At 36.6% G+C, this 72,089-nt stretch overlaps 2 protein-coding genes across 2 annotated transcripts in view; both read right to left on the bottom strand.

The window, feature by feature from the left end:
* Window positions 1–4,709: 4,709 nt before the first annotated feature.
* ASPM (abnormal spindle microtubule assembly) lies at window positions 4,710–56,001 on the bottom strand. The gene is made up of 28 exons (XM_029935399.1): window positions 55,463–56,001; window positions 53,545–53,688; window positions 51,914–53,399; window positions 45,695–45,799; window positions 45,143–45,289; window positions 43,687–43,932; window positions 43,349–43,416; window positions 42,469–42,610; window positions 41,865–41,995; window positions 40,734–40,909; window positions 37,948–38,093; window positions 37,774–37,859; window positions 37,119–37,340; window positions 35,605–35,812; window positions 35,365–35,510; window positions 35,129–35,257; window positions 29,518–29,712; window positions 22,703–27,457; window positions 19,017–19,183; window positions 17,477–17,573; window positions 16,170–16,379; window positions 15,006–15,155; window positions 13,966–14,157; window positions 13,324–13,516; window positions 13,023–13,177; window positions 11,126–11,302; window positions 9,822–9,991; window positions 4,710–4,877 (listed from the first exon to the last, which is right to left on the bottom strand). The coding sequence occupies exons 1-28, from the start codon at window positions 55,754–55,756 to the stop codon at window positions 4,775–4,777; spliced, it is 10,440 nt and encodes a 3,479-aa protein (XP_029791259.1). The 5' UTR covers window positions 55,757–56,001; the 3' UTR covers window positions 4,710–4,774.
* A 2,162-nt stretch (window positions 56,002–58,163) lies between these two features.
* The window catches only part of ZBTB41 (zinc finger and BTB domain containing 41), a 49,710-nt gene continuing 35,784 nt past the window's right edge, over window positions 58,164–72,089 (bottom strand). Inside the window, exon 11 of the mRNA XM_029935400.1 lies at window positions 58,164–64,431. Within this exon, the coding sequence (XP_029791260.1) occupies window positions 63,776–64,431 (656 nt within the window). The 3' untranslated portion in view covers window positions 58,164–63,775. The remainder of the gene's footprint in view (window positions 64,432–72,089) is intronic.

Raw genomic sequence — 72,089 nt, forward strand, 5'->3', positions numbered from 1 at the left:
ATGGGAAAAGAACACACGGAAGATGCTCAACATCATTAGTACTAGAGAAATGTAAATGAAAACATGATATAACACTACTCATTTATACAGAAATTTTAAAATTATGTTTGACCATAACAAATATTCCTGAGGATGTCACCGATGTATAAATATGCAAAGAAACACATTGGGCAGACACATTACATTGCTTCACACTCTCAGAGCAGTGGTCTCACTGAAAATTGTCATGGACAAATAAACCAGGAGGGGAAAAGATTTGAAAGGGTGGCTCAGTCAATTAAGTGAGCTTGTTCACATTCAATATGATATAAAGAACAAAGAGGAGACCCCACTGGAAAGGCATCTACGACCAGGAGGTGAAAATGAGAATGAAAAGTAATGGATGGAGTTACACCACTCTTTGTTTTTCGCTCTTCACAAAATTTTCTTCTATCTTGACTGACCCAGTTGCCTCAAGGCTGGCCCTGTACTACTGTGTACTAGTGGAGCACAAAATCAAGGCACAAAACACAGCATTCGTACCATTAATTCTGGCAGAACATGCTCCTAAGGGAACGTCAGAGCCATCACAACCTTATGTGGCTAACTTAGGGGTAAATGCTGTCCCATTACTCAGCAGCAAGGACACTTCTACAATTCTTTATCAGTCAAATCCAGCACATCTCCCTGGGAACACAGCAAAGGGTAGACCATGGTAAGACGGATGTTACTGTTTGCTTTAGCGGTAATTAGTAAAACTGAGCCAGGGGAGGAAGGTATGGGTTAAACAGTGTGCAATGAAAGAAACAGGAGATCGGGCAAATACCAGGGTTTTACCTGAAAATAATACTCTTAGCTGTCTCTCTCAACTCTGGTGCTAATGGCTAACGCTAGAAGGCACTTGACTCTTTTCCCAGAGAGGGAAAATTGGACTCAAGCTGCTTGTGGACTGTCTAGTCTACACTTGGGTAAACTGGAGATGTGATGCAAGACTCTCAGTGATTTGAATACCAGTATCTGCCTGCAGACACATTTTGGCTCACCATTTGTGGTCTAAATTTCCTTGACTGGCTTTCAGGTAAACTGAATTAAGAGTATCCCTGAATTGCACAATAGGGAGCTTGTTAAAGAGCTAACATCTGCATGTTGACAGTGAGGCTGTGAATCAAGATGAGTTTTCCCCGAGAAAGCTGCTGGGGATGATGGGAAGCAGGTTGCTGCAGCTTATCAGTCAGTAAGTCTGCACTTGCTATAGAGCAAATACGAACACAAATGTAATGGAAAGTTCTAGGAAAATGGCAATGGAATTTATTTATTTTTAAATGCTTAGTTTTGAGAAAAAGAGAACAAAGAGGGGGGGCCGGGGGAGGGAGGGACAGGGAATAGAGAGAGGGAAGGGGAGAGAATCCCAAGCAGGCTTTGCTCTGTCCTTGCAGAGCCACAGGGGACTTGAACGCATGACCGTGAGATCATGACTTGAGCTGAAATCAAGAGTTGGACACCTAACCAAATGAGCCACCAGGAGTCCCTGGAATTTAGACACAGGCTCGAAGAGGAAGTAACAAGAGAAGGAAGACCCCGGGCAACACTGTGAACCATTTGTTAGTAACACTGTGAAGGTAAATATGTTATTGGACTACTCTTAATGTACCTTGATAAAGATCATTCACAAAGACTGCAAGAATTTATTTTAAATATTCCAGCAGTTTGGCAGGTATGAAATTTAATGATGGTTTGGCAAAGCAAGGGCAAAGTTTAGATCAGATTTCATTTTTTTTCTCATTTAGATCATAATTGAAAATAATACCACTATTACAAACAAAAAAGTTATCTGCAGTAATAATGAAATATTATTCATAGACTAAAACTATTCTCTAAGACCTGTTTCTGAAATAGGCATCTATAGTTTTTTTAGGTAAAAAGGCCCTTAACTTATACAAGCTTCAGAAGCTACTTTAAGTGATCCTCCATAAACATTTCTTGAAATAATTAAGTTTTCAGAAAGTTTCTTTCTTTACATACAAACATATGCTCTCAAATATAAATTGTAAGTAAATATTTCTCTCCATTATTTTTAATTCTGATAAAGAAGTTGTAAGCAACGTTTTTTCATTGGAATTCTCCCTCTTTGTTGAAAACAGAAAGATATTAGATTACCACTCTTTACACCAAGAATCATTGATTATATGAATAATGTACAAATTAGAAAGCAAGCCTATTAGATGGACACTTGGCTGGCTCAGTCAGTAGAGCAGACCACTCTTGAACTTGGCGCCATGAGTTCAAGCCCCTCTACTCATGTTGAGAGTGGAGTTTACTTAAAAAAATAAAGCAAGCAAGCCTATTAGCAAAATTTAGCTAATAGCAATAAGCAATCCAAAAGATAGTATTTTCTTAATCAGTAGATTTTTAAATGTACTAGACTTTCATTGCTAAGCAAAAATTAGAAGCTCTAAAGATACTAAATGTGGAAAAAAAATCACCTCCCTATTGAGAAAAATTTAACAATTCTGAATATAGAATACATACTGTGAATTTCTTCCTCTCATGCACAAGGTCAAATACAGCAGGAATAACAAACTCTGTTAGGGACATATAGATAAAATTTCTAAGGATCTAAAAGCAAGGATTTTATTCGCAAAAATCAGAGCTATGTAACAATATATGTATCATTTGAAACTAAATTAAAAATGACACTATGGTTATAATGACATCTACTGGACATTTGTGTTAGTTACAGATAATAAGGTTAATTTGAAATTCATGTAACTTCAACATAAACTCATGTAAAGTTAAATTAGATTGCAGTGAATACACTTATTTCCCCTATTAAATTAATGTAATATTTTTGTAGAAAATAGCTACTTCTAAAGTTAAAAGGTTTAATTACTTCTCAACAAGTCCTCCCAACCACCAATACAGGGACAGATGTAGACACAGATATGCAAACCTTTAACTTAAAAAAAATTTTTTTAATGTTTATTTTATTTGAAAAAAATTTAACATTTATTTATTTTTGAGAGAGAGACACATAATGTGAGTGGGGGAGGGTCAGAGAGAGAGGGAGACACAGAATCTGAAGCAGGCTCCAGGCTCCGAGCTGTCAGCCCAACACAAGGCTCAAACCCAAGAACCGTGAGATCATGACCTGAGCTGAAGCTGACCATTTAACTGACTAAGCCACCCAGGCGCCCCATAATGTTTATTTATTTTTGAGACAGAGACAGAACATGAGCAGAGTAGGGGCAGAGAGAGAGAGAGAGAATCCAAAGGAGGTTCTGGGCTCTGAGCTGTCAGCACAGAGGTCAACTTGGGGCTCGAACTCATGAACTGTGAGATCATGACCTGAGTGGAAGTAGGATGTTTAAGCAACTGAGCCATCCATGTGCCCCAAGCCTTTTAGCTTTTAGACCTTAGAATCTTGATATGGATTTACCATACAAATTTGGGAAAAATATTCTTCATGTAAATATAGGATATTATGTAAAATTTAAAAAATTGGACTGAATTTCAACAATAGGAAAATTTTCTTTTTTTTAAAATAGTTTATTGTCAAATTGGTCTCCATAACAACAGGAAAAATTTCAACATGTGGGAGTTATCTTACAGGTATTACCTCATAGAAATATTTCTAGTGCAAATACTTTTTGGTTTAAACGGAAATTAGTATCAATAAACATTATATCCTAGCAATATAATTTACTAAGGTAAATAGATTTCTTGTACTAAAATTCTTTTAAATGAAAGAAAAAAACAAAGCAGTTGGGAGAGTCAACAAAAATTATGTTTGAAAAATACTGAGTACTAAGAATTCATAGAACATTTTACTGGAAGAAAAACAATGGCAAAGAAATACCACAAAAAATGTCAATATATTCTTTTGATACACCACAATGGTCTTCAGAGCTATGTTAACAAATCTCAGATTAATTAGGTTTCATCCTTATTCTAACAAATTAGAAAGCGAAGTAGTTAAGTGGTCTCTGCATTTTTAACTACTACTGAGTCACTTAAAAAATTAAAACCTTTTATGGCTTCATAAATGGACACATTTTGGGATTCTATCAGATTTCGAACAGCCACTGGAGTCAGGCTTTTGCAGCCCTGAAACGACACTGGGTTAGTATTGGCAACAGTGACCAAAACTGTTGAAAATAACAAGTTAGATTTTAACACCAAATCATTATCAGGTCTATGTACATAACTAGGTGACAAGTTTATAAGCAACACCATGCTCTTTCCAGCTCAAATTATAACTCCAGTCGGTTCAAAGTTAAGGGTTTTTAGTATATAAAGGAGCAGGTGGAGTTTAATTTCCCGAGAGGGGCTCATTTGCCCGTCCGGAAGGTCCAGTCAGTTAAGGAAACACCAGGGGATGTGAGCTAGGGCATTTGTGAGGCTATTTTATCCCCCCGCCACTTCTAAGTGTGCTGGCAGAATCTCATAGTTTCAAGTTTTCTTTCAGAAAAATGCTTCAATTAATCTATAAAATGAGAGTAATAAAGCTATTCTTTTCCCTTCTGGAATATGATTATATTCAGACTAATATAATATTTTAAGGTAGCAGACATAAATAACAGTGTTCTAATCATTGCATGACATAGTGGTTCCTTAAAATCATAAAGCCATAAAATAACAAAAGAAATGACAGTTTAGTTATTGTTATGTATATATTTTTAAATTTTAATATAAAATTAGATTTTAGAAGTACAAAAGAAAGCCAAAAACACTTTACACATTCATGATTAGCTTTAATCGTTCTTCTTACTGTACATACTGAAAGTGTTTACATTTACTAGTAAGGAATGCCAAGCGTGTCCATCACCATTTGAATAGCCTGTAGGGGATTTGTAATTTCTTCCATGTTATCTCTTCTCAAAACCCAAACTGGTTTAAGTCTATGAAAAGAATAAAAATCTTGCGTTAACAAAGTTCTTCTCTTCAAAGAGTTACGTTCCCTGTTTCGTCTTCACTAAAATGTGGCTACTCCTGAACACATCACTTCCCTTCTAACCCTCTCAACTGTTTTCAGGCTATATCTTGTCATCCTTCCTCCTTTGAAGCTTATGCTGTTCAGATCACCACTGCCCCTGGGCCATTGTCAACCTCTGGGGTTTTGTTCTTTGTTAACTTGGTTCCAGGTCTTTTCTCAACTCTTGCCACTTCTCAGTAACTGTAACATCTATGCCGCCCAAAAGCCAACAATCTCATCTGTCGGGCTTTGACCCCTTTCATTCTGTTCTACGTCAACCAACCGCTTTCTGCATGATCACACAATAGCCTTCATCATCACCAGAAAGTACCCCGCCATGGACATCTCAGTCTGAGACTGCCACTGTCCCCCCACCACTTCTGGTCTATCCGTGTCATCTGGTTTAATATGTCACTGCACATGTTCTTCCACCCTACAAAAATCTCTAAGTCACTGACCTCAGCATGCACCCATCACCCATCATCAGAATGCTGATCTCACTCCCCGCCTTGTCTAGCTGAGGTCCTTGAATATAACCCCCTGAGCAAATTTCATTAGCACTATTGTTTCTCCAGTAGATTCAATAGGAAAGTTCCATTTGGATTCCAAATTGAATCCAAACATCTGCCTTCTCCATTCCTGTGCAGCTGAACATGAAGAAAAGAAAAACTGTAGAAGCAGGCTGACTGATTTTATGTCAATAATTACAAATCTAAATGGCTGCTTGAAATTGCCTAGTATGCTTCCTCTTTCTCCAAGATAACCATTTTATTCCATTCTTCTTTTCAAATGTCCCTTCCAAACCCTCCTTAGTTTGCTTTTGAGCTAATGTTTATAATCCCATACTTCATTAAGAAAATAGCATTCATCAGAGGAGAACCTGTACATCTTTCTCACATAAATCCTATGTGAGAAATATGCATTTCCATCTTATTCTTTCCTGTTAAAAAATCCAAATATCTATCAATTGTTAAGTGGTCAAAGTGTGGTATAGCCATACAATGGAATAGTACTCTGTGATAAAAGGGAAGGGAATTTTAATTCATGCTTCAATAGAAACAAACCTCAAAAACATTAAGCTAAAAAAAAGAACCTAGTCACAAAGAGCTGTGTGCTGTATGATTCCATTTGTATAACCATGTAAAAAAGGCAAAACTAAAAATACTGAAAGAAGATCAGTAGTTGTCTGAATCTAGGGGTTAAAAAAAGACAACTGATAGCAAAGGGGCACAAGGTAACTCTGCTGTGATGGAAATATTTTATCTCAGTTGGTAGTGGTTTCACAACTGTTAATATTTGTCAAAACTCATTGAATTAAATACATATACAAAGGGTGCATGTATACATTGCTGGTAAATTTTACCTAAAAAAAGTGACTATATTGAAAAAAAAAAGGGAAGCTAGCTACTCATTCATATTAATTATAGTTTAAAAAACATAATTAGTATTAAAATTTACCAATTCCTTAAGTAGAATTCATATGTAGAAATGGTCCTCATTAGTAAGTTTCAAGCAAGTGCAATTTTTATGTTATATTGTAAAATATGCAAGCATAATTCCAATTGCAACTATAACATAGTTTATAATTATGAGTAATTATAAAGCTAACAGTTATGTAACCCAGGTCAAAAAATAGTACACTGTCAACACTGTAGGATTTATGCCTGGTAGAGAAGGAAGGAAGGAAGGAAGGAAGGAAGGAAGGAAGGAAGGAAGGAAGGAAGCAAGCAAAGAAACAAGGAAAGAAGGAAGCAAAGAAGGAAGGAAACAAGGAAGGAAATTAAACATGAGTTAATTTAGTTCATCAAGGGGCGCCTGGGTGGCTCAGTCAGTTAAGCGTCCGGCTTCGGCTCAGGTCATGATCTCATGGTTCGTGGGTTCGAGCCCCGCGTCAGGCTCTGTGCAGACAGCTAGCTCAGAGCCTGGAGCCTGCTTCAGATTCTTTATCTCCCTCTCTCTCTGACCCTCCCCTGCTTTCACTGTCTCTGTCTCTCCAAAATAAATAAAAACCATAAAAAAATTTTTTTTTAAATTTAGTTCATCAAAATCAGTTAAATCTTCTATTAATAAGGTAAAATAAGAAAATGCTAACTTGATCATTTTAAAATAAAATTTTAACGTTGCTTCAGTAAAATGTAAAAGTCATAGCTGAAGTTCTAATGTTATAAATTGAGCCATAAATGAATTCATAAATAATAACAAATTTGTACCTTAATCAGTATTATGATTCCAATTTAGACTATCTAACAGAAGAATGTTGCTAGAGTTCTCTATAACAGAAGACTGAATTTTGTCCTAAAACATTCATCAACTATTACACTTAACAAGGATGAATTTTACTGTATGTAACCTATATCCCAATAAACCTGACTTTACAAACTGTGTAGTAGCATGGTTAAATTACCAACTAAGTTTCTAAATGCTGATTCTGTGCTTCTGAATTTTTAGCAACACAGCAGTAACAGCCTGGCACTGGTCTGGGGTAACACTTATTAGGGTAGCACAAAAAGGTGTGAGGAGATTCAGGTTTGCTTTAGTGACAAGAATCATATTTAGATGGTCTTTTGTACCAGGAGACACAATATTGAATGGTCTTTATCTTTTCATGATGTCAAGAGTCATCAATGGATTTGACTATTGTCACAAACATCGATTTAATACATCTAAAGCTTTTATCAAACATGCATAATCATGACCTAGAGCAGACCTATTATTTCATTAGGGACTACAAAATAATGATAGTTTCATATATCTTCTGCATTTATTAAACATGATTTTTTTAATAGAAAAGTTTTCTACATCAACCATTTGGTTACCTAAGACATAGTTTATATTACAAAAATGGAAAAGGGGCACCTGGGTGGCTCAGTCAGTTAAGTGTCAGACTCTGGCTCATGTCACGATCTTACAGTTGGTGGGTTCAAGCCCCGCATTGGGCTCTATGCTGACAGGCTGGAGCGTGGAGCCTGCTGTGGATTCTGTGTCTCCCTCTGCCTCTCCCACATTCATGTTCTGTCTCTGTCTCTCTCTCTCTCTTAAAAATAAACATTTTAAAGGGAACTGGGAAAGACTGACTCATTCTTTTTACTCATAGTAAGCATCACCAGGGTTTCTCTAGCATCCTTCAAGGGTAAGCAATGAGTTTTTCTTTAGTTTCATCATAGACTCATGAATTTTTCATCTGATGTGTTGCACTTGATTCCAGCCCTCCTTACTCTGGGTCACTGCCTCACCACTGGCTCCCATCTTGCTGAGTCCAAGGGGGACGTCTCATGCCTCATCTAACAGCCCCTTAGCAGCTGATGTGATATCTCTCTGGAACAGCATCTATCCAATCAGCAATTCCTGTTTGGAGCTGTTGGCCGGTTCTTTCTCTTGTCTGAATTCTGGAGAAACTGGGGTTGCCCTAAGGTTCAGTTTGGGACTTTCTTTTCTAGGTATTCTCTTCCCCTGAGGTGATCACTTTCACTATGATGGCCTTGAATGCTTAATGATTCCTGAATCTACTAATTACCTAATTTAAAGCTCTAGACTGATTCTTCTGCCCAGAACCACAGACCTGATTTTCTAATGGCTTGTTTTTCTTTTCCTCTAATTTGGCATAGGCACCCCAGGCTTACCCAAAGCAAAACCCACGATTCAACGCCCCTTCCCACTCTATCTTCTGTCCTTTCTTACTTTAACTTCTTGTAATTACACCCCAGAGACAACTTCCCAGTCAGGCTATTTCAGCAGGCCCTCTAAGTTATTCTCTGTCCTAACAGTGACCATAATTGTTGTTACTTTATTTGCTTATTTACTGTCACTCCCCTGAACTATGTAGCTCCACGCTGCACAAGAATCACAAGTCCAGCCCCTTAAAGCACAGGGTTCAGCTCCATATCCTTCTTACCCTCTGACACCGAGGGAGGTGTCTACTTAGCTAACCAGGTAAGCTAACACCCATTTTTTTTAAACTTCTAAGTTACATGTCTTAAACTAGTTAAACTACTATCATCTCTATAGGTCAGCTGTTGGCTAAATGATGGTCCCCCCACCTAAAATCCACAACCAAATCCTTAGTATCTTACCTTATTCTGAAAAGAGGTTTCCATAGATATATGTAACTAAAGGATCTTAGGATAAGATCATCCTGTGTCATTGGAACTGGCCCTAAATCCAACATATGCCTTTTCAAGAGACACAGAGGAGAGAGGAGGAGGAAAGGCCCATGTGAAGACAGAGGCAGAGAATGGAGTCACACACAACCAAGGACAGAACACCTAGAGTCACAGTAACTGCGAGAGTCAAGGAAGGATTCTGCCATAGAGCCCTCAGAGAAAGTGAGGCCTTGCTGACACCCTGATTTTGAACTTCTGGTTTCTAGAACTGTCAGAGAATAAATAACCGTATTTCTGGTTATTTGTTATAGCAACTCTAGGAAACTCATACAAGGTCTCATAAAGAACTTCTCCAGAAGGAGAAATTTCAAGTACCAGAACGATTATGGGAGGGGTTGGAAGGTGATATTTTGGCCAAGAGGGATTTTTGGCAGCTTTCAAGCAGTATAGTTTGTCCTACGTGCAAGAACTTTATATGGCAAAGCTTATAAAAAGCTAATTTTCAGACTTAGCACTTAACTATTTAACACAAGGAATTTATTGAATGACTATTAAATACCCAATATCATAGTGTCATTGCTTCATTATTTACTGAGACTGTTTACTTTAGATTTACCAAGGATTTTATTCTTATTCATAGGTTGTTTCTCGACTGTCAAACACAGTATCTTGCTTTATAGTATATACTCAGTAAATGTTACTGAATGAATGAATGAATGAATGAATGAATGACGGGTGACACAAAACTGTAGAGTACATTTACTGCTTACCTTGAAACTATTTTGGTTCTTACAGGTGTTTCTGGAATAAATGGAGTACTTATAGAAGAATTCTTCTTTTGGTTATGAAGTATTCTTTCAGTGTTCATTTTATGTTTACGAGCTGTAAGTTTGTAGAGGCTATAAATACGGTCAACAACTTTGGACCTACTTCGAACATCCTAAAAAGGAACATGTACATTAAAACTAATAAAAATTTTGTGTCTCTTCTATGCTAGTAAAATCAACCATAATAACCACTATAGTGTAAACTTAGGAGCATTTAACAAAATTAAAAGCCATTCTTTCCAAGGTTAGCAGATTAGTTTAAGTTATATATATAAACTAATTTGTAGGATAATTACAAAAGAGCCAAATATTTAAAAACTGCACACTTAACTCCATACTGAATAAAAGGTAAATATTATAGTTAATATACATATTATATGCAGTTACAAAGTCCTGTGAATTTTCTAAGTTTCCAAAGTTATCCAGTTATCTCTTACTAATACAACCCCAGGTTAAGTACAATTTCTTACCCAAACAGCTACGTATCTCTATTTCCCTCCTTTCTGAATGGTTTCCCTACAGCCACATTGGTCTCCCTACATCCACACTTTCCCAAATCTATTCTTCAATCAGTAGCCAAAGTCATGTAGAACTCAAACTGGAGCACAGTCCCTGCTGTAAGATCTCTCAGTGGTTTTGTTCTCAGGATGAAGGCCGGAGTCCCGCACATCTGTCAGTCTACTCTCTGCTGACTGTGACACCTGGAGAAGCTTCACCACGGAAACACTTAAAATGTATTTATGGTTACAGCAGGAAGAGCTGACACCACATACATGTGGTTTTCTTCCTTGATAGGATAATGTGCCCCTTTCCTCAAGTAAATGAGAAATGGCTACTTCTATAACCATTTAAAAAACCAATAAGATAATACATTTTATTTTTGAAATTCAGTTTCTTTAATATGTTAGAAACATCTCCTATGTCAACAAAAAAGGCAATTTTGAACATATACAAAACCCTATTTAAATCTGATAATTACTGGGGCTCCTGGGTGGTTCAGTCAGTTAAGTATCTGACTTTGGCTCAGGTCATGATCTCACAGTTCTTGAGTTCAAGCCCCGTATCAGGTTCTGCACTGATGGTGCAGAGTCTGCTTTGGATTCTCTCTGCCCATCCACAACTTCCTCTCTTTCTCAAAATAAATAAACTTAATTTAAGAATTATGGTAATTACTGAAAGAAAAATGCATAAGTCGTAGACCTGAAAACCTGGACAGATACCCTGAAAGAAAGATAACTAATACTTACAGAGGCTCGATTTGTTGTCTTCAATAGAATAGCTAACAAACAGCAAGTTTTTGTAAAAATGCTCCCACCCTTGTCTGCAACTTTGTCCCCGGGCTTTTCTCGGTACATCTGTAGAAGGTCCAGGAGTGTGTCTACGCAGTTGTCTACACTGTAAACTGCTGCAGTGGTTTTCTCATACTTGAAGAGAACAGGAGGAAAGCAAAAGTTATAATAAACGCATATGCTCTTAGAAATAGCCCAAGCAGAAAGCAAGCTTAGGGCCAACTGTTTGAGGACTATCGATGGCCAGTGCAAGGGACTTCATGAAATGACTATTTGATATTACTATCATTTTTGGATCCATTTTATACGCATATCTGCATTTTAATTTTTCTCTTCACCTAAAGTTCCACAAAATGTGAATCAAATCTAGAATTTCTGAACATGAGCACCTTGAAGTAAACAGAAGCAAACTTAAAAACAAGACAATTGTAGTTAGAACCTCTCAGGAAAAGATAACTTATCTATGATAGTTAATCATAAGGGTAAAATACTGATGAAGGCTACGATTTATTTAGTTACCCTATTGCATGCTTCTTGAGAGGAAGGTGAGCTTGCTTTAGATCAAATAAATCTGAAACTAGTAAGTTTAGGAGATATTTTCCCTGCCTTGTTTACCTAATTGTATCACTAGACTCATATTGAAATTTACCTGGGAACAAATAATGCAAAGGATACTAATATAAAAATAACAATAAAACGATATTAGCAGTTAACATTTATTTGGCACTTCGATGTATGAAGCACATTACATATATATATTGACTCAATCCTCACAATAACATCATGAGGTAGATACTATTACTTCACCCACTTAACAGTTACAGAATGTAAAGCACCGAGAGGGTAGGTAAGCTGAAGTAAGGTGCAGAGCTAGCTTCAGACACTGGCATCAGTGTTAAGTGTTCTTAACCACTACTTCTCAGCAAGAAAATATTGGATAAAATGCTCTAAGTTGTGGCCGAAGGGTTGGTGGGAGAAGGTAAATTTGATTGCACGCATTTCTACTTTAGTACAGATACTTGCCACCAGTCCAAAGCCAAAAAAACTTAAATTCTAATACACCTATATAGAGTATGAAATACAGGGTGACTAAGTTGTAGCACTATCTTAGTCATGTTTCAGCAGACATGATTATAAGAGGTTCTACTGTTTTGATACAATGTAGTGAATAAGAACACCAGTTCCAGAGGTTGACAAAAATGGATCTGAATTCAGCCCTGCCACTTCTCACACACAGGAGCTTAGGCAGGAGGCTTAATTTCTATAAGGATTATTATTCCTTCCCTATAAAATACAAATAATAACAGGAACTGTCTTAGAGAATTATCATAAGAACTAGATTAAATAAGGGGGGCCTGGGTGACTTAGTCGGTTAAGTGTCCCACTTCAGCTCTGGTCATGATCTCACGAATAGTGAGTTTGAGCCCCACGTCAGGCTCTGCTGACAGCTCAAAGCCTGGAACCTACTTCAGATTCTGTGTCTCCTTCTCTCTCTGCTCCTTCCCCGCTTGCACTCTGTCTCTCTCTCTTTCAAAATAAATAAACATTAAAAAAAAATTAAAAAAAAAAAGTAAATTAAATGATGCATGAAAAACACTAGTGCACAGTCAGTACTCAACAAATGTCAGTAATCGTTATTGGTATCAAAAAACAGAAGAAATAAAATCATAAAAAATTAGTGTTTCTATGTACAATTATGTTAATAGATTAAACATTTCTCCCACCTAAGACTCTTGCACATGAATTAATTCTACCTTGGCGATCTAAATTCTAATGGTGAGCAAGCATGCATGAACTTAATTTGCTGGGTCAGATTTCTTGACCAATGAATAATTCATTATTAAAATGTTACTACCTTAGCGACATTAAGCAAGACTTGTACAGCGTATCTGATGACCTCCATGCATGGAACACTACGATTGCAACTTCGGATCAAAACAAATATTTTAGAAACTGCTCCACTCTGGGCCATGTTCTCACAACAAAGTGGAGACAACCTAGTGACCACCTCTGAAAGGGGGGAGAAAAAGAAAAAGGGATTAATTCACAACAGCAAAATGAAGTTTTAGCTAATATTGTATTGTAACACGCTTTGCACACTCAATGGTAAAAATGCATTTCTAACCTCATACGAGATATTGCTAAGACAAACTAACCTAGATGCTTTAGCGCCTCAAGAATAGCAGAAAGGTGCTTATAGGTCAAAAGATAATGAAGTGCAAGTGCAGTTCTTTTGTAGAGTTTGTTTTCTTCTCGAATCTCCTTATTAACAAGTTGAAGACTTAGTCGTATAGCTTTAATTTTTGTGCCATCATTTTTCTTCCTCCACGAGTATCCTCTCCATAATGCCTTCAAGAGACAAAACACAGTGATTCTAGGATTACAATCCATGTTTTGAACTTATATCTAGTATCTGTTTCTACAAAACAAATATTTTCAGTAAATGTATATGATATAATCAGATGCTTCGCAAATAAAACCTCAATTCAGATTCTAATAAATAGCAAAACTAATTTTTCTGGAAAGGAAAATATATATAATGTTCCTGTATATATCATTGACCAAAAATATCTAAATCTATTTAAAATGCTGAGGTATATTTTCATGTCTTAATCACAAAGGTCTCTAGGAAAATCTTTAAAAAAAAAAGGGCTTAGCAATGATATAATATTTATGAGTTATTCTATTGGTGAACCTCAGCTTTTTAAAATTTATGTGACTGTTTTTAAAATGTTAGATATCATGTAGGTGAATTATAAACCAAAGTCTGGAACTAATATCATAATGTTTTCAGTTACCTGAATCTTAGTGATTCCATTATTGAATTTTTCCTGCTTCTTACGGAGGAGAAAATGGCGTACTGCTTTCTGTATTACTGACGCAGCTCTGTTTTGCTGGCTCATTCGTTTTTGAAGTTCCTGCTGACTTTTTATGATGCTTTCATATTTCTGAGCAAACTTCTTTTGCTGTAATCTTATTCGAAACCATCTCTGTTTAAAACATTAGAGATTATTTTTACTTCAGGTTTTTACGATAAATAAACGCATACATACACATGCATACATAAGTGACATAACTAGACCATCAGATTGAAATATCTTTCAAGCCTCCCCAGGGGCATTACTTCTCCCCTCCACCTGGTACAAATCCTCCAGCCCTCACTGGCGGGGATGGGTGTGACGTTAACCCTGTAAAACATGGCCTTCATTTCATAACTTAAATAAATTCTATCAAGCTGTATGTGCCCTTCTGAAGTTTGTTTTCTCACTCAATATTTTATATGTAAGTTTAAGTTAATGTATACAAACAGAGTTCTTACCCAGAATAGATAAAAACCTATAAATCATAGGAAAAAAGAACATCCAAAAGAGAAATGGGCAAAGTATATGAAAAAAAAAAAACCCATACACATATACATTAAGAAAAAGCACACAGTACACAGGTAATAATTTGAATAGTCAACCAATGAAACACTTTTAGAACTGCTTTCAGGCAAAGGAAATCCAAGAAAAATGAGATACAATTTGCCATTCATCAAAACAGCAAAACCCAGAGTCTTTTGATGCTGTATTGGCAAGAATGTAGAAAAACAGGTGCCCTCAGACTTTGCTGCAAGTATAAATGAGTACAATTATTTCAGAAAATAATTCATAGCTTTATTCCTGTGCCATAAAGCATCAAACTATTTCTAACCCAGCAAGCCATCCTAAATATGTCATTCTAAAGCAAAAGGCTAAATATATGATCTTAGCATAAGATATTTAGAAATTATTTATTAAAATAAAAAATTTATAACAATAATTATACCACATAGTCTTACTGCAAAGGAAAAGCTAACCTGAATACAGATGACTGAATTAACCTGCTTTTTAGCATTCTTCATAACCACGTGAAGTTTATATGCTCTTTGAATTCTAAGAGCAGACAGGTGATAATATGCAGCTGCTGTAAAGTGAAGAAGCCTAATTTTGGTTCTCTGCTCTGAAATCTAAAGAGAAATAAAAAATTAACCAAACATTTTACTCTTAAGATAATCAATCAGTGTTTACTTTTATATATCCTCAATACGAAATTATACAAATTAGCAATAACAAATTAACTTTTAATTACTAAAATTATTTACATTGTGACTCAAAGTGATTATAATCCTTTGCTATACAATATTTCCAAATGTGTAACCCCTAACTCAGAGTATAAGAAGCAAAATTATATATTTTGGGCACTTTACTAAAGAACAGCATTTTATTTAATTGGACTACACAACAACAGTGAATTAAAGCTTTCAATGTACTAACTATAATGTGAGAAGTCTATGAGTACTAAAGTCAAAATAATTACAGTCTCCTAGCAGAACTGTTGGGACACAGTGATAAGTCAGACAAAATTATATGAATCGATTTCTCTGGTTATTAGACAGTCTAGCACAAACCTGGAGCAAGACTATGGTAGCAAGACTGCTCTATGGTGGCCTTTAGACTCCAATTTATATTTAACGAACCCAAGATAAAGGATTTCGCCTTTTTAATTTCAAATTTAATTATTTAGTCCCTGCCAGTGCTTCGCACATTGATGCCAAAACCGTCATGACTTCCCCGGGGATATTCTCTCGCTGAGCTGTGGCAGTTATCACAGGGACGGTAGCTAACCACACCTCAGAGCTGCTGGGCGGTGGCAAAAGGCGACTTGAATAACAACCTCCTTCACATTTGGAGCTCTTTCCTCATCCCCTCAGTTCCTTTGTTAAGATTCACTACAAGATTTATTGCAAGGTTGAAAACTTAGTTTGCGTTTTTGGTGAGCATCTGTGAGAAGCGGGCCCCTAGAACAAAAATCTACAGCCACCAGGGATCTTGTTTCATGTCTCTGCAGGAGCTGCATAAATTCAAGTTAGTGGTTGGATTTGTTTTGAAATCATTCTCCAAAATCTAAAATTTCTTCACACAGTTTGACACCACATACTTTCATTTCTTAAGACTGAGATACTCTACTTAAAAATACTTACTCTTTTTCTCACTAACCAACCGCGCACTAGTGCTTGTAGAACAACTGCAGATTTTCTTAATTCGACATATTTTATCTGTTCACATTTCCCAGCCTTCCTGGCTCGTATGTATCTCTGTATGGTCAGAGCGGCAGACTTCTGCCGAAGGAAGGCCTGCCTGCCTTTGCATCTTCTAAAATTCGCTTGAATCAAACAAGCAGCTCGATGTCTCTGCAAGGAAGAATTCACGACTGATTTAACGGAAAGAAATAGTAATCCAACCCACGGGAGGTTTTTGAATTTCTCAATGAAAAATGAGATGGTGTAACTGTGATTTTTTTTACATTTTTAGCTTAATGTCATATTTCATATGTAAGGTGACTATGTAATTTCTACAGCTAGAAACTAAGTATTTATGAAGGTGCAAGCCAAGGTCAATAGACACCGGGTGCTCTTTTCCCTCTCATTTTCTTGATACTCCTCATCGTGAGGGAGGAAAGGACTAATATTACCAAAGGACAAACACACTTAATAAAAGCGCTAGCCATATAGAGAGCAGAGCGGGCATTAGAAACAACTATCCGGGCAGCCGCCTGCTGCTTTAAGACCCAGACTACGTCTCAGAACAAGCACATTTTAGACTCCTCGACTGTGTGACAGCTTGACAACCAATTCTAAGAAACCTGAAGAAGTATATAAATTAACATGGGGACTACTTTTGTTTTACAACATAGTTTCCCCAACAACTAGCGGGATGACCTCGGGCAAGTCACTTTACCTCTCTAGACCTTAGTTTTCTCATTTGTAAAGTAAGTATACTAATAGTAACTACTTCAGAGGGTTATTATGAGGGTCAAATTAGTAACTATACACTAGCAGGGCTAATAACAGCTATATAATAATCATGAAAATTACATAGTATTAAAATTTACAAATAAAATTTTAATTTTGCCTTCTTTAGTAAACTATAGGTACTATAGCTATTCTAAAACTCTGATGTTAAGTATTTTGGATAGATCACCAATTGTAGCTTAAAGAAGTATTATTAAGTCTTTTGACTTACAGTAAACAAAATATGCTATATCTTTCCAAATAAGTTATTTACTCTAAAATTTACTTCAAACTTGGATATTTTGTATATATAAATATTTTGTAAATATAAATATACAAATAAACATCTTCATAAAAAGTATTTTTATGAGTGAATACAACTTTTAATTGACTGCACTGACATATTTAAAATAAATGTAACAAAAAAGCCATTCTTTGTGTTTTCTTTTCTAAAACAGTTCTTTGCAAATGAGTGTTTTTTTTCTTTCTGCACCTACTTTTATCATTAAGAAGTGCTCATGAGCTATTCTTCCAGAAAGTGTAGCTCTCCATTTTCTCTGAATGATAATTGTTGATGCTCTCATATTCAAAAACCTAAAAAATAATTATTGGAAAGCAATTAAAATTTTCTTTAATTTACTCAATAAGTATTTATTGCCACCCCCCACTACTTAATATTAGAGAAAGAAAATATAAGAAAGGCAATGAAAGAATAAAAGAAAGTGGCAAAGAATAATTTATACTTAAATTCTAGCAATCAGGATCCTATACACACACACACACACACACACACACACACACACACACACACACAATGAAAACAAGGTTTTGTGACTGGCAATGTTCCAGTAGCAAGGAATCTGACTGTCTATAATGAGAAAGAACTTTAGACAGGATGAAAAGAAAGAACAACTATCCAGATTCACACAAAGCCTAGATAAAGGGGATGCTAGCAGAAGCAATGGCAGAGTCTACAGTCTGGGTCCATATTGCAAGTGAGTCTCTGAGCAGACAGTAGAGGGTCAACAAAGAGAACATGGGAGATGAGAACAGCATCAGGCAGATGAGAAACAGACACACATGTGAAAGGACAGGCAGGTATCATACAAATATCTAAAAAGAAATGTTCTGTGAGGAGAACTAGAGAAAAACTTAAAAACTAAGGGCCAGAGATTAAGCATTAGGTGTCAACACAGCAGTAACACATAAAAATTGAGAATGGGTTTAACAACTTACATCATGTTGCCACATTTCTTAGAAAATAAAGCTGAGTGCCAATGAAGAAAATTCAACATTTTGGTACAGGACACTTAGATACTACTGATCCTTAACAGCTCATAGCAGCAACTATATCTTTATACGGTAAGCCCTGAACTTCCTCCCATGGAATTTATCAAGGAACTCTCATAACATTAGCGTGTTCTCCTAAAACAATCTTTAAAACCATCACTGATATAATAATTAATCAATTCTGGTAACTGAGGAAAAATTTCTTACTCTATGAAATAAAATAATATAGATAATCTGACAAGAGCTTCATAAAATGTGTTTCAAAGAGATGAACTAGAAATAGGAAAATACGATGAACAAAAACAAATCGGTAATTAGGTCTTCATGAAGGTAAAATAGTAGAGGGGCTACAAAGTGTAAAAAAAGAAAAAGGAGTGAGAAAACAAATTTTGCCAGGAGCTAAACCAACAAACAAAATGGACCAACACACTAATAAGGAAACCAAGATTTTAGTAGGTACTTTCATTCACTTCCCATCCCTCCATCCAATGTACCCAAATCAAATTTAAGTAAATATTTCTTGCTGAATTATATCAAGGCTCCATCTCAAACAATAAGAGTCTTAAAGATATATTTTGTTTCATCAATGGAGATAACACAACAACAAAAAAAAACCATACAATTTAGGCATAGCAAGTATTTAAAAGGTAAAGCAATAAGCAGTATTATTCTTATATATAAAGACTTAGCTGCTCCACACACATACTCTCATACTCCCTCCCCCAACGTCTATCTATGATACATTACCGTGTTCTCTCCAGTTTGGTATAGAAACAACCTTGAATGACTTTAACAGCTTTTAGTATAGCTAGATATTCTTTACGTGCTTTCCAAGACCTATACCAGGCTTGAATCTTGCAAGCAGCTTTCACTTTACATAAATACTTCCTGGCTTTATACCTCCTCCACGCAGCCTATTTAAACACATAAATATAAGAAATATGCATTGAGATGTATATATTTTTTTGGTCAACTAAAAAAAAAAATCACCATTAAAGACAGCTAACATGGTTAAGTAGACAAAAATCAATTGCCGAAATACAGTCGTATGGTGACTCTTCTTTTAGGCTCATTCATTTCTGACACAGATAAGGCCCCTGAAACAGTGCAGCTTACCACAGTGAACACCTACTAACTACATGCTTTATCACACATTCCCTGGCTGGCTGACAGCTAAACCTAATCTAACCCTAACAAATATTCCTAAATTTTAATATATGTATAATATCTGAAAAGCCAGATGCGTGCATTGTCTTTTCTATCTCAATCCATTTGGAAGAACAGAAAAGAAAGGAACACTGACTCCTTCCTGGGAAGGAATAGGAATCTCTTCTACTTCCCACCCTACCTTCCTCATATATATTTGTGTGTGTGTGTGTGTGTCCAGGCTGCAGCAAAATCCTGAGAGCAACTATCTGTCAGAGGACTATCAGTTTTTCTAATTTCTGCAACCCTGCAGATGACTCCATGTTTAAGTGACACTTATAACCTATTAAGCCCTTAGCACTGTACTAAGCACTGTTAAATACTTATAGGCATAGGAAGATAATATTATCTAATTTAGAGATGAGTAAACAAGGCCCAAAGAAACAGAGTAACTTGTTGATGTGTAGGTAATAAGTGGAAGAGGTAACTCATTTATTCTTTACAAATATCTTATGAGATGAGTATTAAGATCTCTCTTTGACAAAATGAAAATTGATGTTGAAGAAGAGACTTGTTACACCACATAGCCAGTAAGTGACAGAGTCAAGATCTGAACCCAAGTCTGATGCCAAACACCTACAACAAATACTGCAGCCCAACTTACATGGGGATCAAGCTCCAAATTCAGCCGACAGGCAAGAATTACATGAATGTTAAAATTACTCTTGTAATGTCTTTAACTTACTCAGAGTATATTATATATGGCTTTTATGTAAACAAACCTGAATACCCACATATTGGTATTCACAGTGGGAGCCAGACCTCAGTATTTCTAAAAATTCCAAGTACTTTCAATGTGCATTGAAGTTTGAGACCACAGAGTATAAGTTAAAAACTAGATGTGTAAAATATAATTTTTAAATGTAATTATATATGAGAAAAATGGTCAAAATTTCCTAAGACTGTTATTTTGGCTTTTTTGTCATTTCAGTTGAATTATAACCCCAATGCATCCAGTTAATAGATTTCAACCCTTAACTTCTTGGTAGCATTTGGAATTTGAACATTCTTTTCTTCTTCCCTCAATCCTCGGTTTCTTGATACCACAAATCTTTGTTTTCTTGTTCCCTCTTACTACCGTGTGGTGACTTCTCCTCTCAATGTTCTCACACGTTGACGTTCTTCAGTGTTGGAGTCCAAGACAGGCCCTCCTTTTAACCATTTTCTACATTATTCCTACATGATCCCATCACTCCCATGACTTCAATGATCCTATGTATGCCAATGATGTAGAAGTCGAATTCCAAAATCTGTACTACTCTCCAAACACAGCCAACTGCCTTGCTAGATACTTCAACCTCATCACGTCCTCGAACTGAACTCCCCGTCAATCTTCCAATCTGCTCCTCCCTGCTCCTATGTCAGCAAATGGTAAACTCTGCTGAGTTACATAAGCCAAGTGCATGGCTTGAACGCTTATTTACGCTCTATGTAATGCAAGCACCAAGCCCTCCACTCAATCTAATCCTTGCAATCCCATTGCCACTCCTAAACTATCTTTCACCTGACCTCCTGCCAAGAGCCTCCTGGCTGCTCTCTCGGCTTCTAGTCTTGCTCCCCTTCTAGTCGCTCTTCTACATTATTGCCGGAGCAATTATTTTAAAAATAAAAATACGATTATGGTCTTCTTTTTAAATTCTAGAACTTCTTTTATTTATTGATTTTAGTAATTATTTTTGAGAGACAGAGCGTGAGTTGGGGAGGAGCAGAGAAAGAGGGAGACAGAATTGGAAACAGGCTCCAAGACCTGAGCTGTCAGCACAGAGCCTGACACAGGGCTCGAATTCACGAGCCATGAGATCATGACCTGAGCCAAAGTGGGACGTTCAACCGACTGAGTCACCCAGGTGCCCCTAGAACTTCTTTTAATCTGTTGGAAAAGGCTACACTTCTATGTCTTACAAAGCTATCCACAATCTCACTCCTTCTATTGCCAACCTGGTCTCATATCACTCATTTCACTGTACTACACACACTTTCTCTCTAGTTTTTGAACTCCCTGTTTTCTCCTACAATTAGACTGTTCCTTGGTTATATTTTATTGGGCACTTTCCAATTCATTCTTAAGCCTAACTTTTCAACTTAAATGCCACTTGCCCTGAGAAGCCTTTTCTGACCACTGGGACTGGCTGAGACGCCCCATCTTTAGGTTCCCAGCAACATAAACTTCGTATTTTGTTTTATACTCTTCCCTGCTCAGTTAAGTGCTTTGGGGACAGCAACTAAGTATATCTTACTTAACTGTCTGTGCCAATCACCCACGAAAGCATTCAACACATTGCCAGCACCGGACATTTGCTGAATGAAAACAGTACTTCTGAGTTTAACAGCAATCTAACAAGGTACCAACATATCACATCAGGGTTCAAAGCCAGGGTTCAACAGGTAGAAAAGAAATTACTAAAGTACCTAGATTCAATTCCCAGATCTGCCTCTCTCTCTGTAACACTAGCAGGTTATTACCTTTCACAGTCCCTTCATATTTCAAGAGAGAGAATATTCTACAATTCTCACATACATATATAAAAATATGCATTTTTACACATTATATATGTTTTATGTAACAATAATATAATGAAAAGAATAATATAAAATTGCTTTGGAAACCAGAAGTGCTAAATGCTCTGAATAAACTACACAGGTCTATCTAGCTTAAGTAGGTCTCGTTACCAGATTGGTAGAGGAATAAAGTTATACCATTTGGCCTAAACTTTGTCAAATATTGCTTTACCTTAGCTTAAATTTCCCACTTAAAAATTTTTATTCAAGGGGAGCCTGGGTGGCTCAGTCGGTTAAGCATCCAACTTCAGCCCAGGTCATGATCTCGGTCTGTGAGTTTGAGGCTGCTTCTGATTCTGTGTCTGCCACTCTCTGCCCCTTCCCCACTCATGCTCGGCCTCTCTCTCAAAAATGAATAAGTGTTAAAAATTTAAAACATCATTGTATTCAATAGATAGCCCCCATTAATCAAACTATCTTCTCAAAATTAACACCTACTGACATGCATCAAGCATAGAGTGATCGTGTCCAGAAGAATTCTAGTTCTGCAGTGTCTTAGTTGAATTATTAGTCCTCTTTTCCCACTCTCAAAAACGTTCCATTTTGGAAGATAAGTGAAATGGTCACGTAAACTAAGTATTTTTATGATCTGCTTAAACTCATCTTAGAAATCTGCCAAATATTGATTAAGGAAAGAATGCAAGCATTACATTTAAATGTGTAAGTACCTGAATTTTTATGGTGTTATTTTTAATTTTCTGAAACTTTCGTTTCTGTATAAATCCTCTTGTTCTAGCTTGAATAATGATAACATTGCTTGTAATGTGTAAATATACTTCTTGCTGAGGTTTCGCAGACAAAAAGCCTCTGTGGTGACTTTGTAAAACCGATGCTGCTTTCCTATACAATAAAAACTGCCGTCTGGCTTGCCACGTCCTGAAGTACCGCTGTAGAGTTACTGCAGCTCTCTTCTGGTGGAGAAACCTTCTCCGACACACAGCCATCTGAAGGAAGGCCTGGATTCGGAGGGCAGCGTGCTTCTGCGTTTCCAACTTTTCTGTGGCTGTTCCATGAAAAGCTTTTAGAATTGTTACTGCAGCCTTGCTCTGGGAATGACACTCTGCCTCCTGTGAACAAGCAACCAGAGGAGCTCCATGCCACTTCTGAATCGTAAGTGCTGAGTTCTGAACAGCTTCACATGGAGTTTCAGTTCTGTCACAGCCGAATGCAGACTGCCCATCAATGGCTGCCATCTTTGCCTCAGATAGGTTTTTCCATTTCTGTCTAACTTTCATGCCTCTAAAAGCAGCTTGAATAATTCGCACAGATTTCTGAAGTACTAAGAAATGGTTTCTTTCCGTTTTTCCCCTGACATATGACCTATAATGACACTGTATAAGAACAACGGCAGTTTTCTTTGCCTGATAATCAAGTCTGGCCCTGTGCATTCGGTAGAGGGCCTGAATTAGGGAGGCTGCCAGGTGCATACGTTGGATTTCCTTTCGTACCTTAAACCCTCTATAGGAAGACTGTATACAAATGACCGCTCGGGTACGCACTGCACTTAGTGCTCTGTACCTCTTCTGAACAAAGACTACTGTTGCTCTGAAGTGGAGATAACGCTTCCTGACTTTGGAGGCCTTAAGATGCTTCTGAAGAACAGTGGCAGCCTGATGCTGCTCTTGAATCTGTTTCCTTATGATGGTGTCCTGGAAATCTGCCTGAACACAGGCTGCTGCTTTCCTGAGTGCATCATGTTGAAGTGCTTTCCTTTTCTTTGCTCTATAGTTTTTCTGGATTACTTCTGTGGCCCACTGAACCTTTTGGTAAAAATGATACTGCCTATACATTCGATATGTGCTTTGTATTATGATAGCAGCTCTGTGTTTTTCTCTTAAGAGCTGCCTTGCTTTCATGCCCTTATATGCAGCCTGAATGACCAAAGCAGAATGTCTTTGTCGGACATAATTTTGTCTTTGCAGTTGTGCAGCTCTGTATGTTCGGTAGCGTTGCTGAATTATAATCGAGGCATGTTTCCAAGTCTGAAAGGCAACATAGGTCCTATGCATTCTGTAAGTGGCCTGGATGAGAACTGCAGCCCTGTGCATCGCCTGAACCTTCTTCTGTGCCATCAGTCTTCGGTAAGATGACTGGATTGTAATGACTGCCTTTTGAACTTTCAAGAATTGATGCACGTGATACCTGGCACACATGGTGGCCCGGTATTTCCTCTGCACAAAAACAGTAGCTTTTTTGAGGGAAATGAATTGTCTCCTTATCACCAAACCTCTTAACCTGCTCTGAATCAGGATTGCAGAGGAACACATCCTTTTCAAATGCCTTCTGGCTTTCCTACCCCTAAATGCAGCCTGAAGGATCAGGGCAGAATGTCTTTGTTGGAGATAATGATGTCTCTGCAGTTTGGCGGTCCTATTTGCTTGGTACCGCTGCTGGACTATGACTGAGGCGTGTCTCACGGCCTGGTATCTCACACGTGCTCTGTGCATTCTGAAAGCTGCTTGGATGACTGTGGCAGCTCTGTGCATCTCCTGCATCTTCTTCCTTACCAGCCATCCTCTGCATGACGACTGGAGTGTAACGACCGCCTTTTGTAACTGTAGGAAGTGTTGTAAGCAATGCTTTGCACAAACAGTTGCACGATATTTTCTCTGAACCCAAAGAGCAGTTTTCCTGAGAGATAGAAATCTTCTTCTCATCTTCAGAGTTCTAAATCTCCTCTGAATTAGAGTTGCAGCTAAATGCCTCGTTTTTAAATGTCTTCTAGCTTTCATCCCCCTAAAACCAGCCTGAATGCATATGGCAGAACGCCTTAGTGTGTTATACCTTTGAAATTGTACGTTCCTTTCCTTCACTGCCCGGTACCTCTGCTGTACTGCTTGTGTTACTTTCTTTAACTTATTAAAATAGGTCTGCTGTCTGTATCTTCTGTAATAGGACTGAATGAGTATTGCTGCGTTCTGCATCCTTCTGAGAGTTCGTCTAACTCTTCCTCCTCTAAAACTTGCCTGAAGCACAGTGATAGCTTTCAAGATTGCCAAGTACTTTGCACGCTGAATTTTACCTTGACAATATGCTCTGTATCTTACCTGAATGAGGACAGCTGCTTTTCTCATTTTGTGGTATCTTATTTTTGCTTGATGCATTTTAAACATGGCTTTAATGAAAGTGGCTGCCGTGTGCATGTGTTGAATGTGTCTTCTTACTCGAACCCCTCTATAAACAGCTTGAATCTTAACTGCTGTCTTCTTTAAATTGAGATACTCCTTACGTTGATGGTTTGCAATTTTAATATTCTGATACCACCTCTGAATTATAACAGCAGATGCTCTGTAGGCCGCATAGTCTTTTTTGGCTTTGTAAGCTCTGTATGTAGACTGTATAGCAACTGCTGCTTTGTTGTACTCCTTCATTTTTTTTCTTACTCTCATACTTCGGTAAGCGGACTGTAAAATGACTGTGGCCGCTTTGGTTTTCAAATACAGCTGACGCTGTCTCCTTCCAATCCTGTAAGCCCTGTAATACATTTGAATCAGACGAGCAGCTTTTTTCATGACTTCCCACTTCTTTTGTTGCACATGCATTCTATAGTAGGACTGTATGGTGACAGCACACTTGTGCTGCTTTCGAATCTGCCTTCTCACTGTTCTCCCCTTCCACGTAGACTGAAGCGTCAGTGCTGCATTCCGGAGGTCAGCGTATTCCCTCCGTTGCTTCTTCCCTGCAGTCCACGCTCTCAGGTGTTGCTGGATGACTAACGCTGCTGTTTTTAACAATCTGAACTGTCTCCGGGTTTTGGCCATTCTAAACGCAGACTGAATCCTCACTGCAGCTTGAAGTTCCCTTCTGATCTGCTTTCGAACTTTCCAGCCACGATAAGCAGACTGGAGAGAAATCACAGCTGCCTTTGTCTTTAAAAGCTGCATTCTTCTATCACGAACATTCCTATGTGTCCTGTACCATCTCTGAATCTTGATAGTAGACTGAAGCACATACTGATATTTTTTCCTTTTACTATAGCCTCTAAATGCAGTTTGGATTTTAAGAGCAGCTTTAGATTGTTGTTTGATTAGCTGGCGCACTGTATAACCTCTGTAGGCGGCCTGCAAACAAGTAACTGCCTTTTTGACTTGCAAGAAGTTCCTCCTCTGACTGACCTGTGCTTTGTAAGCACGATAGTGATTCTGAATGACAACAGTCGCTTTATAAATTCCCAGGTAGTGCTGCCGCGTCTTTCTCATCCTGAAATAAGATTGTAGTGAAAGAGCAGCTTTTCTTTGTAACCTCACCTGCTTTCGAACCAGGTGACCCCTCACGAAAGCCTGCAGTTTGATACAAGACTCCCGCATCTGGATGTATTCCTCTCTCTTTAGTGTAGCCATTTTTACGGACCGGTACCACTGCTGGATAAATAGCGTGGCTGCTCTCAAATGTAAGTACCGTTGGCGAGTCTGTTTCATCTTGACAACTGACTGTAACTTTACTGTAGCATATTTTAGTCTCAGAAATTTTTTTCTGGAAATATAAGCTCTAAAATGTGACTGAATTTTTACAATGGATGTGAGGATGTGAATAAACTTTTTCCTGGCTTGCATCCCTCTGTATGCAGACTGTAGAACAATGACAGCAGAACGGGTTTTCTGGTAAGATGTTAGCGTTCTCTTGGCTAAAATGTAAGCTTGAAGATGAATCTGAATTACAAGGGCAGCTTTCCTCATCTTCTTATATTTCTGTAATTGTTGGTGTTTTCTTACTTGTGCCTGCAATTTGATAGTAATTTTCTTAAGGTTTAGAAATCGCAATCTGTCTTGTCTCATTCTCCAGTATGACTGAAAAACACGAGCGGCTCTAATTTGTCTGTGTAAATTTCGAGCTTTCATCCCTCTGAAAGCAGCCTGGAGTCGAATGGCTGCAGCCCGTTTCTGCAAATAGTTGGTGCGCTCAGTCTTTCCTTTCAGATATGCTTTGTAATACTTTTGGATAGTTAGTACAGCCTCTCTTCTTCTTTTATATAACTTTTGGGCTTGAAGGCACCGAAACCTTGTCTGAATGATAACAACACAAGACCTAAGGTGACTATACTTCCGTAATTCTTTGTGCATTCTATACCATGACTGTATGACAACAGCAGATTTTTCTTCTTTAGCTCGTTTCCTGACATGCCATTCTCTAAAAGCTCTTTGCAATATTATTGTAGCTATTATTTGTAATCGCCTTTTATGTTGCTTCCATTTTCTGAACATAGTTTGGATTACAAGAGATGATGATTTTAGCATCTCATATCTCTGTTGATCATGTTTTCTTCTTAAATAAGCACGCCAACGTCTCTGAATTGTAACTGTAGCCCAAAGACATCGTTTGTAAGAAGTAACTGCCATTATCATTCTTATCCTAGACTGCAGGATGATTGTATAATATTTCAATTTCAGAAACTGTCTTCTAGTGGAGTATCTTCTCCAATACCTCTGAAAAGGAAGAAAGGACACAAAGTAAAGCAGACATAACTTTCTATACTTAACACCTCTGCAAGTATTTTTCCTAACACTTTGCTTAAAAATAAACACGTTAAATTAAAAAACAATATATTTTTGGAAATTACTTGTCTCTCTTGTTTGTAGTTTGTTTTAGTTAATGTAGTTTCTATATTGACACAGCCATAGCCAATTCAGAAATCATGAGCTCAATTTAATGGTATTTATACTGCATTTGTTTTTCAGAAACATAATAAATATAAGCAAGTTTATGTTCTATTAAAGTAACATATAAGAAAACAGTCAAACTACAGTGACATTCTGCTATTTATTGATTCTAAGTAATTTCCTATAAATATACCTTGGGATTTTGTAATTTCTCGTTAATATCAAGGCTGCTAAGCTATCCTGTAATGACTGGAAACTGTTTATGTGAGGAACCCTGTGCAGGTCTAATTAAGTATAAACACAGGGATTTGAGAAACAAGTGAGCCAGATCACTCTCAGTCATTTTTCTCATTAGGAATAAAATTACTTTTCCCCAAATTTAGGAATTATAGACCCACAGTCAAAAAGTAGTATTCTGAAAAGATCTGAGAAGTGCCAAACCATTTATCTCTTGAAGAGCCAAGGTTGTTTCCTTCCCATACCACCCACATCCCCTAACTCCTTCGTTAGGGCGAGAGTTGGGGAAGAATTCCCTATTGCAGATGAATTTTCCTTACATATAAGTAAAATATTTTAGGGGCAGGTACCTCTATCTCCACTAGCATTGCGCCTGTGCTTGGTTCAAGCACACCCACCCACGGGTGAGGAGAGTTAGGGACGCTCGAAGATTTTCCCAACAGATCCTGTCTTATACCATTACTATGTGTAAATTGTGGTTTTGTTCCTACTCTTCAGTCTGATGAGAAATAATGTGCTGTTCACATTATTTCTCTTACTATAAAGAGACACATAAATAATTAAAACATTATAAGTAAATTACAGAATATTACAGACTGAAAGTTAAACCACAGTTAAACTCAACACTAATGAATCTCACAAATTTAATAATGTAGAATAAAAGAATTTGCATTGTTTGGACCCATCCAGGTTAAAAAAAAATAGGCAAGACAAAATGATGGTGTTTAAAGAAGATGTATAGAAAAAGGGCATGATTAGCATACATTAGGATAATGGTTACTTTCCCTGGGGTGAGGGGGTTTATGGATTAAGAAATGGCTTCTGAGAAGCTGACAATATTCCACTTCTTGGCCTAGGTGGTGGCTACGCGGGTGTTTACTTTGTGGAAAACTATCAGGCTCTATATTTGTGTTTTGTCCAATTTTCTATGGGTAATATTTCACATTAAAAAAGGGCTCAAAAAGGATAATTTCTTATATCAGAATCCTTCACTTATCAAAAGTAGTAGCCAGACAAAAAAATTTCCAAATTTATAAAACATAAAATTATGGGGTGAAGCTTCAATGATATTTACATAGGGTAAATTTAAACAGTACACCTCTCTGATGTTATTAAAACAGAATCTAATGTCAAAAACTAACACAAAAATATAAAGAATATGTCTATTATGTAAAGTAGATATGTTAAAAATTTTTTCTAAGTAGGAAACTAACATAGGCATTCTATAGATTATAAGTAATATTTCATTATATGCCAACTAAGTAGGCTACAGAGGAAAATGCACACATTTATCCCAAAAGAAGTTTCCAGGACTTACTTAGGGTTAAAAAAAAAAGCTTGGTACAGTTTGTGGATATGGAAAGTAAAATGGTACAGTCGGTAAGCATGTTCCACAGAGAAGTCTGCAAACTTCTCATATAAAACAGAAGTAAGGAATTAGACTATTTGCCCCTCAGAGCAAAGGAGCGAAGGAGACATTCTGATTTGCTTTAGTCCTATGCTGGTCATAGTAGTAGGTAATAGGAAGGCGCACACCTTTGTTAGAGTTAAGTATGAGACCTAAAAGATACTTTAAAGCTTTCTATTTTATTTTCTTCCTTAAAAATGTCATTAAAACTTTTTAAATTCAAAATACCAAGATACTATACCTGAATAACTGATGCTGACTTATTTTGAACTTTTTCTAGTTTTTCTTTTTTTAACATTAATAGTTTTCTCTGTGCTAAGAGTCTTCGCCAATGTTTCTGAATGGCCAGTGCTGCATTAACCTCCCTTTTCAATCGTCGTTTAGATAGAAAACTGATTACAGCTGATTGAATAATTCTTGCAGCTTTGTCTCTCTCCTAAAAACAAAAAAACAAGCAAATGAGTCAAAAACTTAATTACTTAAGGCCCTAAACTATTATTTGTAAGAAAATCATTTGTTAGATATTAATCAAATTGATCCAGAAAATAAAACATTTCCCAGGCTTAAGATATGCTCATCTTTGGAGTAGAGATAATTCTGGGAATGATTGGTGGATTTGCATATATATTTATAGGATGAAACAAATAATTCCTTGTAATATAAGCCTAAAATAAAGATCACAGACATGTTTGATATATCATAGATCCTCAGTAAGAAATGTAAAGGCAATTTAAATACGGTATGTTTCTCAGATTATGGCCCAGAGGCTTCACACTTGATTTTTTAAAAAGGGGTGGACTATATGGGGGAGGGAGAAAAAAAGAGACCCTAAAATTTAAAAAAAAATGCCTTACAATACAAAACAGTATTGCTTTGTTGCAACTTGAACAAAAGAATTAACAAAAAGGGAGAAGCAGCAAAAATACCACTTTTAGCGCAGCCTACATTATGGCTTTATGGTCTAGTCACTCAAGAGATCCGAATACTGGATATGAAAAGTGGCACCGGGACTGGCCGCCAGCATTGGTGCTCAAAGAGGAGCTACCAGCCCCGGCAGCACTGCAGGCTAGTACCCTACACATCTCTGGATCGTTACTTCCAACGATGCATTACTAAGAAAAACAACATAGGCTAAATACCTAATAGGCACCAGCACCATTCTAACACTTCATGAATGATTTATCTAAATCTCACACCACTGTTAGAACAGATGAACAGGTACTAATTTTATGACTATGAGGAAACAGACAGAGAGTTCGAGTAGAATGTCAGTCCAGTGGTAAGATAACCAGGATTTGAACGAGGCAATCATTTTGACAAACTCTTCAAGGCTAGATTTATTATTTCAGTTACCTGAACTGGAAACTAGAATGCAAGTTATTCCCTCTGGTGGCAAGAACAATTTGTAGCCTGTGTGATAACCTTTATGTAGCCGTCGGGGACAGCTCACCACCAAAGGGCTCTACACAGACATTAGCTATAGATTCTTATTATTAATTAATCATAATCAGTTGTTGAGTGGAAACTGCACAGTATGGGAACACCCTCAACGATGGAAAAAATCAAACTGCCACTCTAAAACAGGAAAAATGTAGTTAATGGACTGAAACAAATACTAAGTAACAGTGAGAGTCATATATTAGATCATTTCTGAGTGGGAAAAGACTAGACAATTCTAAAATTGGGCTGAGGAATTATGTGCAACAAACTGAGTAAGCCATCTAACATCACTGTCAGTTCCCCTGGGAAGCATATGGCCTTTAGGGCTACAGATATCCAAATTAAAAGCATCCCCTCGCCACAATTTCAAAACATATTTCAAAGCTACACTAATCAAACAGTGTGGTACTAGCAGAAAAACAGGCACACCGACCAACGGCATAGAATAGAGAGCCCACAAATACACCTGTGTAGATGTGGATAAATGATCCTTGACAAGGGTACCAAGAACTATCTATGGGAAAAGCATTATTAATAAATAATGCTGGAAAAACTAGATACCCACATACAAAAGAAAGGAGTTAGACCCTTTTCTCATCCATATAAATTAACTCCAAATGTATTAAAGTCCTAAATGTAGGACCCAAAACTTTAAAACTACCTATAAGAAACAGAGAAAAATTTCATACCATTGGATTTAGCAAGGATTTATAGGATGACACCAAAAGCATAGGCAATAAAAACAGAGTAGACAAATGGAGTTACATCAAACTTAAAAAATATATATATTTTCCACAAAAAACACAATCAACAGAGAGAAAACTCCATCTACAGAATGAGAAAAAAAATATTTGCAAATCACATATCTAATAAGGTACTTGTACGTAGAATATATAAAGAACTTCTATAACTCAGCAATAGCAATATCCAATAGCCTGATTTAAAAATGGGCAGAGGAATAGACATTTCTTCAAAGATGACATACAAATGGCCAAGACACAAATGAAAAGATGCTCAACAACGCCAACCATCAGAGAAACGTAAACCAAAACCACAATGAAATATCTCCATACTATTAATGAGTACTTGCAGGGTATGGAAAAGTTGGAATCCCATGCACTACTGGTGGGATTGTAAAGTGCGATGAAACAGTATGGCAGGTTCTTCAAAAAAATTAGAAGATTAAAACTGCCATATGATCCAGCAATCCCCCTTCTGGATATATATTCCAAAAAACTGAAAGCATGGTCTCAAAGAGATAATACACATTCAGAGGCATTATTCACAAGAACCCACAGGTGGGAATAACCCAGATGCCCAGTGAAAGATGGATGGATCAATCAGATGTGGCATATACACACACTGGAATACCACGCAGCCTTTAAAACGAAGGAAAGTCTTCCACATGCTACAGCATGATGAACCTTGAGGACACATGCTACGTGAAATCATCGACACACAAGAGACAAATATTGCATGACTTCACATAGATGAGGAATCTAAAACAGTCACCTTCATAGAAATGATTTCCAGGGCTAGGGGGAGGGGGAAATGAGGAGTTACTTAACGAATACAATTCCAGTTTTACAAGTTAACAAAATTCTGGAGCTCTGTTTCACAGTAACATAAACACATTTAACACTACTGACCTCTACACTGAAAAAAAGATAGCAAATTTTATGATATGTGTTCTTTGCCACAATTTTAAAAAACTGGGTTAAAAAAAGGATTTCCTATTAGCTTAAAAAAATGGGAGTCAAAGTTGCATTTGAGTCAAAAGTTATAAGAGCAACGGGCCTCTTAGATACAGTAGGGTAAGGGGTAAGTGGACACTAATCTGTTTGCAGACGACGTCAATTTCAAGCAAATGAAAATGGAACAATTTTATGACATTCGGGAAGCTACAGACGGAAAGGAGACAAATTCAAGGAGGTGAACATATTATGAAACTAGCAACTATTTGAAAACTTATATAAACTGATGGTGAAAGGTCCAATGCTGGCAGCCACTGATTCTTTTCTAAATCAGACTGTGTTTCATCATTTAAAATTCTGTGCTGTTGCTAAGCCAACCTGTTACAGGCTTATTTTATTTTACCTTGATTAGGGGCCAAATACAGGGATTTACTTTGCTTTGCAGGGGGTGCCTACCCTTTGACAGGAAGAACTAAAAGGAAGAATGGGTGAGGGGACCCTTGGATAATCCTTTCATTTATTTGGTAATTGGGCCATTAGTCAAATTTCACTGGTCACGGCAAGAACTTGAGCCATTCTATTTTCAAGGGATGACTGATATGGACAATGACATGAAAGTAAAATATAACACCTGAAAAATGAGCTATCTCAAGGTATTATTTATAGGTTTATTATTATAGGTTTATTAGAAGTTTCTATGAGAATATACAGGGAACCTACTGCTTAATGTTCCAAAGAGCAAATGAAAACATATAACTGGGTGACAGCAGAACTGTCTAAGAGAGGGAGGACGGCCACCTGGAGAAAGGAGAGAAGCCATGGTCTCTAAAAAATAGGGAAATTTCGACTACTTAGAGCAAAGAAATAAATCAGGAAAAGAGATCTCACCAGTAAAGAGCTAAGAAATCTTTGCGGTTTATACAAGGTCATCTTGAGCAGGAAAATGAAGGTGATTTCATTTACCACCTACCGACGCCCCGCAAATTCTGCTAAATATCTGTTTCTTGGGATTTTAAATATTTCGTTTAATGTCATTTAAACAGAAATAATGAAATAATCTGGGAACCAGCCAGGAAAGGGTCTTCGCTGAAAACTTCCTAAAGCAATTCTCCTACAAGGTTCCAGAAGTACAGAGTTATCCTCAAAGGCATTCACGGGCAAGCAGGCATATCCTGAGAAGGTGAAGGGCAAGAGAAGGCACAAAGAATATATTGCAACAGAAAACACCATTTCTAAGTCACTGCCTATTTCCCAAAAGTTACTACCAAGAGTTTGGGGTAAAAGCAAATTATTTCCATTAATGTTATTTCCGAGTCTGATAAACTATGACAAAATACATGGTATTTTTAAGAGTTGCCAAAACAGGGGGGCCTGGGTGGCTCAGTCAGCTGAGCATCTGGCTTCAGCTCAGGTCATGATCTCGCGGTTAGTGGGTTCGAGCCCCGCGTCAGGCTCTGTGCTGACAGCTACCTCAGAGCCTGCAGCCTGTCTTCAGATTCTGAGTCTCCCTCTCTCTCTGACCCTCCCCTGCTCACGCTGTCTCTCTCTCAAAAATAAATAAAACATTAAAAAAAAAAAGAGTTGCCAAAACATAACTGTTTTTTACAGGTTATTAAGTACTCTATCAGAAATGCACAGTAACTCAAAATTCAGAAGCAGTGTAGGGTGTAATATATTTCTGAAATACCTGATAAATTTATCAAGCGTGGTTGCTTATTTTATTTTGTTGGATTTTCCAAATAAGTGAATACAGGATTATTAGTAGATGGAGTAGGGAGAAAAAAAGGATGAAAATAGTTTGTTCAACCTGATCAAGGAGACTATTTCACAAATGGTTAAAAATCCCATTTTTCTCAGAACTCAAAAAAACCACTTATGTTAATGTGAGGTTTTGTAGCATTGGGGTCACAAAGGGAAATAATAAGTAACATCGCTATCCCTATGCTCAGGTCCTAAATCTTTTGAGAATAAAGCAACAGAAACCTAAGTGTCAGTTTCAACTAATAAAGAGAGGTGCCTGGGTGACTCAGTCAGTTATGCATCTGACTTCGTCTCAGGTCATGATCTCACAGTCCGTGGGTTTGAGCCCCGCATCGGGCTCTGTGCTGGCAACTCAGAGCCTGGAGCCTGCTTCAGATTCTTTGTTTCCCTCTCTCTCTCTCTGCCCTTCCCCAACTCATGCTCCATCTCTCTCTCTCTCTCTCAAAAATAAACAAACATTAGAAAAAATAAACTAATAAAGAAAACACTGGAAAACAGTTTCATGACAGACAAAATGAGCTGGCTAACTGAACTGCAAAACCAGACACTAGACGCCTAGACCCAAGGGGCACTCGGGCACCAAGATCAAGCCTCCCCAAACACAGCATGAAAAGTTCATGGAAAGCTCCTGTTTCTGGGAGATACATTAGATTCCAAGAAGAAGCAAGGAGCTCAGTCAGGTTTCCTCAAATCACTTTTACAAATTTACAAAGGGAGTAAGTTATTCTACTTCCCCCAGAGCAAACTTGGGGACCGTGGCTGAGAGACACATCCAGGGAAGGAAACATCAGGAGTCAGGGAGAAATATCCATCCTTAACTCAAAACACACACGATTATTAAAATTACGTCAATAGCTTCATAAATCAATAAAAACATAAAAAGCATATCAGGAATCAGCCAATTGGTATTTTGTGAAGTACAATTCACATTACAGTGTTTTCATTTTTTTGCAGTACCTGATGGCGTTTTAGGTCTGTTTTTAGTTTGTATTTTCTCCAAGTTGTCTGTATAAGTCGAGCAGCTCTTGTTTCTTTACAAAGATCCAAAAGCCTTGCACAAAGAAATGACAAATAGGTAATAACCACCTAAGAGACAACAGAAGAGATGAAACAGATGTTTAACAAAGAATATGCAACTTACTGTCACCTTCTGAGACTCATTAAGTTATCAGTTAGGAAACTCTTCTACGTACCTTTTCATCAGGAATCGTATTGGACATATCAGAATGATGAATCATAGCAGGTATTCCCCCAAGGTCTCTAACTGCACACCTCACCAACTGAAAATTTTTCTTCTCATTTTCTAGAAGTTCTTTGTATAGTTCTGAAGTGTTTTCCACTATGCAAATAAAAAGGAGATTAGATGGCTCCAGTCAAAAATCTGACATGGCAAAGAAAAAGCCTGAAGCGTTCATCAGCCAAAAGGGACTAACCATGGTCAAATGCTTTAAGAGACAAATCCAGAGAACTTCCATCAGATTCAGTTGATGAATTTAACACTACCGAACCAGTCTGTGTGCATTCTACGGTTTGAGTAGTACGCTGACATATAGCATCAAAAGGCACATAGTAAGGATGGTAGTGATGGATCAGGTAACATAACACACGCCCATCTGAGAAAGACACTGTAAAATTCTCCACCTGATTGGAAATACCAGAAAAATAATTAACTGTCAGTAATATATGTTATTAATGGTTTTATAGTCTATATTTCCTTTTAATAGCTAAGAATATCACATTAGGTGCTAATAGGACCTAGAAGAATACCATATTTATAGCCAAATTCTCCATTATAAAAACCTATTTCAAAAATAAAATTTAAGGGGCATCCGTGTGGCTCAGTTGAGTGTCCAACTTTGGCTCAGGTCACGATCTCCAGATTCATGAGTTTGAGCCCTGTGCTGGGCTCTGTACTGCTCAGAGCCTGAAGGCTGCTTCAGATCTGGGCCTCCCTCTCTCTGTCCCTCCCCTAGTCATGCTCTGTCTCTTTCTCAAAAATAAATAAACGTTTTAAAAAATTTTGATTATTGTGCTGGGAGAAATAGGATCCCTCAAAAAATTCACATCCATCCTAGAACCTCAGAATGTCACATTATTTATCCATAGAGTCACTGCAGATTTAATTTGTTGAGATGAGGTCATACAGTAGTAGGGTAGGTTACAGTACCAATATGTCTGGTATTCCTGTATGGAGAGAGACATAGAGGCAGACAAGGAAGATACTGTGTGAGGACAGAGGTGGAGACTGGAGTAATGTGTCCACAGTGAAGGAATACCAAGGATTGCCGGCAACAACAGAAGTGAAGAGAAAGGTTTGGAACACATTCTCCACTAGTCTTTAATGGCTCTCTAGTATTTAGTTAAAACATAGCATATTATCCATATATCTGACAAGTGTTCTATAACCAGAGTTGTTCAAGGTATAATAGTTTACTATATTTAGTTCCATGTATTCTGTACCATTTTTCTGGCTTCATAGTCTCTACCAGGTATTCTATTCATTTTTACATATTTACACTTAAAAGTACACTTCATACAGAAATATAGTATCAATCTAATAAATACTCAACTTAGATTTTTCCTCCTCCTTGTACCCAGTGGTCAGGTTCTCTACTGATCCTTTTTGCAATGTGGGTTTATTTGAATTTACCTTTCATAAAAAGCATGTGATCCTTAGGTGTCCCAGTTTTGTACAAGTGTCTCCTATTAAAACTCCTGACTTGAACAATTTTTCTTTGTCATCGTGGATTATACAATTGGTGACAGATTAGATAAAATACGGCAGGTGAAAATATCTTCACTCATTTGAGGAAACGTTTGCTTATATATAAACTAAATTATTTAAGAAATGCAATCAAATATTTCATGAATGAAGTTTGGCTTTAACCGGAATGTATTTAAAGATACTGAAAAAGATGTATTTAAAGATACAGAAAAAGAAACTTACTTTTTTATTATAGAAAGCACAAACAGCATTTACCCAGTCCATCAACAGCTTTATGCTTTCACTATATTGTTCAAAAGAACCACTATTCCTTTTGTCTTTTTTCTTACTGGTAATAGCATCAGAATGGCGTGATAGTGCAGACATTGTTTTCTTGAGACTCAGTGTGTGTTTTAAAAAGTCAATTTCTTTTTTTAACTGATCTAAGTTAAGGGAAATATCCACCTGAAACACACAAGAAAAGGATAAGTCTCTGTATGTTTTCCGTATATCATTTGTAACCCATTGAAGTTAGTCTTCTTCTTTAAGGCAAACACAGTTTATGCAGAAGAGATAAGAATACATCCTGGCTAATGTGTGGCATGTGAGTCATATATCAGATTTGGGACCACACAAACCTGGGTTCTAGTCTCATCTCTGCTTCCTATCAACGATGTTGACTTTTAGCTTTAGTTTCCTTACTTTAGGTAATGAAAACACCTACCTTACAGGGGTGTCGTGAAGATTAAATTAGAATATATATAAAGCAATTACCACAGTTCCTTGGACAGAATAAACCCTACTAATAAGTAATAAGCATCCTTATTTGATGCAAAATACTTTTATAACCACTACGGAAAATTGATAAAAAATGCAAAATTTACAAAGTGTACAATACCTGAAAAGCAAATGCTATTTTCCAAAGTAATGCAAGAGTTTTTTCTCTGTGTCTATCCACAATATCTTTAGATAGGATCGCATTTCCTGTAAATGAAAAAAGTTTGTTAGCACAATATATGTACATATCAATTTTTAGTGAGAAGAAAAATTTTTATCTTTACTAAATTTTTACCATGGTCATCATTTAATTGAATTCCTCGTGATCTAAGAATTTGAAGAACAATGTCGACGTTGTGCATCTTCTGAAGACGACTTATTGCAGGAATCCTGAGTCTCTTTGAGAGATTCCAGTCCCGTGTGAGAAGTTCCATGATTCGCCTAACAATAAAGGAATTTTCAGAGAACACTGTCATATAAAAACATGCGGGAAAAGCCCCTTGCATCAAAAGGCGGGTCTCAAACTGTACTCCAAAATGTCATAAATATCCTGTCCTTAACCTCCCCACACTGAGATGCTAAGGATCTGTCAATGTATGATTGTTCTTATTATGGGAAGAAATAAACTTAACTTTGCTTTAAAAAAACAAATAAACAAACAAAAAACAGGGGTGCCTGGATGGCTCAGTTGATTAAATGTCTGACTCTTGATTTTGTTTCTAGTCATGTTCTCACGGTTTGTGAGATTGAGTCCTGTGTTGGGCTCAGCATTGATAGCATGGGATCTGCTTGGGATTCTCCGTCTCCCTCTTTCTTTGCCCCTCCCTGGCTCAGGCGCTCTCTCTCTCTCGCTCTCTCGCTCTCTCTCTCTCTCTCTCTCAAAATAAATAAAAAATAAACTTAACATGCACACACACATATAAAAACAAAACAAAATATATATGCAAGATGAACTTTATTTAAATACAGTTATCACCCACATAAATCTTCAACATTTAAAGAATTTTAGGTTAGAAAGATCCCAAAAAACTATCTGAAAACTATTGTTTCATCTTTAGCAAATAAGAGTCATTCTCATTTTAAGTCTGGGGTTTGAGGTCTATGAACAGAATGAAAAAAAAAAAAGATGAGACACACACAAATGCACACATGAACAAATTTAATAGAGTTCTACAGGGAAAAAGAAAGGGAAAGGAGGCTACTGTACCCTACAATCAAGCAAGCGCTTTCTTTTCTTAGTCCTCATAGCAAATCCCGCAATCCGGCATTATTACCTCATTATTATTGCAACTGAAGAAACCAAAGCCCAGAGACATTAAGTAAACTGCTTGTGGTCACATGGCTAATAAAGACAGAACTGAGATCAGGATTCAAACTCAGTTTTCTCAGATTCCAAAGTTATCCTGTTATATATACCAGAGTATTGTAAAAATAGGAGTATCCGCCTTAAAAAGATATATATACTACAATTTAAATTCAAACCCCTAATATCATCTAGGTCACTAGTACTTTACTGGACAATAATCAGTATTTCTACAGTAAAAGCAAGCTTCAATGGATTATTATATGTAGCCAAAATTTGGCAGAATTGGTTATAGAACCATAATTTTTAAAGATTAGAAAGCAACTTAAGATCATTCCAGGAAAACTGTCCAAACAACACATGAAGCATTTCTGCAACAGCAGACCACTTGATCTCCTATGGCATTAGTACATAAATCACTCTGAAGCATTCTCAAATAATCTCAGAGATCTATGATCAGTTTGCTAACACTGAAGAAAGTAGAAATCTGGCATACATGGTCAAGTATCTTAATTAGTGAGAGTTTCCGATCAAATAAAAAGCATCAACATTTAACACTGCTAAGTCCTTAGTAACTCTCATAAAAATATAAAAAATGTCTTTTATTGTGGAAAATAGCACTAAACATAAACTCAATCACTGCCCCTCCTGGGAAGTGGAAAAAGTCTAAAACTGTGAATTCCTATTGACCAGAAAACAGATGTGATGGCTTGGATTTATGAAATGAGCAAATTAAATACAAAAAGAAAACACGTGAAACATTTTCAGCAAATGCTCTCACCTGAATGGAAATTCCTCGAGCAAGAAAAAACTACAGTAAAGTTCAAAAGCTATTACCTTTTTGTGAGAACATATGATCAGAAAAGAATGTTCATGGAGATTTAACTTGGAAGGAAGCATGTGACATGTATGTCACTTCTGAAGATCCCTTCCTCACAAATGTCAAACGAAACAGAAATAAGACAAATGTCCCAATGTGGATATGCTAACGTGGCCAAGTGTAGCACCGTGCTCAAGGCCGCTCCTTCCAAAGCAGGAATAGCTCACTGGATTCACATAAAAGCCAATTCTGAAGATTCTAGTTTGTTACTGACAAATGCTGTGTGCTTTGAAGCCAGACATCCTGAGTTTATGTCCCAATACCCTGGTATAAAAGTTGGGCAAGCCCTGTTACTCCATCTTATTTTTTCTCATATGTAAGGGAAGGTTATTAATATGCTGCTAGAACTGCTCCCAAATGATGTAGTACTCATGAAACCACTGATGATATATGGGTCACTTAAATGTTTGATATTTTAATTACTCCATGCTTGTCCCAACTCCTATTCTGGGGCAGCAATAATTTCTACTCACAGTGACCCTTGTCACTGCCAGCATGGAAAAAAAATGTGGAAAGAAGACAAGGTTTAAAAATGACACATTTTATGACGCCTCGGTGGTTTGGTCAGTTAAAGTGTCCGACTTCAGCTCAGGTCATGCTCTCTAAGTCTGTGAGTTCGAGCCCCATGTTGGGCTCTGTGCTGACAGCTTAGAGCCTGAAGTCCGCTTCGGATTCTGTGTCTCCTCCGCTCTCTGCCCCTCCCCTGCTTTCTCTCTCTCTCAAAAATAAACAAACATTTAAAAAAAAAGTGTTGCAGATACTCACTCCAAGTTTTTTAATCCTAAAAATTTATTATTTATATGAAAGATCAGGAAAGACTATATAAATGCAGAAAAGTGTTTCCCAGAAAATTTTAGTCTATTCCATTACGGAAAATAATTGTATTTCTTATACTCACACAAGACGCACTCCACATTGCAAGTCTACGGCAAGATTTGTAACAGCAAAATCAAATTCATCAAATGGTGTCTGAACATGGTTAACAGGTAATCCCAAAAAGCTAAGGTGACGGGAAAGGTCACCTTCACCACTTAGGAAGTCTCGTGAAAAAGCCAGAAGAATTTCTTTGCTAGTCTACGGAGAAACAAGTTGTAGGTATTATATTCCAAAATTATAATTTTGTTTACAACAACAAATTCTTAAAATTCTGTACATATAGAAATGAAGTAAAATTAATGGTAGTATTAAAAAAATGTCAGAAGGTGCCTGGGTGGCTTAGTCAGTTAAGTGTCCAACTCTTGGTTTCAGCTCAGGTCATGATCTCACAGTTCATGGGATCGAGCCTCACATCAGGCACTGTGCTGACAGTGTGGGGAGAGATTCTCTCTCTTCCTCTCTCTCTCTTTCTCTACTCGTCTCCTGCTCTTGCACTTGTTCTCTCTCTCTCTCAAAATAAACAAATACACATTTAAAAAAAACGTCAGTTTATATCATATGGTAATAATGAATATATATGTCCAACTTAAGGCCTTTAAAAAATTGCTCTTGGGGCACCTGGGTGGCTCAGTTGGTTAAGTGTCCGACTTCGGCTCAGGTCATGATCTCACAGTTCATGGGTTTGAGCCCTGAGTCAGGATCTGTGCTGATAACTCAGAGCCTGGAGCCTGCTTCCAATTCTGTGTGTCCCTCTCTCTGCCCCTCCCCTGCTCATGATCTGTCTCTTTCTGTCTCTCAAAAATAAATAAGTGTTAAAGAAAATTTACGAAAATTGCTATTAATAGACTCCAACAATTAGTATTAATTTGATAATATGCTAAATTAGAAAAGAAATCTCTCCCCAGCCCCAAGTTAATTCCTCAGAAGTGTAGTTTCTTGATTTTCAAATCAAAGTTAATGGGGTGTGCTGGTGAAAAGTCAGCCAATAAGTTAGGTGCGGTTAGCACTACTAGGAAGACAGACTACGCAGGCATTCCTACTCCACTCCAGAGTACTGTGGGAAACTTAAAAGTTTTTAAGGAGAAAATACATAGGAGAAACAAACAAGCAAAAAAAGTGTTATGTGAAATGTAAAATAAAATGAAAACTATACCTTGAATTCAGCATCTTTCCAGAAAAGACAAGGATCATGATCGATAAGTCTGGAGATTTTGGCATAATCAAGGAAACAAACCAACAACAATAACTTTTTCAATGTAAATTTAGACAAAGCTTCTTCATGACCTTCAATAAAGTACAAAAAAAAAAGTAGCAAGTTAATCTGTGAAAGACAAGCTTCACCTTAAAATATGATAATAATGTACTAATAAAGAAAATTAATAGTATTTCCAGTTCACAGAGGAGGAAACAGAGGCCTAGAGATATCAAGTGATTTAGTCTGTCTCATGCAACAAATATTTAATGAGCACCTACTATGCAGGTAACATCCTAGGCAGTGCATATATGGTGGCAAACTAAAACAACTAGGATCTCCACAGGCCTTACTGCCTACTTCTGGGGACAGGGTGAGTAGAAACAAAAAAAAAAGTAACAATAATTGTAGTGATGTAGGAAATGAGGGGGAATGATGAGGATAAAGAAAGGGAGGAGAGAGGGACTCTTCATACTGGCAGCACTAGAAGGTAAAATTTAAACAGAGACAGGAAGAGTAAGAAGACAGTGTGTGGAAAGGACAGAGCGGGGGCTGAGCCACTGACCCTCTCTATACAGGTGAGGAACACTGGGGTGTCTATACTCCGCGGCTACATCGGGATTCCAGAGTAAGCGATTCAGAATGAACACAGCCAACCCTGTGACATCACTGTTATCTTCCAAAGATATGAGTTCTCCATAAATTGTCTGAAAAGAAAGAAATTAAAGCTGAAGTCCAGACTAGGTTACCTTTAAGAAGCCATTCAGTTTTAAAATTCTAAGTATTACTTTCCATTTGGTTTTAAAATTCTAAGTATTACTGAGCCACGCACCAAGCAAAAAACTCAAACTCGACAACATTTTTATGAGAAGTGTTACATCAGTATGACTACAGGTTTGAGCTTCGGCATCAGACTGGTATCGATTCAAATCCTGATTACTAATTGGCATTTGGCATATTACTTAAACTTAAGCTTCAGTTTTGTCAGTGAAATGGAAATAATAATACACACCTAACTGGGTTTTGAAAAGGTTTCAATTAGAGAATATATTTAAAACAGCCTAGTATTACCATTTGTAAAAGTTCAAAAAGAAGTGTGCTATACCTGTTATTATATCAAGTACCAAATTATAGATACTTAAGAAAACTAACAGGAAAGTTCTTTTGTGATGATACAGCAATAATAAATAATGGCATGATCTAGTTACCTGATGAGTATTAAAAGACCCTAAATTCTATACTCAAAGATCAGTTAAACTAACCAATGACTTTATAAGTGAAATGATATTTTGTTACAGAATCTATTAAAAATGTACAATAAAAAGTCTACTAAAGGAATATATAATGAAAAAGTACATAAAGTAGATAATATAATGTATTAAAAAGTAATAAAAAAGTTTTTTAAGTATATTATTTCAAAAACTGACGTGTATGCATGTACTCACCTCTAGGCCAATTCGTAGCCACAAAGGATTATATGATAACAGCCAATTCAGGACTTTCTGCCTTTCTCCTACAATGCATGTGAAAAGCATGTAAACTCAGACCACTAATCAAATAGACAATAAATAAAAGCTTCTGGAGAGAAATCAGTGGGGAAAAAGATAATCATGTATATGAAATCAGTTAACTTAAATATATATCCATTCTTACATGTATATGTGATCATATTAAAGTGCCTAAGGTTTTAGGCAGCAAAGTGAAATCATGTACAAATCTGACTCGAAAATACAAAATCTCAAGAGTTTTAAGAACTAATCTCAACATTTCTAAATCTTCTTACCCACATCTTTCCAGAGGTGTCTATCTTTTCGAACAATCAACCGCCTAGCTTCAATTTCAATTTCAAGCCTCTTAATAGCTTTGACCATTTTTTCAGAAGTAAATAAACGACACGCTGCACGACGTAATCGATTCAGCCTGCACCGAGCAGTGTAAGCTCTGAGAGACATCTCATCTTTTGTAGGAGCTCTAGGAACACTGATTTTATGCTGACTCTCCACTCCCAAGAGAAAAGCAGCAGCATTTACTGGATAAAAACAAAAGGAAGAAGAATGTTTCTGGTTAACTACAGATTCGTATCCTTAAATCCAGCAATAAATGCAGTTTAAGATAGCCAAAATAGGATATACTCTCTGCTCCTTCCAAGCTTGCTCTTACCTTTCCCGCCTCAAAGTATAAGTGTCACCTTCACTCAGTACCGTAGGTCCTTCTATCACTGCAGCGCTATCATCACTAACCAAAACTAATGATATGGTCTCCTAACTGGTTTTTCTGTTTCTATCCTCTTATAAATTTAAAGAAAAAAAGCTCCAAAAGAACGTGACTTTTAAAAAAATCAATTAAAATGCAATTTGAAATTTTATAAAACACATCTTCTCCCAAAAAGAGAACTAAGTATCAGGCTCTGTTTACTTTTGGAGAAAAGAAAACCAGCCTTAGAGATCATCTAGTCAAGGGGCCTTTTAATGTAAAAATCCTATACATTGTTCTTTAACTGAACACTCTCCCTGAACCCTGTAATAGTGGAGACACTTAAAGATAGCCTATGTGATGGCTTGGCAATTTAAATGTTTACAAAGATTCTTCCTTGAGTTGAACTGATTCCTATCATTTCTATGCAAGAGTAGCAAAAGGTAAGTTTCCTTCTCTCTCAGGAAAAAGCCTTCAGATGTTTTAAGGGGCTACATGTTTCCATCTTGTTCTACACCTGAGTCTTCCCATTTCCAGAACAAACACTAAGCTGTTTCTCCATGTAAACTGGTTTTAAGATTCCTCAAAATTGTATAGCTTGTCTACACACATCTTAAACTAAGGTATGTGGAGGTGGAGACAACAACAAAAAAGGGAAGACACATGCCTGAAAGATCAGGTCACGCAAGACTATCAGATTCACTCACCAGACACTGCACTTTACTAATGTGGGTAAGACTGAATTGGATTTCTTAGGAATCAGGTTTTACTCTTAACTCAAACTGAACTTGTATTAAAATAAAACTCATTCCCCTGAAAAGCTGAAATTGGAATTGGCTGATGAACAAGAATGGAAAGCAAAAAGCAAAAAAAAAAAAATCAGTACTTTCAGTATAGAATTCCCTAAAAATTCTCACGTATATGAATCTTTAGCATTCACGCCAATGAATCAGTGAACTATGCCATTAACTATAATATATATGTATAATTAAAAAATGAAAATTCCTGTTAAAACAAGATTAACAAACATTAATTTAATGTTTTACCTTCAGAAATGTTTGTTTTTACAGTGAAGTCATCAGGAGTTAATATAAAATTCAGCCACCAAGTGAAGCCCTGCTCCTGCTTTTCCTTCCAGCGTTCGTCATAAAACATGTTCTGTGCAGCAAACGGCATTGGGTGTCTGGGAATATCTAAGAGTATAACTGGTTTATTGCATGAGAAATTCTCTTTTAAATTAGTATGCAATACATAGCACAAGATCATTTTTACTAGCAAAACCACCTTTAAAATACTGAACAATATTTGCTTTTCCACTATTTGCGGAAAACAGTTGAAAGAGCCTTAGGTATAAAATATAATCAAAGTTTAAAGGGAAAAGTACAGCTGTATCTCCTGTTTATTTAAAAATCCTAAGTTACCTCAGTCACTTTCACCGAAGTCTGAGAAAAATTCTAATTGTGATTTGAACTCACATTTTTAAAATGCCTCAAGGCTTTAATTCAGCAAAAACCTATCAATTCATTTCCATTTGAAATGCCATTAATGCTTCATTCCATAGCAGTTTTTCAGTGACTTTAAAGACAGTGAACACTTACCTGTTTTTAATGGTTTTATGAAGGTCAGAGTAGACTGTGCCACAGCAATAATGGGTTTTGTCCTTTTGTTTGCTTTAGAACTAGGAGTTCTATATACTGACGAATCTAAAATAAGTTAGAAAACAGAACAATAACATTAAAAATGAAATAAATTCCATGAGTGAAGCCTCTTAAGGTTGAATTTGGGTTCTTCAGTTCCACATCCATTTAACCAGTACTGAATAACTACCATGTAGCCGGCACTACGCTATGAACACGGTGGTCAATAAAACCTACATCCGGAACTTACAGACCAGAAGCTACACTTTACCTTGTGTCTATAGGAGCCAGGAGTCACATTCAATCAGAATTTATTTTATGTATATATTGCAGATTCTCTGGCAGGTGCTGAGAAGGCAGAGGGGAAGATACGGCCCCCGCCCTTAGGAAGTTCTCGGTCTAGTACAGAAGTTTAAAAGGAATTACAATACACTACCTAGAGGAACAACACAGCAGCACTGAGAACAAGGAGAAGGGACAGCTAACTTCACTTAAAAGGGCAGGACAGCCCTCCGAAATGGAAAACACTTGAGAGGACTTTTGAAGCGGAAGTTAGGCAGGAAGAATGTGGTCTGTTGACAGAACTGCAAAGTGCCTTAATAAAAAATATGAATCAGAAAAACAATACAAGAAGAGGCTGAAAGAAGTAGAAAAGAGTTCAATCATAATAAAAAGAATAGTGGCAGCTAATGTTTGAATACCTTTTTGCAGGCACTATCATAATCTTTTAATATAGAATACCTCATGCAATTATCCCAGAAAACCTATAAGAAGTGTGTTATTATTATTATCATCCTCATTTTACATAATGAGGATACTGGAGCTTAGAGCAACTAAGCTGGTTGGCTGAAGTCATACAAGTTAGTGCTACAGGCCCAGAGCCTGCACTATTGGCTAGGTGGAAGTACCTGGAATGCCAATGAAAGATTTAAATCTAGGAAGTGACACCACCATTTATATTTTAGAAAACAGTGGCCAATGGAATAAAAGGGGTCAAGACTAGAGACGGAAAGCTAGGAGGAAGCTATTACAGCGGCGCAAGTTAGCTTTTAGGAGAATTTAAAACAGAAGCAGTAGAGACAAATTAGAAAAATTATTCTAATAGCACCTACAAGCCTTAATGGCCACGGGCTCGGCAGGTGACAAAGAATGACAACTGCAAATGATGTCCAGGTTATCTCACCCCCGTGACTGAGGAGACAGTAGGGGGTGCCTACAAAGGAAACCACAGTAAGAGTCACAGTGGCAAAGCGTCGATATAGGTTATATCAGAATAGCAGTTCACTTTCAAAAGCAGGTGTCATCAGATTATACACCTACTACATATAAGTAAAGAGCTAATAAAAGACAGAAGGGGGCAAACTGTGACCCACAGGCAAAATCCAACCACTCCGTACAGTCTGCAATCCAAGAATAGTTTTCACATTTTAAGAAAGTTGAGAAAAAATCAAAATGACTGTATTTCACAACACATGAAAATTACATGAAATTCAAAACTTAGCATCCATAAATAAAATTTTACTGGAACACAGAGGCACTTATTCATTTACACATTGTCCATGACTCTTTTTCCTTCTACAATAGTGGAGGTCTTATAGTTGCAATAGAGATCATTTGGCCTGCAACACCTAAATTTTTATTATCTGGACCCTTAGAGGAAAAATTTGCTTGGTTTTGATTTAGAAAGATTGCAAATCTTTGCCCTTTGTGAAAATAAGGAACACAATCAATTGTGACATAATACTTAGGTTCTGAGTTTCTTTGTGTTCGACCTTTTAAATATTAAGAGGAAAAATTCCTCATTCTGGAACACTGCAGAAGCTAGTCCCTCTGCATGGAGTCACTTTATTCTGTGAGAAGCCCTTCCTGGAACCATCTCACAGCTCCTTGCCATTCACAAAAGCCAAGTAAAGTGCCTCTATTTCTGTGCTTTCATGATTCCCTGGGCATAGCTCAGTCAGAGGACTGAGAGCAACTTGAAGATGAAAATTCTACCTTTTCTCCTCATATCCATAAAGCCTAGAACACTGCATAGCACACAGTAGGCACCTTATCAATACTGAATAGATGCATCTTGGAAAACTGACTTCTCTCTCTGCTCTCATAGGTTCATCAAATAGAAAAAAGAGTCAGACATTCTTAGTGACTTACCATACTCTCATTTAGGCTAATAAGTCAGATACTCAATGTATCTAATTCTCTTTAAACCCTGAAAAGAGCCTCAACTAGGTGGCCACCTTAAAGAAACTATAGGTTCAAATGTCAACACTTCTGCGACTTATTTACTAAGTCATTAATTCATCATTTATTGTACACCTTATAGAAAGTGAAAACAGGTATAGGTGTATACCTTATTCTCAAAGAATTTGTTATCTGGTCAGATAAGATCTATAGGAAACAAGAAAACAACACAAGCAAAGAAACAGAGTTTACAGGTACATATAAGATGCCATATATACCGAATTCAAATTTGCTTAGGGAAGGTACCTAGAGGGAAATTATCAGGGAGTCGAGCTAATAAAAGTTGATTATAGTACTTGAAATAAATGAAAGGTTTGAATTACTGAGAAAACAACAGGTAAGAAAGTGAGGAAGAGAACACATGGTCAGGAAGAAGACAAGGATGGCCCCTCTTGCCACTGTTATTCAACACAGTATAACTGGGCAAAGGAAAGAAACAACAGGTGTCCAAATTAGAAAGAGAGAGGTAAAACTGTCACTATTGGCAGATGAAATATTATATCTAGAAAACCCTAAAGACTCTAACATAAAACTGTTGGAATTAATGAGCGCAGGAAAGATGCAGGATACGAAATCAATATATGAAAATCTGTTGCATTTTTATACACTAACAACAATCAGAAAGAGAAATTAAGAAAACAATTCCATTTACTATAGCATCAAAAGAGTAAAATGCCTAGGAATAAATTTAACTAAGGAAGTGAAAGACCTGTACACTGGAAACTGTAAGACACTAATAAAAGAAACTGAAGACAAAAATAGACAGACATTCCAGGGTCCTGAATTTAAAGAATCAACATTGTTAAAATGTTCATATTATTCAAATATTCATATTATTCATATCTGTAGCAATCTACAGATTCAATGAAATTCCTATCAAAATTCCAATGGCATTTTTCACAGGAATAAAACAATCTTAAAATTTCTATGGAACCACAAAAGCCCTGAAATAGCCAAAGCAACCTTGAGAAAGAAGAACAAAGCTGAAGGCATAACACTCTAAAATTTCAAAGTATTGCCTTGGTTGCTACTGGAAAAGACTACAGAGAAGTCAAAGGTGAAAACAAGGTCTCTTAGTAGGCCCTGCAACGTCACAGACTAAATCAGGTACTACTGGAAATGGTGAGAAATGATCAAATTCTGTATTTGTAAGAAAGAGAATATACAGTTTGTTATTTGGAGTGCCTGAGTAGCTCAGTTGGTTAAGCATTAGCCTCTTGGTTTTGGCTCAGGTCATGATCTCATGGTTCCTGAGACTGACCCTCACATAGGGCTTAGGGCTGACAGCGCAGAGCCTGCTTGGGATTCTCTCTCTCTACCCCTCTGGCTCGCTCGCTCTCTTTCTCTCTCTCTCTCTTAAAATAAGTAAATAAACTTAATTTTTTAAAACATTTATTCATTTTTTTGAGAGACAGAGAGAGAGAGAGAGAGAGAGAGAGAGAGAGAGAGAGCGTGCGCGCGCATTAGTAGGGGAGGGGCAAAGAGAGAGAGACATACACACAGAACCTGAAGCAGGTTCCAGGTTCTGGGCTGTCAGCACAGAGCCTGATGTGGGACTGGAACTCATGAACCATCAGACCATGACCTGAGACAAAGTCAGCTACTTAACCAATTGAGCCATCCAGGCACCCCAACAAATAAACTTAAAAAAAAAAAAAAAAGAATTTGTTGATGGACTAAATTTGGAATCAGACAGACTGTTTGAATTCATAAAGAAAAGGTTGGAGAGAAACACGCTTAAGGACATTTACAAGGTTTGGGCCTGAGATGAGAGGTCACAACAGGAAGTGCCGTGAGGGAAGTAACATGTCAGTATCACGGGAGAGGGGACAGCAAGGTTTCGGCTTTGGACAAGTTAAAGATGTTCACTAGATAGTGAAGCAGAAATGTTATATGTTGGATAAATGAGTCTGCAGATTAGAGGTCCATCCTAAAGATGCAAAATTGGGCGGCTGCCATGGATGGGCAGCACTGACAGCTAGGAGATGGAATGAGAGCATTAACAGAATGAGTACAAGTATGACAAAGGCTCAATGACTAAGCCTTCACTTACTCCAGGATTTAGCGGCCACGGTGATAAAGAGCACTCACTGCATGAGGAAAACGGAGAAGCAGTCAGCAAAGTAGGAAGAGAACCAGGAGAGAGTGGGGATAGCAGAATAAAGTGTTCCAAGAAGGCAGAGGTTCAAAGCATCCAACAGTTTGCTAATAGTCCAAGATGAAGATTGAGACATATTTATCGGATTTAACAGTAAGGAGGTATCAAGGACCTTGATAAGAAAAGTTTCAGTGAAGTAGTCAAAACTGGATTGGAGTGGGTTCAAAAAATTGGGCAGGAATTATAAACAGCTAAACAAGCAACTTTCTAAGTGATTTTTTACATTAAAAAGCACTTTTTAATTCAAGTGTCAATATTAGACAAAAAAGTATCCATATCCCAGTGAACTATCACAAAGTGAAAACAAGGTTTTTTAAGGAGTTTTGCTCAAAATAAAGCAGAAGAATGGAGCAGGTATAAGTGATATTAATAAGATGTTTGTTTTTCTTCTTTTTTTTCAAGAGATGGAAGTAATAATAGTGTATTTGTGCTAGAAATGACCCAGTAGAGAGTAAAAACTGAAGATATGAGACAGACAATTGCTAGAGCGACACCCTTGGGTTGAAGGGCACAGGATCCGGTGTGCGCAAGGATCTGTGTCAGCACAGGGCCTGCTTGGGATTCTGTCCCTCTCCCTCTCTGCCCTTCCCCCACTCTCTCTCTCAAAAATAAACAAACATTAAAAAATATTGTATAGATAACAATTATTTTGTGTGATTGTTATGAGTGTTAAATGAGGTAATAGTACAGCACTCAGAGCTGGGTCCAACAGAACACTTGCTCAGTCCATGTTACCTCCTATTATCAGCCATGAAAGGAGGAATGAGAGGTGTCAGAAGTTTCAGGTGAAAAGAAGGGAGGGTAGCGTACAGTAAACCAATATAAGCCAATAAATCCAAAAAGATATAGTCAAAAAGTTAAGGGCTTGCTTGAAATTAGTGGTCATTAACTTAAAAACCAACCAACAAGGTTCAGGCACAGAGCAGAGAGGTTTGGGACTGGGATTGAATTTGCTAGACAAATACAATGAGGGAGATGAATAAAAAGATGATGAGTTATGGAATCCAAGCTGTATTAAGTGGGAAAGTAAGGACATGTCAGAGTGAGGACTATGGAAATCATGATGGATTAAAGGATTGTATGCATAGGAGGAGGAGAAAAAATGTTGGAGCTGGGTTTCCAGAGAAAATGCTAAAATCACAGAGATGGTGATGGGAGATGGAGATGCTTTTAGGAGAGTGTGGCTTAAGTGTGGCCTGGACTAAGGTGAGGCAAGCGAAGTACTCCCCTGGTGTAAAACTTGAGATGGGTACAAATCACTTGTAATCAAGGTAAGCATTTTCTTTTCTTTATTTATTTATTTTTTAATTTTTTTACATTTATTTATTTTTGAGAGACAGAGCTAAAGCGGATGAGGGGCAGAGAGAAAAGGAGACAGAATCTGAAGAAGGCTCTAGGCTCTGAGCGAACATTCAGCACAGAGCCTAATGTGGGGCTCAAACCCACGAACTGTGAGATCCTGACCTGAGCCGAGGTTGGATGCTTAGCCAATCAAGCCACCCAGGCGCCCCAAGATAAGTATTTTAATGCACTATTTTTTAAAAATGGAAATTAATGCAAAAACATTATAATGAACAAAATATCAAAGTTTAAGTAAGAACAAAATCAAAACGATTTTAGAATTCAGTCCCACACTTTTCCATCTTCTACTAAGCAAACTGGTAAATGAAAAGTACAACTTAATGCAAGCTTACCCATAGGACATTAACTAAACACAAACAAACAGAAAATATGCTCCTTATATATGTACTTTCATTAAAGATTTTACAAACAAGACTCACCAGTTTTCTTCTTCAGGTTTGATTTCTCTCTGTTGCTAATACGTGTGGAGATGGGTGTTACCATCTTTTTTGTTTTTTTAACAGTTGACGTTTTAGATTCCACAGGAGAAAAATGGATTCTTTTGATTTCTTGTACTTCTGTATGTTCTGTAACTGTAACTCTCACATGTGCATCTTCCTTGTTTCCCTCACTCTTTCTTTTACGGGCAACTAAAGCAGTCTTTGAGGAAGGAGCAATCGTATTTTTACAACTGCTAGATCTACTGAACACAGGATCTATAACTGGAAGACAAGACTGAAAACCACTTTTCTCTTTTTGATTATCTGTTACTTTTTCAAATTCACCTGGGACACTGTTGAGGCATCTTTTTGCCTTCGGTTTATTAGTCTCAGTTTGGTTTTCTCTGCTGTGAGCGAGTTTGCTTTTAGTAACAGTGGCAGAAAGTATTGGGCGTCTTGTAAGTTTATCATGGTTATAACTAGAACTATTCTGAATTGCAGAAAATTTAGGCTGACTTTTTGTAACACTGTAGCAATCTGACTTCATTTCTAAAGCTTTGGGTTCTTCAAAAATAGCTTTGGGAGACTGTGAACCCTGACCTTCACGAACACAAGGTAAAACTCCATTTGTTCTCTGATCTTGAGGAGACTGTGAGACCTGAGAATTTTTATTTGATAATGATGATAATTTACATGTTTGCTGAGATATACATATATATGCCATATTATCTTTTACAAACTGATTTGGAGACAGAATTGTGTTAATTGACTCTGATTCTAGATCCTGATTTAATCCATAATTATCATTTATGAAAGAATCTGGGCTTAAAATTGTCCGGTAAGTTTCAGGTACAGTTTTTGATTCCAAATGCACAGGCTTTGAATTATCTTTCATAAATGTATCTGATGAAAGACATGTTGCTACCTCTAGTTCATTATTAGCTGCGTGGCTATTATTTACAAAGGAATCTGGACTTAGAAAATTTCCTTGGCTTTGTGTGATGTTCCAAGTTGAAGAACAGGTTGGGGTAAGAATAAGTTTACTATTCTCTTCAATTTGGCCACTCATATTATTTACGGAGTTAAAAGAAGTTTCACTTATAACTTTCTCATTAAAATTAAAATCTTCCGAACCATTGGCACCTTCTACTTTCAACAATTCCCCGTTTTCACAGGCATGAAGAGATGTGTATGTAGTAGACCGACGTACGGAAAGAGGCAAGGAAGTCTCACCATGGTATTCTTTGAAAATGGGACTAATAGGAGAAATTGGTATTTTATTTTCTTCAAGGTTTAAAGAATTGTTTTCTGTTAGGAAACAGCCTTCTTTCATGGCCAAATTTTCACAAGCTTGTAGTGGGCTCCGAACTCTGTCAACTTTTTGGGAAACACAAAATGTTTTATTAACATTTTGAATATAGGAAATCCCCTTATTACTCGAAGAGGCTGACACTTTCTTCTTATTAATTGTGTCCCAAAGACTCCTCTGCAAAAATAAGCAAACATACAGATTAAGTTGACAGCTCCTGAAAATCAGCAATATTATGCATGTTCCTTTAAGACTTATCAAAACAATTTTTATATGTTATTATTTTCTTAAAGCAAATCACAGAATGATTAAAACTTATTACCTTTTTCTTTTTCTGCTCTTCTGCATTTCCTAGCAATATAGCTTGGTGTTTCAGAACATCATTCACAAGAAAGGTCACAATCTCTCTTACTCGGCCTTCTTTTAATGGTGTCCAGTTAACAGAAATAGTAATTTTTTCTTTAGGCTACAATCAAAGAACACATTTTGAATGACTATAAAAGTAGTGATGCATAATAATCAAAACCTATTATGTCCAATTTAGAATATAGTATAGGGTTAATAATTGTTGGTCATCAATACTCTACACCATAATAACATTTAACAGGTCAAATATATTTTCCCACCCTATCTCATTTCATTATAAGGAAAAAAGCCACTAGTAATAATAACATTCAACAAGAAATTAAAATTATAATAAAATCTTAACTGCATCTATAGATGCATAGTCCGGCAAGAATTTGTGAATGCTAAACCCTGACAACGACAAAACAAATTGTGTCCGTTGTTTTTCAGGGGAGAAGAGACACGTTTTGTTTTAGAGTAGAAACCATAAAATATCATAAACAGCTAGTTTTAAAATATAACATTTTAAATAAGTGAGGGGTGCCTGGGTGGTTTAGTTGGTTCAGTCTCTGACTTTGGCTCAGGTCATGATCTCACAGTCAGTGAGTTGCAGCCCTGCATTCAGGCTCTGAGCTGACAGTGTGGAGCCTGCGTGGGACTCACACTCTCTCTCTCTCTCTCTCTCTCTCTCTCTCTCTCTCTCTCTTTCTCTCTCTCTCTCTGCCCCTCCTCTGCTCTCTTTCTCTCCTCTCTCAAAAATAAATCAATAAACATTAAAAAACTAAATATAAAGGAATGTAACTTAAAAAGAGTGAACTTTAACTCTGTAAAACAGCATATTCTAACAATACACAATGAAAAAAACCATAAGACAACTTTAGTCCACATTACAAAAAGAAATAAAAAAGTATTATATTGATGGGGGGAAAAAACCTCTCTCTCCACAGAAAGAAAAGTAAGCATACATAAGGCGGAGAGGAGAGAAAGCAAGTGTAACTGAACCACTGCCTGCACACACCTCACCGGACCTCAGATGAGACCCTCCTCCCACTACCCCCAGAAGCAGTTGCTTAGACAACTCTTCAGACTCCATCAGTTAATGGCTTATTTTCATACTTCAGACGTTCTGCTCAGTGGAAAGGCCACAGCCATTAAAATAAGAACATACATTTTCTAGTTGGTAAGAGAGATGGGAACATTCCCATGGCCAATACAATGCAATAAAGGTAGCTGGGTTGTTCTTGAAACAAGTCATAATTGGATTCCCCCATTAAAACTACACTACAGCAAAGGAAAAATGATTCAAATATTTAAGCGTGCAAACAAAAAATCACACAAAAACACCCCACACAAACCCTTAACAGGTGCTTTTTTTTTTTTTTTTTTTTTTGCTGTAGACACATTCAGCCAAAACAAAGCTCACTATTTCACCTGCATAGTAACCCTGACTCTATCTGTTGTCAGTTTCCCTTCTACATAGGGAAAATAAAATGCATATGAAGATGACTGATAGGAAGCAAAGTTTTTTTGAAAGCTGCTCTAACCAAGGTACTCCTGGCAATCCTAAAAACAGATAGATGCATAGATAAAAGTCTTAACTCTAGAACTTCAAGTCGTTGGCAACGTCTTAGGTCTATAAAAAGCTATTTAATAGAAGTCTATTAGAAAGTTCTAGTGATGCTCCCTGCACGCGCGGTGAACTGCTGTCACCGCCCAAGTTACCGCCCACCCAAGCCTTCCATAGGGCTTGTGGGACAAGGCCCAGACCGGAGTCAGTGAAAAAGATTTACCGGTCTTTCCTTTGTGGCTCTCTTCCAAGCCGCGCCCCTCCTGGGAGGGGGCGGGAGAGCCCGCAGAGGGGGCGCGGGCCGGGGCACGCCCAGCCCACCACCTACCTGCAGCTCAAAGGATCGCGGCGAGATGCTGAAGCCCTGCTCCGCGGCTGGGAAGTGGGAGATCTTCACTTCAGCCACCTCCTCGTTAGGGTTGTCCAGAGCCAGAGGCAGCGTCCGCGAGGCTCCGAGGCGCACATCCCCGAAGCAGAGGAAAGGCGACCTGCAGAAGTGGCTGAGAGACAGGACCGGCGGGGAAGCTACCGCCTCCTCGGCCGCTGAGCCCCGCGGCCTGGCCGACGGCCTCCGCTCGGTGGGGCTCACCTCCCAGCTTCGCCCCACACGCCGGGTCGCCATGGCAGCTTCGCGACGCCCCCCGGAAATTCTGGCGCCGCTCCCACCTGGCTACTCCGGAGCTGGGAACCCGACCGCGTCTCCTCGGGGGCGGCTGTGGAGGTCGTGAGAGCGAATTCCCTCCCTTTCGTTTCTAGTAGCTGACACGCCAGAAAAAAAATGAAACAAACGCCACAAATTCGCAAACTCCAAAGAGGAGCAAGACAAGTGCGGCCCTAACTCGGTTTAAACTTCTCGCCTCCACCAATGGGCGCGCCCGGACACCGCCCACTTCCTCACAAAGCCAATCAATGAGCAGCAGCTCCTAGCCAATGAGACGACAGCGCCTTATTTAAATGATCATCTCGGCCGCCAGTCTCCCCTAAGAGGCGGCCAAGATCGTGGCGGCGTCTCGGGCACACCCTGCAACTGCGGTTTAGAACTGAAATTCGCCTTTTTTATTTGTAAACGGGTTGGGTTAAAGGGAAGAGAGTAACAGCATTTCCACATTAAACGTAGCAATCATTGCGGGTGCCCAGGTCTACCTTTGGTAAAACCGTTAGGTAGGCAAAAAATTAGTTTAAATTGCTCCTTTCATCTAATATGCCCCACCCAGAACTATATTCATTAGATCTCCTTTTGCGTCTTCCTGGGGACGAAAGGGAGAAAAATGAAGAAAATTAAATTTGTAACTATATGAACATGCTTATTTCAGTGACTGAACATAACAGGTGCTCAGTAATTTTGTTCCATGCTGGTTCTTAACCTAGATAAACAAAACCGAGGTTCCCAATAATTTATAAGGAATGGTTTTGACAGGCAGTGCCCTTGACAAATAACTTCTTGGTTTTTATCTTTAACTGTAGGTATCTCAAAATGATTATGACTTGCATATTACTATTACTGTATGCCAGGGATTCTTTAAAGTCCTTTACACATTTATCTCAACTTTCACTTCAACCCTGTGAGATAGCTACTATTACTTGCATTTTACAAATGAGCAATACAGAGCATACAAGACAGCGAGTTGTAAAGCTAGGGTATGTACACAGGCAGTTGGTCCATGTTCTCGCTCTTACCCACTATACCATACTGCCTCTAAAGATAGTGAGAAACTAAAAAATAATATGTGGATGTGTGTATGGGGACACAAAGTATGAGAAAGCAAAGTCTCTGAGTAGGAAACAAAAAGAAAACGCCAGGATACTAAATTATATTCACTGACACTCAGCAGGACCTTAAGTTGAATCCTGTTAACAATTTTTAAATAAAATTATTTATGGAATCCTTTAGGACTGATGCACAGTGAAAACACTAGTTTTTTTTAAGCAAAAAAAGCTAATATGAATTACAATTATCTTCAAGTACACTTCATTTATTTCTTATTGTGAATGTTATTCATCAAATTAACATTGAACACTTAAGCCCTCTAAAGCTTAAGTCACTGAAATGTTTGATTCACCTTTTTTTTAACATAGTGATAGTACATTTTGTTTATATGTGTTCTCCATAGTTTTTCATAAATGCTGCTAACTCATAACTTTTTTTTTAAAAAAGCAGAATGAACTGTATAGGATATTTTTTATTTGCCCCTCCATTTCCATTCTGCAGTATTTTCCAGGCTGCTCTTTGCTGTGGGATTCTGATCTGTATTCTATATATGCTACATTAATAGCTTTTCTTACTCCATGGCTTCTGTTTTGCTTCAAAGAGGGAGGTCACTAAAGGTACTTACTTCCTCCACTTCTCTCCGGCCTTGGGCTGACTATATCTCAACATTAGAAGCAACACAGAGTTGAACAGGTGACCTCTCCCCTCATCCCTTCAGATCTGGGGGTGGGAATACCTTAGTTGTTAATAGTTCCAGGGGGTTGCATTATTGCTTGTTACCCTACATCCCACTGGCCACATCTTTGCATATACAGTTGACCCTAGGACAACATAGGTTTGAATTGCACCGCTTCACTTACAGGACTTTTTACAGTACTGTAGGTGTATTTTCCTTTTTATGATTTTCTTTATGACATTTTCTCTAGCTTACTATATTGTTAGGAATACAGTATATAATACATATAATATACAAATTATGTATTGTTTATGTTATTGTTAAGACTTCCAGTCAGCAATAGGCTATTAGTAGTAAGCTTTTGGGGAGTCAAAAGTTATACAGATTTTCAGGTGCACCAGGGGTGGATTGTTCAAGCATTTTGCAGCTTCTGTCTCAATCTACAACTTGGGAAAACTGTGAATTTCCTTGAGACCATTTCATATAGGAAGATAAAGCCTGGATTATGGATAGAACTGTATGGGAAGCCAGATGTTTGTTCCATTTGTCTATGGTCTTTGCATTCAATTTTTAAGGAGGCCTGCAGAATATGTTCTGCATCCCATGCTGTTAAAATGTGTTCAATAAAACCTAGATATACTGTAATGGGTAGGACCAAAGAACTCTGTATTTATTTTAAATATCAAAATAACACAACAAATTAGTTCAATATACAATACACTTCCTAGTCTTCACAGAGAACTGAGTTTTTCTATAAAGACATCTGTATTTATGAAACATGAGACAGCTAAAATATGTAACTCACAAGATACTTCACACAGTTGACAAAATAATGAATTTCGATATTTTAGATTTTTCTTTGTAATTGCTTTTAAGTGTCCTTTAATGATTAAAAACAAAACTTATGATTTGAGACTGAAGACTATGTTCAAAAGCATTTCCACTTTAATGTACATCATAAATCCCCTTTATCAGAATATTTACTACACAACATAGAGCAGCTAAATGCCCACCTCTGTACTCAGTTTAATTATTATTATTATTTTTGGCAGCCACATTCATCAATTGTAATACAGTTGTGTCTATAGGGATAAGAAAAGTCCAATTTTTGGAAGAAATAAAAAATTCTGTAATTACACCACAGAACGCTGTCCAACTTTAATGCAAGCAGATTTACCAAGCAAAGAGGTGAAATAACAATGAAAAGTGTACATGCTCTTCATTCAAGAAATGTTTTAGAATCTCCAACAATAATGCAAGCACTAAATTACTTTTGTATTTAAGAATTAAGAAAAGTATCTCCGTCATTGTATAACCTCTATTCTCATATAATTCTTAATTTCTTTTTATATAAATGGCTGCAGAGGCTAAATTTAAATTGCCTTGGGGTTTTTCAATAGCCATAGATTTAAGATCAAAACATAGCAAGTTGAATGAAACATGAAGAGTAAACAAAACAGTCACTCTCTACCAAGCCCTTCTTTCTCTCGTCTTCCACACAACCTAATCCTACTACTTCTATCTTATTAATGCTACTTCCAAAGAGAAGAGCAGAAAGCATGCTAATATTTTAGGGTAAAAGTATCTTTAAGTTGAAATAACACTAGAGGAAACAAGGGGGTGATCCCCCCAAAAGGACACTACAGACTTTACTGAGAGAGAGGAATGTGCAAAAGAAAGGGGGGGGGGGCGAGAATCTAAGGAAGAACTGCCTATAGTTCCTAGAAATTATTTAGAAAATTATTCTCACATTATCCATTATTCACCCTAATCACAAGTAACATTTACCATAATACCATGTAAAGTTTTAGAAATGCTACTTGTTCCTTATTAAATATATTTCTAGTCACTTTAAATTTGACACTGAATCTTAGAATAATCCAAGTACGACGTTAAAGGTCTTAATTCTTCCTGAGTTCATCAACTCAAATTGTATATTGATTGGGATGTTGCTGCTCCTAATGAGAAACTTATCTCAAACCATCACCTCTAGTTCAGTTTTAGGCAAACTGAAATGAGAAGCCATTCAATGTAGAGCTGTGTGGGTATGGGGAACTGATTATTTTCAAAAAAGGGAGGTGGGTGGGGAGGAGACAGAGAGGCAGACACGCTACTCATTTTATTTTATTTGTCAGATTCCTCTAATAAGCATCTAGAGACAGGCCCTGGAGTGGCTTCACAGTAACTAGAAAGGCCACAAAAGAGTAAAAAAAAAAAAAAAAACCACCACCAACAAATGTTCACACTATTACTTACTGCCATTTTCCTAAATAATCATAAAGTAATCTAAAAAAAGTGCTGCCTGACCAGCAGGCAGCACAAACACAAAACCCATAACAACAACAACAAAATCCAAATCATTCATTAACCAGTACAATCTAGCCAGCAGAATCAATTTTAAGCATCGACAACACATTGAAAAGGCACAAAGCATTCAATTCAGAAAAGACTGGGTATAAAAAGGACACTGTCAAAGAGCTAACGCTTTAAATCTGACTTTTCATCAATGATATGTTAGAATGATCTGGTCGGAAGAGAACTCAAACTTATAAACACGCCAGTTTAATTGTGTTTCTGTTTGCGATTAAATACTGAAAAGCAACGAATGAGATTTAATTACTTATTAGCCCTTAACAGTTTACAGTCACTCTGCAAAGATGTTTGACACTTCTAAAGTTGACAGAAATTAGTGTACCTATATCATGACCTACAATCACTTAAAAAGAAGTCACTTAATAAAGCACCAGTTTAAAACCCTATTTTTGCTACTCCTTTTCTCCCAGCAAAAATGACTAAACTGCTTAAAAGTATGCCAGGATCATTACCTTTACAGTTTGTTGGTTAAATCTTGCTGGCATGAAGAACGAACCCTAACCTTCACTGGTATTTTAGGCTGCAAAAAATAGGTGGGGTTTCTTATAAAAATAACTTCAACTTGTCTTAAAAAAAATTCTAAGGCAAAATTATTTTAATAGTGTAGTGTAAAAAATAAGCTTATTATTTAGCATTTAATAGTGTCCACTTAAAAGAAGACATTCAATTAATTAAACTGAGGAAAACTAAGTATTCTTACTTGTTTGTCAGTATGACTATTCCCAGAGTATTTTCTTCTGTTTTTATTTTTATACATATAAACACAAACACAATCTGAGTATTCAAACTAATGATTTTTTTAAAAATCCATAATCCTAGGACTTCAACTGTGCTTCTTTGGACAAATATTTATTCAAACAACAAAGAATTTTAATTCTTTTAAACCATTTTAATACCTACTAAAAATCTTTGGTGCATTTAAGGAAAAATTGATTAGGTTAACACATTTCTACACTTGATAAATTATTCAATTTACATATTAAGTGCTAACTGCTATCAGCTAAAAATTAATTTAAAATAATAAATTATGCTCATAAAATAAAAAAATTCTGAATGAGGCTAAACTTAGTTGCAAGATTTAAAATTTTAAGTACAGTTACAAAATTAATGGATTTTAGAGTTAATGGAACATTTGTCCAAATACTCCAAATTAAATATTACAAAAGATTAACTGAAAAGAGTAGGCCTCATTTCAAATTTTTTGTGCCAACTTCAACAACTTATTTACATTCAGTTTGCCCAAATCCATGAGGTTTTCACAATTTTACAATGTCCTATACTCTAATTTTGGAAATTAGAGGCAGCAGATTTGTGTGTTTGTCCATCCACTGAGATAATTCCTTCACAAGAATTATACTAGCTGCTTCTCAGACTGTTTAAAATTACATGAAAAGATGCAGTGCCTGGCACTAGAAGCAGCATTTATTAATGCTAGCTTTCTTTCCCTGTTAGTAGCTCTGCCATTTTTAATGCTACGAGCTTAAGTGAGTCCTTTTCTTAACCTTGGATTCTTTATCTCTAAAATGGGAATATAGCATGTCTTTCCTCTTTCAGATTTGGTTATGAGGTTAAACAAGACAACTGTAAAAAGCATTTTATAAAAGAGTATTCAAGTTCATCTACAATAATAACTAAATATAATTATATTTCACTTTATCTAAGAGATGTATTCCAGAAAAGTTTCGTAGTGTAAACCAATTCCTATGATCAAATTATGTATTTATAGCATTAGGAAATTATTATTAAAAGAATCCTAAATACCTTCAAAAAAGCAAAGTATTCTTTTCAATGTGAAAATGCAACACCCTATTTCTTTCTTGCTACCAAGCAAATAACATACCATACACAGACACATATATACCATTGCCTTTTTATAAGTCCAAACTTTTCTTCAATGGTTTATATGTAATAAGGAAAGGGTCTACTTTCAGGTATTACTTCATTCCATTATAGTAAGTTTTTGATTTGAAAGTCTTGCTTTTATGATAAGAACCAAAAATCATAAAGACATGTATTTTTCAAAGTCAATTTGAAAGACTAACAGACTAATAGTACCTCATACAGTGAAGTTCAATCACCTAAGTACCCCAGTATTATAACATTTCCACACAAAAGTAAAAGTGTTTTAAAAGGAATACATTAATTATGTCTACTGGTCCTAGACTAATTATAACCAAACCTTGATAATTGAGGCAAAACTCAGGGTTTTTTTACTTATATGAGCTACTTTGGTTAACTGCCTCAATCTCAACACTTTTTTTCTTTTATTTCCACTAGTAGGATGTGAATGTTCCTGTAAAGTACCTTCATTTCTTAAGTGCTTCAGCAAACAAGTTTCCCCATTAGAGAAAGTGGTTAAATTTAATTCATTAAAACTTCATTATTTTATTTGTGATTTTTTTTCACAAGGGCTGGGCCAGACTTTACAGTTTACACACAAAAAAGTGCTCAAAGCAATCAGGAGTGTAAACAAAACTGAAATAGAAAACTCTTAAAATTGCTATTTTCCAGTAGTTTACATACAAATGACATGCTAATAAATCAACCCTGCCTATTCTAATCCTTCAAGCAGCTCTACTAGGAAACATCATCCTAGTTTAAGTTTAAATTGACTTGAAAATATGGAAAGTGCACATCTTAAAGGTATTTTGTAACTTTGACTGGCTTTTTCCTCAATTAATTTTTATCAGTGAGGTTTTTGCTCTGCTATTTCCTTTCACCAAGTCCTCAACTTTTGTCTCTTACAAAAATAAAAATCAAGGATAATTATAGACATTAGGCTTATGTGAAAAGCAAAATAAAGATCTAGATTACATGTAAATCTGTCTACAAGTAGTGGTTCCCTTTAATTAAAGTAAACATGGAATTTAGTTAGACATAAATTTTATAATTTGGCACCTTTCCTAACAGTTACGTATGTAATACCTAAGTTCTGTCTCCCAGAATTTCACTTAATCAAAATGAGACCAAAAGTAGCTTATAAATTAAATTTCAATGATTAGTTATAACTGCCCCTCCTTTAGTGAGATGAAGATACATGCTCTGATGTACTGTTATTGTTTCTTAAACAAATGTCAAAATATAAAAGGTGAACTTACCTTGAATGTTATGTAGTTAAAATGGTCATAATTTGCTTTTAACACATTTTCAACTTCGTATAATTTAATGCCTGCACATATGTTTGCACTTTGTATTCATGATTACTGAAGCACAGGCAAAAACCAGTCATTTGAATAAATATTTCCATTCTATTTCATTTAACAAGCTAATCTTACATTAAGTTAGCTTTCTGGATTTGAGTTTATCAAAAGACTAAAGGATTAATAATAACATGAAATTATGGCCAGATTAAAAAAAACCACAAAAATATCCAAAACATCCCTACAAATTTAAATTCCTAACTTCAAATTTTAAAAATGTAGAAGAAATGAATCTTAAGTTAGGATAAGAAGAGTTGCAATTATCAGTGTACTCTTAGAATCTTTCTTAAAAGCTACATGGTCCTTAAGCTTGTTTGGAATATGCAGAAGGGAGAAAAGAGGATTGAAACTAAAGAGTAAAAATGTCCACTGATGATTAAAAACAAAAACATAAAGTCAACAGCTAGTAATATTGAAAAATTTGAGGAACCATTAAAAATTAGCACTGCCATATTTAAAAATCACAAAAATGTTAATTTCAAATGTTATACCTCAAAATGTGTCCAAATATTTGTATGTTCAGTTAACAGAAATACATATTTTTCTTGATTTGAAATGGTTCTGAGGACTTGAGAAACTAGAGAAACTGAAAAAAAACAGCAGCCTTCCTAATTTAAAAGCCATCAGTCTAGGCTACCATTAGCACAGAACAATCAAAAAAGTCTATGGAATGTTTAGATTTACTCATGAATGATGCTCATTATTAGAAATACTTTGTACAGCAGTAGCATTATCAAGGCCTAGTAAGGTTCCAAGGTAAGACTGTTCTCTAGGGTCTAGCATTTGTTCAGGTCGTACGGCATGAACTATATTTGCAGGTTGAGGAGTAAGAGTATATTTTTCCAGAAAAGCTAAGTCAGCTGCTCGGGGATAATCAGTTGATTGTGGCTGTGGTGACAAGATCTCATGAGAAGATGGCGGAAGCGTGGTTGTATGACGCACCAGATCGCTCGGAGTGTCAGGCATCTGAACTGGAACCAGTGTCACCGGGACACATACTTCGGCAGACACATTCTGTAGCAGAGTCTTGGCTTCTGACTGGTAAACTTTAGGCTGGTCCATATATTGTTTTGTTTCTGTTTGAAAGATTTTATCATCAGATGAGTACTCTACTGGCAAGGATACAAGTTTTTCCTCAGAAGTACTGAGTGGATCGTCTGGAGATTTTATGCCATGAACATGGTCAATGTGGTATTTCAGCTTGTCTTTCCGCTTAAATGTTGCATTACAGTGCTGACAGTTGAAAGGCCGGGCATCAGAATGGATAACCAAGTGTTTTGTTAAAGTTTTCTTAATTCTAAAAGATTGATTGCAAATTTGACACTTGTATGGTTTTTCACCTGTATGAACAAAAATGAAATTAAGGTAAAAAGCATTGAGCTGGTAAGACAATGTTTTAAAGTAGCAGATTTTCCACAGGAATACTTACAAGAACTTAAAAAAAGCAGTGATATTTTATGTTATCACAAAATGGAGACAGTATAGTAAGCCAGTAAAGACAATGGGCTCAAACATTAAAAAGATCCAGGTTTGAATTCTAGCTGTACCACTTACCAGCCAAACCTTGAGCAAGATACCCAACTTCTAAGCATAGTTTTTTCATCAGTAATATGCAATAACAATAGAGCCTACCTCAGAGACTGAATGAGAAAACAAGCAGTGCTTAGAAAGAACTGTACCTGGCATAAGTACTTGATGGACTCACAGACTATTATTGTTTGTTTTTATTCCCACTACAGCCCCTCAAAAAGTTGTAAAACTGAAATATCTGATTTCCTCCCACCTAAGAAGGATAAAAATGAAAACAGCAACTCTGATTAACTAAGTTCTTAGAATTAGACTAGGAAGTAGTGACACTTAAGGGTCAGCCTGAGGCCACTGTAAGAAGAGTGGATCAGGATAAAGAACAAGGAAACTGAACTAGTTTTCAATTCCTCCTGAGTTAGGTTTCCACACTGTAGTTTTGTTTTTCCTTTTTAATGTGAAACATTATATATTCCTAGGTTAGCCAGTGTGGTAAGCAGAATAATGACCTCCAAAGACATACACATTCTAGGAAGCTATAAATTTGTTACTTTCCATAGCAATAGGGATTTTGCAGATTAAGGATGTTGAAATGAAGAGATTAACTGGATTATCCAGCCCAGCCTCATCTAAACACAGGAGACTTCAAAGGTGGAAAATGAATGAAAAAGAACGCATCAGAGAGATGCAACAAGAGGAGAACTCAACCCCCCGCATTGCTGGCTTTGAAAATGGGAAAAGGGGCCATGACCCAAGAAATGTGGTGGCCTCTAGAAGTTGGGAAAGACTCTCAACTTACAACAAGCAATAAAACTAGAACCTGGGTCCTGCCACTATAGCTAAGACGGTTTTATCATAATCCAACTGAGCAGGAAAGAGATTCTTCCCTAGAACCTCCAGAAAGAAATGCAGCCCTACCAATATCTAGATTTTGGCCCATGTTAGATTTCTCACCAACAGAGATCTAAGATCATACACAATTATATTACTTAAGCCAGTAAGGCTATGGTAATTTGCTACAGCAGCAAGAGAAAACAAATAAACCCAGATATACAATTGTACAACAAACACAAAGGCAGATATTTTAAAACTAAATGAAGAGATTTTATATTAATTGTTGCATGAGTTTGTTGATATCACTGTTTTCTTTTCCCTTCCATTTAAAACAAAGCCAATTCTCCTAGAAAATTAAGAGAATTGCATCTTCAAGTTGAGCCACTAATACCAAACAATTAATTATTCATTAAATATTATTCCTTAACTGTTATTTTGTGGCCCATAGGAACTTTCAAATCCCAGTACAGAAAATTTTACAGGCTGAGATGCTGGTTCCCGGTACTATTAGATTTCTACTTGTTTTTAAACTAGTATCATGACTGATGTCACTAAAGAGGAAGTAAAACATTATATAAAGGGTTTAAATTCTTGAAAAGATAGTATTTGCAACTGTGTTTAGAACACACTGTATCCAACATTTGATTCCACCTGAAATACCTAGAATCAGGGACGATATAAAAAAGGTTATAAAAGAAAGTTCTGAAAAAAAATTACACTTCCAAAATGCATTAAAACCAGTCATGCCAGGATTATTTTTTAATTAAAAAAAAAACCCTCTAGCATAGCATTACTCATACTACCAACAAGCATATAATTTATTTTTAAAAATAAAAGTATTGGTTTTAAGTATTCTCCTTTGCACAGTATTAACCATGATAGTTTCTTAAGCACATTCATTAAAAAGCTTTTATAAATGACTTAATGTCATAGTTAATCAGTTCTAGTGTCCAACAAATACTTTTAGGAAACTGGGACTCAGGCATATTTCTTCAAAAGTTTCTATGATCATTTTAAACAAATGTCCTTTTTCCACAGAAGAAAATCAATTTAGGTTTTTAAGAAGACAAAGATCCACAAAGGAAAGGTTGATTTTCTTATATCTAAAAAGCATATTTGGGAGTGCTTATAGATACACAGTGAAAAGAGTCAATACTGTGGACTTAAGGAAAGGAGGAACACTTATTGAAGAAACATTCTACAGCACGGGAAATCTCTCTGTAGCAAAAGTATCTATTTGACAACAATGAACTCAAGTTGGGGGCATCTCAGGATCATAAATCAGAGACCTAAGGAAACAAAGGAAGGTCTCCCGCAAGATACACAGAAAGGGATCTATTTTTTAAGAGTGCAAATAGATAAAAAAAAAAAATGCTCAAAGAAATGTAATCTCTTTCTCAGCTAAAATCATAGTAACCTATGAGTCATTAGAACTAAAAAATGTCTTCCAATGGATCAGTTATGTTTAAATAGTAAAAATTAGTATATGAAAATATAACTTGAGGACTTCCATTCAAACTTGATGGAGTAGCTTCCTTTTTTTATATATAGTTTATTGTCAAATTGGTTTCCATTTAACACCCAGTGCTTTTCCCCACAAGTGCCCCCCCCCACCCCCATGACCATCACCCCCTTCCCTCGGCCCCTTCCCCTTCAGCCCTCGGTTCATTTTCAGTATTCAATAGTCTCTCGGAGTAGCTTCTATCACAACTATGTCTTGCTAGTGAAGAGGGAAAGATAAAAGATTTTTTAAAACTCAAAAAATCTACTCTTCATAGGCACTGAAGTACAAACAAGGCAGATAGGACAAAAGTGGGCAAGATTCTAAGACACAGGAAGGTATGGAGGTGTTTTCTTTCCTCAGTGCACTTTCAGATTGAGTGAAAATAAGTAAATAAATCCTCTGGGTATGGGGAAAAATAAAATAAATCCCCTGGGTATGGGGAAATAAGAGGCCAAGTGGCAGCTGAGGGCTTGATGACATTCCACTGGAATGGGAAAATCAAAGCTAGAGTTTGGGACTACCAAGGATTTAAGGAGTCAAGAGCAAAGGAAAGAACAACAGAGAAATGAGCACAAATACTGATATTTGCCAACTCCCAAGACGAACATCTGCTGGATGAGATAGCTAGAAAGCAGAAGCTGGATACTGAAGGGACAAAAAGATATTTTAGCAAACCCAAGGGTACTGGGGAGATAAAGATTACAGTTTAAGGCTCACCAGAACAGTGATGAACTAGGGGAAAGGTAGATCAGAAATAGACAAGAACAGATCAATGTCATCTCATTCTATCTGCTTATGAGAAGAAAATTAAACGTAACTGGGAAATAATACATCTTCAAGAGCCTCTACAATATTTCATTTACAAAATCTAAGGTTCATTTCAAAACAGTCAGGCATGTCAAGAAACAGAACCAAATGACCAAATGCTAAGAGATGGGGGAGAGGGGGTCATAGATACTCCTAAAGATGAGGAGAAATTACAGAAGACTGAAATATTAAGATGAATATGATTAATATGTTCAAGAAAATACAGGAAAGAATTCCACCACAGAATTGAAATCTATGGGAAAATGGAAATTCTGGAACAGATTACTGAATAATTTAGTAGATAGATTTAATAGCGTATTAGACACCACAGAAGAAATAATTAGTACAATGGAAAATAGATCAATAGGAATTATCTATATGAAAGCACAAAGAGAAATAGATCGAAAATACAGAAAAAGCATGATATATATATATAGAAGACAAAGTAACATATCTTCCATACATAAGCTGGAATCCTAGAAAGAGGAGAGAGTTTTAAGATTTTCCCTATACAAAAGAAAGACATCTCAAGTCACAGATGCAATAAATTCTATATAAACCTCAAAAAATAAAAACAAAAATAAAAAAACCCCACATCTGTGCACACTAGAATAAAACTACTAAAAATCAAAAAGAAAAATCTTAAAAAGCACCCAATTAAAAAGAGAGATTTATTTTAAATGAGCAACAATAAGACTAACAGTACACTTTTCAACAACAAAAGATGTTCAAAGAGGGAAAAAAATGACATATTTACAATGTTGAAAGAAAATTAGCTGCTAATGTAAATTATATCATCAGGAAAAATATTCTCCATAAAGTGAAATAAAAACATTTTCAGATAATCGAAACCTAGGAGAACCTGGTGTTGGCAGATATGCTCGAAGGGAGTTCTGCACATGGAAGAAAAATGATTCCAGGAGGAAGAATGTGAATGCAGGAAGCAGTTAACAGTCAAGGGCACATATACGATTACAAATAAATATTATGGGTTATTTAAAACAAACGAAAAAATAATCTCTTACGTGGTTTAAAGTATATGTAGAATTAAAATATATATAATGCATAAAAGGTGAGAGATAAGGGTGTTGTAAGGTTTTTTTTGTGTTGTCTAGAGATTGATAAAGAACTAAAGATAGACTAAAAATTTACGGATACACATAGTGATCGATCTTTAGGATGATTACTAATGAACAATGAAAGAACATACAACTGACAAGCACTAAGGAAAAAATGTGTAATAAAAATCCTTCATGATTTCAAGGAAGTGAAGACGAGAAAGAGAGCATCAAAGAAGGACAAATAGCATGATGATAGATTTAAATCCAAATAAATGAGTATCATGTAAAATTTAAATGACTAAATTAAGAGATTATCATAATAGATAATAAAATGATGCTCCAAAGACACACATCTTAAATACAAGTCCACAGAAGGACTGAAAGTAAAAAGATAGAAGAAATATACATAAACATTATCCAAAAGAGAACTGATTAATCTTTATCCCAATGTAAAGAGGAATATTTTATAATGATAAAAAGGACCACTGTACCAACAGATATGACAATCTGTACATGTTTAATAACACAGGCTCAAAATATATACAGCAAAAAATTAAAGAACTCATAATGAAAAAGTATAATTTTCAATCAAGAGGTTGGTAGGAGATTTTAACATAGAACTCTCAGTAACTTATAGAGTAAGCACACAAAAAATATCAAGAATGTAGAATATTCAAGTAATAAGACATGTTCTCTGGCAAAAGTAGAATTAAGTTAGAGATCAGTAACATAAAAATAGTTAGAAACCCCCCGAATATTTAGGAATTGAGCAATACATTTCTAAATAAGTCATAAATGAGAGAATAAATCTGAACAGATTAGGAAATATTTTTAAATGATTTATAATGAAAACAGGAAACTTAAAGTGTAGAATTGAAAGCAATGTTTGAAGGGCAACCTAGGATATTAAAATACATACAATTAAAAAAAGAAACGCTAAAATTTAGTAAGTTAGGCATCAATATAAACTAATTAGAGAGGGGCGCCTGGGTGGCTCAGTCAGTTAAGCGTCCAGCTTCAGCTCAGGTCATGATCTCACGGTTCGTGGGTTCGATCCTCGCATCAGCCTCTGTGCTGACAGCTAGTTCAGAGCCTGGAGCCTGTTTCAGATTCTGTGTCTCCCTCTCTCTCTGCCCCTCTCTCACTTTCCCTCTCTCTCTGCCCCTCCCTCACTCGTGCTCTGTCTCTGTCTCGAAAATAAACTATATTAAAATTTTTTTTTAAAAAGCTAGAGAAAGACAGAAATTAAACCCAAATAAAACAGAAAAACAGAAAAAGCAGAAATGAAATAAAAACATATATAAACAAAGGAAATATCAAAATATCCTACAGTCATTGAAAAGATACATAATATGATACCTTGAATTCTACAGATAGATTTCATATTTTAGACTAGAGTTCTTTAAAAATTAAAAAAATGACAGCTCTGTAACTTTTAAAGAATCTTTTTTTTTTTTAAGTTTTTTTTTATTTTGAGAGAAAGAGTGAGAGCAGGGGAGGGGCAGAGAGGGAGAGAGAGACTCCCAAGCAGACTTCAATTCATACTGTCAGTGTGGGGCCCGATATCGGGCTTGATCTCATGAATCATGAGATCATGATCTGAGCTGAAATTAAGAATCAAGTGCTTAACCAACTGAGCCACCCAGGCACCCCAAGAATCTCTGACTTAGTCTCTTCATAAAGAATAAGTTCAGAGGAATTTATCAGAGAATTTCTCCAAATACTGATGAGGAAAAATGCCAACTTTACATAAACTCATTCATTTCATTTAAAAAGATTTATTATTGCCCAAATTATTTTTTAAGGCCAGCAGAGTCATAAAAATAAAACCTGTCAGGAATATTACAAGGGGGAAAAAAAGAGTATGTCTAATTAATATAGACCAAAAAGAAAAGAAAAAGAAAAAAAAGATACAAAATATAAATTAAATTCAACTATATAGTAATAGGGTAATTAATACATGGCCGATTTGTATTTGTTTTAAGAATCTAAGATTTAATGTTAAAAGAATCAATCAATGTAATTTGTCACATTAACAAAGGAAAAAGATCTGATCACCTCAATAAATACAGGAAAAAAATCTGACACCTATTCATGACATTCTAAATAAATAAGGAATAGATGGTAATTTCTTTCTTTTAAAAAAATATTTATTTATTTTGGGGAAAGCATATGCAGTGGAGAGGCAGAGAGAGGTGGAGAGTGGACCCAAAGTGGGCTCTGCACTGACAGGCTGAGAGCAGTGAGCCCAATGTGGGGCTCAAACTCATGAACTGCAAGATCATGACCGGAGCCAAAGTTGGATGCTCAACTGAGCCATCCAGGGGCCTGTGGATAGATGGTAATTTGTTTACCGGATAAACAGTATCTATAAAACATCATATCTAATTATGAAATATTGAAAGCTTTTCCCTGGAGACAGAGAACAAGACAAGGATGTCCACTACCAGTATTTCTATTCATACACCACTGATGATGTCAACGAGAGTGAGCAAGCAGAGAGGGAGAGAAAAGGATTTAGAAAGGGAGAAATTAAATTGTCACTCTTTGCAGATGGCCAGTTTGTATGCTTGGAAAATCCAAAAAGAACTTAAACTACAGCAAAGTCATAGGATAAAAAGTCAATATACCGATGCAATTGCCTTTCTATACATCAGAAATACGTACAAATAAAATAAGAAATACAATATAATTTTGTACAAAAACATCAAATATCTCTATATAAATCTAATGGAAATGTTTAAGATATCTGCATTAAAAACAAAAACATCTTTTGTAGGCTCCATGCTCAACATGGGACTTGAAGTTAAGGGCCAGAGATCAAGAGTCATATATTCCACTGGCTGAGCCAGCCAGGTGCCCCCCGCAAACTAAAATATCAAGAAAAATTTAAAAGGACTTAAGTTAATGTAGGGATTGTTTGTGGATTAGTGATTCAATATTTATAGAAACAATTAGGGAAAAATTGACTTATGTATTCAATGACATTCCAATAAAATTCCCAGCAGATGTTTATGTTTAGAAATTAGTAAGTTGTTTCAAAATTTACATAAAAACATAAAGGAACAAGAATAATAAAGACACCAAAGAAGAACAACGTTGGATAACTTACACTACCAGACAACAAAAGCTGTCAGGATTTAAATGGCACAAGCAGTAATGGAGCGAGGACATACAGACAGTGCAGTAAAGCAGAACAGAGCCCAGAGACAAACCACACATATAGCATCACTTAATTTAAAACAAATATGCCAACGAAATGCTATAA

The sequence above is a fragment of the Suricata suricatta genome, chromosome 3, assembly GCF_006229205.1.
Source record: "Suricata suricatta isolate VVHF042 chromosome 3, meerkat_22Aug2017_6uvM2_HiC, whole genome shotgun sequence".
In the NCBI taxonomy this organism is placed as follows: Eukaryota; Metazoa; Chordata; class Mammalia; order Carnivora; family Herpestidae; genus Suricata; species Suricata suricatta.

Coding starts and splice junctions, on each gene's coding strand:
- ASPM (XM_029935399.1), bottom strand. CDS start 55,756: ATGGCGACCCGGCGTGTGGGGCGAAGCTGGGAGGTGAGCCCCACCGAG. Junction 29,713..35,128: donor CAGACCTAAAACGCCATCAG/GTACTGCAAAAA, acceptor TTTTGTTTTTAG/GAGAGAGACAAAGCTGCAAG. Junction 4,878..9,821: donor AGAACCAAAATAGTTTCAAG/GTAAGCAGTAAA, acceptor TTCTTTTCATAG/ACTTAAACCAGTTTGGGTTT.